At 36.0% G+C, this 72,089-nt stretch overlaps 1 protein-coding gene across 2 annotated transcripts; it reads right to left on the bottom strand.

The window, feature by feature from the left end:
- Window positions 1–32,283: 32,283 nt before the first annotated feature.
- Window positions 32,284–36,188, bottom strand: LOC139897742 (probable serine/threonine-protein kinase PBL16). 2 transcript variants are annotated; one of them, XM_071880436.1, is made up of 7 exons: window positions 36,025–36,188; window positions 35,773–35,853; window positions 34,896–35,209; window positions 34,674–34,809; window positions 33,711–33,847; window positions 32,870–32,993; window positions 32,284–32,788 (listed from the first exon to the last, which is right to left on the bottom strand). In XM_071880436.1, exons 2-7 carry the CDS (start codon window positions 35,837–35,839, stop codon window positions 32,433–32,435), a joined length of 1,134 nt encoding a protein of 377 aa, XP_071736537.1. In that variant the 5' UTR covers window positions 35,840–35,853; window positions 36,025–36,188; the 3' UTR covers window positions 32,284–32,432. The 2 variants fall into 2 exon arrangements, with proteins under 2 accessions (XP_071736537.1, XP_071736536.1); XM_071880435.1 differs by lacking the exon at window positions 36,025–36,188 and having other exon boundaries at window positions 35,773–35,973.
- Window positions 36,189–72,089: the final 35,901 nt, after the last annotated feature.

Consider the following 72,089-nt stretch of genomic DNA (forward strand, 5'->3'; position numbering starts at 1 on the left):
GTAGTGGATACCGATTCTTGATAGTTAACTTATTTAATTCACGATAGTCTATACACATCCTAAAAGATCCATCTTTCTTCTTAACAAACAAAATTGGAGCTCCCCACGGTGAAGTACTCGGTCGTATGAATCCACGGTCCAGTAATTCTTTTAACTGACTTTGAAGTTCTTTTAACTCGGACGGTGCAAGTCTATATGGAGCACGAGCCACTGGTGCAGCTCCTGGTACTAAATCTATTTGAAATTCTACCGATCTAAATGGAGGTAATCCCGGCAATTCTTCCGGAAAAACTTCAGGAAAATCTCTTGCCACAGGCACGTCGTTGATGCACTTTTCTTTCTTTTCGATTTTATTAACATGTGCTAAAATAGCGTAACATCCCTTTTCTAAACACTTCTTGGCTTTCAAACAGCTAATGAGTTTTAGCTTTGAATTACCCTTCTCTCCATAAATCATCACCGGTATTTTATCCTTACCAGGAATACGAATTGCCTTCTTGGCACAAACAACTTCCGCTCCTATTTTGGACATCCAGTCCATGCCGACTATTACATCAAAACCTCCTAATTCTACGGGTATTAAGTCGATTTTAAACGTTTCTCCGGCTAAATTTATCTTACAATCACGACAAATTTTATCGGCTTTAATTAGTTTACCATTAGCTAACTCAATCATGTACTTAGCATCTAGAGGTAATGATGAACAATTCAATTTAGTGTAAAAATTTCTACACACATAACTTCTATCGGCGCCAGTATCAAATAAAATAGATGCTGATAAGTTATTAATGGTAAACGTACCCGTAACAAGCTCCGGGTCTTCTCGTGCCTCTCTAGCATTAATAACAAACGCTCTTCCACGTGCAGGTCCGCCATTCTGATTCGGGCACTGGCTCTTATAATGACCTTGTTTTCCACACCCAAAACAAGTAATGTTAGCCAAAGCAGTTCTATTTGCGTTGGTGGCAGGAGTCTTGTTACCATTTGCATTTGTAACGAGAGCCTTACAATCTTCAGCAAGATGTCCCTGTCTATTGCATTTAGTGCACAACACACTACAGTAACCAAAATGATGTTTGTGACAACGGTTGCATAAAGGACTTTGTCCTTTGTAACCAAAGCCTGAACCGCTACCCGCACCTTTCGTGGTTTCTTGTTTCTTATAAGGTTGTTGTTGGTTACCTTGATCATAACCTCCATTCCACTTTTTCTTGTTCCCCAATACCTTCACCTCAGTATTGAATGCTTTCTTGTCCAAAATGACCTGATCCATTAGCTCGTTTGCCATGGTTATAGCTTCATGAATTGTCTTAGGTTTCGATGCTGTAACGTTTGCCTTGACCTTTTTGGGCAAACCACCTTTGTACATTTCAATCTTCCGTGCTTCGGTTGGAACCAATTCAGGACATAGCAAAACTAATTCCATGAATCGCTGGTTGTAGTTGGTGATTTCAGTACCAACCACCTTCAAACTTCGTAACTCATCTTCTAACTTAATAACCTCATTCCTTGGACAATACTCGGTGATTATCATTGCTTTGAATTCTTCCCATGGAGTATCATAAGCTACATCTCCTCCTACCGCCTTCACATAATTCTTCCACCATGTGAGTGCACTATCTTGTAAAGTGCACGATGCAAACTTGGTCATGTCTTTTTCATCACAACCGCTGATTTTGAACACCGTCTCCATCTTTTCTATCCATCGGGTTAAACCGATAGGTCCTTCCGTTCCACTGAATGATGATGGCTTGCAAGCTTGAAACGTCTTGTAGGAGCATCCTACACGAGGATTTGGATTAACTGCAGCAGCTCTTGCAGCCTCAACCCATAACATTCTGTCGTTCACTCGCTGGTTGATGAGTTCCTCGAGTTCTTGTTCCGTCATTCGATTCAATCGCGCCATTTCCTAATGAAAGAAAATAATTATTCACATGGATTATTATAGATGTAGTGTGTATTTATAGTACATTATAGCTTATTAATAATATGAACTAGGTATTATTATAAAAGCCTTTTCTTCTTATTAGCGTTTTATAATTATATCTTGGGTAGTACCTACCCGTTAATGTTCATACTTAATAGCTTAGTACAGAATCAATTACTACAATCTAAATAATACTTAACCATGGAAAATTATTGCATTTCATACTTCAATATTTTACATATGCTTATCTTACATCGAACATTAAGCAAACCACACTATTAATATTATACAAAACATTATTCGGTTCCATGGTTTGACACAGCAGCGCATCGTTTGATCTATTTTCTAGGACGTTTAGACACAAAGATTTGCTTAACGCTTATCCTAACTGTCTGCCTATATTTTGGCTGTGGGACTGAAGAACTGGATGCCGGGACAGAACGAATAGGAATAGCGGGGATAGGGGTGGTAGTGTTGAGTGGAATTGGTGCCACATCATTCTCATTAAACTCGGGATTTGGATTTTCTAATTCATTAGCCTTTCGTTTCTTTCCTAGTTCAAACTCGTCTTTTGTAATTTCCTGTATTTCTTCCTCGGGTTCACTTTCCTCCTCGGGTTCACTTTCCTCCTCGGGTTCACTTTCCTCCTCGGGTTCACTTTCCGATATTTCTATAGTTGGTTCATCCGGAAATTGTGAGTCTTCCCCAAGGATATCATTTTCGTCATCGGACAGGTTAATGACTGGAACGCCATCTGAAGATTCTGATTCGGAGTCGTTGATTGTGATAACAATTTTTGAGCTCGACATCTATCACACAACAACTAACCCATTAGTACTTATATAATATTTACATATAAATTTTAACCAACAGTGATAAGCAATGGTTTTTTTTTTTTTTAAATCAGACCCGGTCAAAGTCCAGACTTACTAATGTATCCTAACGGCTTCTCGGTTAGACACACTAATGCAGACCTGGTTCGCTAAGACCAACGCTCTGATACCACATGTCATAACCCGTCCTTAACCATAAGAACGTGTTAGATAACGTATGATTTCATTGCGAGGTATTGACCTCTATATGCGACATTTTTAAAAAGGAAAACTGCATATATTATACATTACAAACCAAACCATTATTTTTGTTACAAGCTTTAGACAATAAAAAGATGATTATCGTTTAGCGATAATCTTCGACTTACAAACTTTACAAATGATAATAACAACACGATTTCTAGCATATTTTACAACACACGTCCTCGGATATGCAGTTTTATTTTTGACACAAATATGAGTACGCATGATCCTGCTTAGATTCAACATAATGCAGCGGAAGCTTTAATTATCACCTGAGAATAAACATGTTTAAAAACGTCAACATAAAGTTGGTGAGATATAGGTTTAGTGCGCAGCAATATATATATATAGACCACAAGATTTCGTATATAAACATTTCAATAAAAATATTCTAAGTGGTTGAGCACTTGGTAACCATACTTAACATTTTCACGTCGCATATTCCCTTTAATATGAAATCTTACTACACCGTACCAAGTGTAGTCACAAAACGAAGTACTGTGCAACCGTTGAATACTGGTCGTCCAGTCCGATTGGGGTTGTCAGGCCCGATAGATCTATCAACAGGATTCGCGTTTACAATACCGCTGTAAATATTAGTTACCAAGCTACAGGGAAGTATGCCAGTGGTACAACTCAACGTAGAATATATTTTTCAGTTACTTGTGTCCATAACGTAAAACATAAAATACATGTATTCTCATCCCGAAATATTTAGAGTTTAAAAGTGGGACTATATACTCACTCTTGTCTTGATGATATATATATTTTGACTCGGTCTTCCGGTTGATATCACGAACCTATCCATATATAATATATCAATATGTTTTCATTTTTAAACAAACGTTATAAATATATACTTGTTATACTTTTAATACTTTGAATAATTCCTTAGTCCGTAGTTAGCAGTCCGATGTTAGTAATTCAATTTTAATGGTTCATTTTTAGATGTTTAATATACCCGCAATGAAATAAATAAAACCCCCAACGAAATCAATAAAACCCCATCGTATATGTGTTGGTCGAGATTAATCTTGACCCATGGTACCGGTGTTGTCAAATGACGTGTTGCGTACATAAAGTACCGGTGTTGTCAAATGACGTGTTGCGTACAATCATGGGATCTTATGATTAATCTTCTCGTGTTGTTTACGGGTGATCCTGAACCATATAAAATTGAATTATAAGTACATATATATAAAATATCATGTTATCTTAGAAATATGTGATTTATATCATTTTTTTCCAATTGATCCCGTAGTTGAAATGATCTAGGATAACCAATTTTGTTTCGGTCATAGTTTCTTCGTTACAAATCCGTTTTCGTTGATTCAAATTGCCATCTTCTTGGATCGAGTTCTTCTTTAAGACTATGAACTGTAAATACCTTGGTTTGTATTCAAAATCATACGGCATAAGTGAAACATTAGTGAAACATATGAAGTTAAACATTTTTGTTACAACAAAATCATTTAATGACCATTTTTCTAAAAATACTTATACTTTGAAAAACCAAGTTTTATCTTGTTAAATTAACATATAAATAAGTTATATTACATGTCTTGAAGTATTTTAAAAGTTAAGTTAGAAGGATCTATTTAGTTTGCAAACAAGTTTGAAAACATTCAAACTATGTTCTTGTTGTTAAACTTGTATACCACAAAATATGATAGCTATATATATATGAATCGAATAAGGTTATGAACATAGATTCTACCTCAAGTTCCTTGGATGAAGTTGCTGTAAAAGAGAAGTAAGAAGCTAGAATCAAAAGGGTGATAGAAGTGTATGAAAGATTGGAAGTAAGTTGGTGTTCTTGGAGGGTTTTCTTGAAGTGTTTTTGTATGGTTTTCTTATGGTGTTTTAGTATGGTTTTTGAAGCTAGATCTTTATGGAACTTTGCTGGATTGTTATGGAGTTTAGAGAGTAAGAAAGAGTGTGTGTTTTTAGTTAAGAGATTGAAGTAAAAATGAATCAAAAATGATGATACATATATACTCCTAAAAATGTGATCTTTAAGGATAACATGACAAAATTTTAGTTTGTATTTTTGTAATTAGTCTTGCAATGATTCAAAAGTAATTACCTTATACATAAGGCATGAATAAGGGCTGGTTAGGTGGTGATTTGATGTGTATATACCAATAGTAAATACGTATAGAAGCTTGGTATGATACGAGTACAAATACTCTAGGTATACGTATAGAAATTTTGTGAAAAATGGAATGAGGATTCAAATATAGTTATCTTTTGTGAATACACTTATATGATTTTATGTATTTAAGTTCTTAAAAGTGATTAAATACATTACTTATACAATATATGTATAAACATTATATGTCTTAAGTATTTATGTCAAATAACGTTACGTATAGTTATCGTTTTGAAAACTTAAGTTAGTAGTTTCAAAATACACATATAACTTGTTGTTATTAATACAAAATGAGATATTAAAACATTCTTTAATCATGTTAAATATGTATATATACATTTATATACACAAACGTATAATTATCATATATTTTATAGTTCGTGATATCATCGGTCAAACTAGACGGTCAAACGTTGTGTAAAACTCTTTTCGGAAATATAAGTCTCGACAATTTGGATTGCTTATCATGTTGGCAAGGTTTAATTTATGTAAATATTAATCTTATAAGTATAGTATGATCGAAAAAGTGCGGGTCGTTACAGTGGTCTGGTCAGGCCTGCCATGCGATCACATGGGTTCCTAGGCCTTTTCCCATGCGATCGCATTGGGTGTCTTTTACAGCTCACATATTTTTGTTTCTTTGTTTGTTAACATAATTTTATAATATATTTATAATATATATAATTTATATTAATTATATATATATATATTATATTATATTCTCGTGTATAGGTGACTTGTAATTTTAGTTCCGATTACTTGTATGTTGTCACTTGACTTACGTTCCGGTTCCGGATTTTCGAACGTTACTTCGTATGCTTTAATAACTTGTACTTTACGATTCGCGACGTGTACCTTTGTCAAAATATAGACTTACATTACCAATAACTATATTACCCGAAGTGTATCTTGTACGTTCGAGTGTTTTGGTCATTTGCGTCTATAAATCAACGTCTTAATATATAATAATATTATTTTAAATCAAAACATTTTATATCTAAGTTAATATTATATTTTATAACATTTGTAAAATATACATACATTTTCATTTTGAAATAGTATTTTACTGTAGCAAAATGATTTTTACTGTAGCAAATAGTGGTTTTCAAAAACACTGTAGCTTTTCGGGTACTGTAGCAATTCGAAAATACTGTAGCAATTTAGTGTTTTACTTGTTCATCTTAAACATTTTAGTTCACTTATCTAAATATCAATCGAATCAATAAATGAATGTTACTAACGTTTACTAAATAACTTGAAAATATATATATGTATATATCTTTATTTAATATACATAAATCAGTTTTTAAATACACATTGCAAGTTATTTATAATTAATTTTTCTAATTAATATTCCAACTTATTGTATATATATGTATATATATATATATATATATACATATATCTATTTAAAAATAGATGTTCGTGAATCGTCGGTCAGTAGTCAAAGGTTAACTGAATATATAACATTAGTTCAAAAATTTTGAGAATCAATATTACAGACTTTGCTTATCTTGTCGAAATCATATAAACATTAAGTTTAAATTTGGTCGGAAATTTTCGGGTTGTCACAGTACCTACCCATTAAAGAAATTTCGTCCTGAAATTTGATTGGGATGGTCATTGCTGACAATAAGTATGTTTTCATGACTCATATGAGTTGGAAATTTGAGTTTTATCATTAGTGGGTACTATGGATAAAACAATTTGATTTTTATGAAGAGTACGAGTGAAGTTATCACAAAAGAGTGAAATGAGTAAATGTAGGTTTGTCTTAATCGGTGTCATAGTCACAGTTGATTTTCGGAATTCAAGGGATTTAAAAGAAAATCTTCATAATAAGATTTGGTTCATCGGTAATTAAGGAAATTAAGATCTTCTTTGGTTAAATGCAATAATCTATTTCGATTGCTCTGTCGGATATCTCACTATAAATCTACTCCCTTCGTTTCCTTATTTCCATATCTCACATCTTCTATTCTTTCTCCTCAATTCATACTCTAAAGCATTCGTCAATATGCTCCATCCAGTTTTGATTCTTGATATACTCCTAACTTTCATATTTGTCATTCTTCTTTTTCATCTACCGCTGGAAGAATCTATTCACTTCTACTATACTCTTGGTTTTATAGTGTTTTTAGTTCTTCCATGTCTTTATATTGCTATACGCATCGATATATACGGTTTGTAATTTCTGGATTGTTATTGGGGTTTATATTTTCCCTTGTATTTCAGAGTCCCTGCTTCTGTCTTTCTATTATCATTGACATTCACAGTTAATGCTCTCTCCTATTTGCTGCGATTTATACTCTCATTCTACTTCGAAGCTTCATGCTTTGTTTTCTCTTCTTGCCATTAAGTACATCAAGTAATGGTCCAGAATTCGTAGGTATGGAGTTTCGAATGAACATGACTAATGTTTTAAGAGGAAAATTATAATAGCACGATCTTAATTGGTTAAATTACCAGAATTCAAGAGAAAAGATAGAACTATCAAGAAATTATGTTCTTGATATGTTTATATATTACATAGAATGTAAGAGTCGTGTAACATGGCACATGATGACATTATGGTCTGTGAATCATCACGTTCCATTAGAAACTCAGCATGACTTACTGTAATATAATCACGTTGATCAAGTGTCATTATATTATACTAACTCATGCTTCAGTTCCCAACACTTCTTCAAAACATTCATAATTTAAACTCGAAGGTTTACAGAATATAGAAACTAAATAGTTTTCTTTATGATGTAATACAGATAACGCGAAGAGATAAATGATTTCAGATAAGAATAGTTATGAAGATATCTCCAGAAATATCGAGGATATTTATAATGAAAGATACGATGATATCTTAGAATTTCTAATATCGAGAGATGATAAAGAAGATTTGTTCGTAAAGGTTTAGAGTCAGGAGCAAGGTATTCGTTAATGACTTCAGCAGATACTGAATCATTTGAATTCTTTGAAGGCAGGTTTAGTCTTTGTGATTTGTCCACAGCCTTCTTCATGGTTTGCTCAATCCGTTTTCCAGTTCCAACTTTTCCGAGCTTTGCCAACACACTATTCTTTATCATCAAACTTTCGACTGTTAAAGTCGTTTACAGTTTTTGCTGCTTCATCAGCTTTTTCAACATTCAGAGTATTGATTCGTAGACTGGTTGCTTTTTAGAATTTTAGAATGAAAGCTCATAATTCTAAGAGATGAATATTATATGTATACATATGATGTTCTAGTACAGTTTTGAATTCAAAGTATGGCATTTGAAAGATGTAAGTATCTAAGAGTGATGTTTTCTGTTAAATCTTGGCTTTGATTTTTCAAAATCAGAATATGTAATCAAATTTGGATGAGAATGGTTGTTTTGATTTTTATGAAAGAATGTATATCATTGTGAAAGTAGTGAGTATAGTTGATGATTGTTGAATCAGAATCGAAGAATGTAACATATTAATTGTGAATTTATATATCTCTCGGGTGTTACCTACCCCTTAAAAGTTTCACAAATAATATTTTGTACAAGATTATTTTATCACAGTCTTTATGAAAATATATGTATATTTTCTTCAGATGTAATACAGATTTAATGAGTTAATGTAATATTGACTCATTTGATTCTTGGCTGGATATAGAATTGAATAATCTCTAAAACTTTTAGAAATTACGTAATCTTCGCGGATTATCTCTTCAATGTAAATGAAATTATGAATCAATACTTCATTATTCATTTTTATTGATATTTCCTCGGTGAATGATATTGGTGCTCGTGAAATTCTTATGAACCTCGCAAGGCACGAATGATGATTTCTAGAAATTTTCGAGTATATCGAAAATGAAATTGTAATATCAAACATGTATTTGAACAATACACTTGGTTTATTATGAAATGGAATTCATTGTGTTGAAATTTGTAGTCAACGATGGTTAAGTCGTTAACGAAGGATGTACATCATAGCATATTAGTAATATGAATTAACTAATTAGTAATTACTAGTTAAAATCGATACGTAATAACTTAGTACGAAAAGATCTATTGTGGTTTCAAACAATTCTTCAGAGGAAATGAGTTAATACTTCATAACTCGTTGATACAATATACCCGTTGATGATTGTGGTGTTGATATTGTTGATAGCTATGTAGCTGGTGTAGCTTGTGGTGCTACAGGTGTTGCTGGTGTTGGTGATACTGATGGTGATGCTGGTGGTACTACCGGTGGCACTTGTATAACAAGTCTAGCTTGTAAATCACGCACCACTCTTGTCAAGGTTTCTACTCTTCCTTCTATCATTTCGGTCTACTCATCTGATTTATGGTTAAGGCTAGGATAGATAAACTCTAAGACTTTAGAGATTACATAATCGCCGCAGAATGTTTCTCCAATGAAGTTATGAATTAATACTTCATCGGTTATTTTGTTGGTACTCCTTGGTATCTATGGTGCGTATGACGTTGATGTTTGTGAGACAGTTTGTGATGTTGAAGCATGGGATGTGGATGTTGTTGGTGGTGGTAATGGAACTGTTAGTGTTGATGATGGTGGTACTGTTGATGCCGGTGATACTGCTGGTGCTTGAATGAAATGTCCCGTTCTTATTGATTAAAAACGTTCCATATTAATTGATTTCGTTGCGAGGTTTTGACCTCTATATGAGACGTTTTTCAAAGACTGCATTCATTTTAAAACAAACCATAACCTTTATTTCATCAATAAAGGTTTAAAAAGCTTTACGTAGATTATCAAATAATGATAATCTAAAATATCATGTTTACACGCGACCATTACATAATGGTTTACAATACAAATATGTTACAACGAAATAAGTTTCTTGAATGCAGTTTTTACACAATATCATACAAGCATGGACTCCAAATCTCGTCCTTATTTAAGTATGCGATAGCAGAAGCTCTTAATAATCACCTGAAAATAAACATGCTTAAAATGTCAACAAAAATGTTGGTGAGTTATAGGTTTAACCTATATATTATCAAATCATAATAATAGACCACAAGATTTCATATTTCAATACACATCCCATACATAGAGATAAAATTTATTCATATGGTGAACACCTGGTAACCGACATTAACAAGATGCATATTTAAGAATATCCCCATCATTCCGGGACACCCTTCGGATATGATATAAATTTCGAAGTACTAAAGCATCCGGTACTTTGGATGGGGTTTGTTAGGCCCAATAGATCTATCTTTAGGATTCGCGTCAATTAGGGTGTATGTTCCCTAATTCTTAGATTACCAGACTTAATAAAAAGGGGCATATTCGATTTCAATAATTCAACCATAGAATGTAGTTTCATGTACTTGTGTCTATTTTGTAAATCATTTATAAAACCTGCATGTATTCTCATCCCAAAAATATTAGATTTTAAAAGTGGGACTATAACTCACTTTCACAGATTTTTTACTTCGTCGGGAAGTAAGACTTGGTCACTGGTCGATTCACGAACCTATAACAAATATGTACATATATATCAAAGTATGTTCAAAATATATTTACAACACTTTTAATACATTTTGATGTTTTAAGTTTATTAAGTCAGCTGTCCTCGTTAGTAACCTACAACTAGTTGTCCACAGTTAGATGTACAGAAATAAATCGATATATATTATCTTGAATCAATCCACGACCCAGTGTATACATATCTCAGTATTGATCACAACTCAAACTATATATATTTTGGAATCAACCTCAACCCTGTATAGCTAACTCCAACATTCACATATAGAGTGTCTATGGTTGTTCCGAAATATATATAGATGTGTCAACATGATAGGTCGAAACATTGTATACGTGTCTATGGTATCTCAAGATTACATAATATACAATACAAGTTGATTAAGTTATGGTTGGAATAGATTTGTTACCAATTTTCACGTAGCTAAAATGAGTAGTTTTTACCAATTTTGTTTTGCTCGCCATTTCTTCGTTTCTAATCCGTTTTGAGTTATTTAAGCGGCCACGGTTTCGTATTGAACTTGAATTTATGAAACTAAACAGAAAAGGTATAGGTTTATAGTCGGGAATACAAGTTACAAGTCGTTTTTGAAAGAGGTAGTCATTTCTGTCGAAAGAACGACATCTTGATGACTGTTTTGAAAAACATACTTTCACTTTGAGTTTAACCATGATTTTTGGATATAGTTTCATGTTCATAAGAAAAATAATTTTCCCAGAAGTATAGCTTTTAAATCAAAGTTTTTCATAGTTTTTAATTATCCAAACCAAAACAGCCCCCGGTTGTAACTACGACGGCGTAAATCCGGTTTTATGGTGTTTATCATGTTTTTGGGTTTTAAATCATTAAGTTAGCATATCATATAGATATATATCATGTGTATAGTTGATTTTAAAAGTGTAGTTAGAAGGATTAACTTTATTTGCGAACAAGTTTAGAATTAACTAAACTATGTTCTAGTGATTACTAGTTTACCACTTCGAATATGATAGCTTTTTATGTATGAATCAAATGATGTTATGAACATCATTAATACCTTAAGTTCCTTGGACAAACCTACTAGAAAATAGAAAAATTGATCTAGCTTCAACGGATCCTTGGATGGCTCGAAGTTCTTGAAGCAGAATCATGACACGAAAACAAGTTCAAGTAAGATCCTCACTTGAAATAAGATTGTTATAGTTATAGAAATTGAACCAAAGTTTGAATATGATTATTACCTTGTATTAGAATGATAAACTACTGTAAGAAACAAAGATTTCTTGAGGTTGGATGATCACCTTACAAGATTGGAAGTGAGCTAGCAAACTTGAAAGTATTCTTGATTTTATGTAACTAGAACTTGTAGAATTTATGAAGAACACTTAGAACTTGAAGTTAGAACTTGAGAGAGATCAATTAGATGAAGAAAATTGAAGAATGAAAGTGTTTATAGGTGTTTTTGGTCGTTGGTGTATGGATTAGATATAAAAGATATGTAATTTTGTTTTCATGTAAATAAGTCATGAATGATTACTCATATTTTTGTAATTTTATGAGATATTTCATGCTAGTTACCAAATGATGGTTCCCACATGTGTTAGGTGACTCACATGGGCTGCTAAGAGCTGATCATTGGAGTGTATATACCAATAGTACATACATCTAAAAGCTGTGTATTGTACGAGTACGAATACGGGTGCATACGAGTAGAATTGTTGATGAAACTGAACGAGGATGTAAATGTAAGCATTTTTGTTAAGTAGAAGTATTTTGATAAGTGTCTTGAAGTCTTTAAAAAGTGTATGAATACATATTAAAACACTTTATGTATATACATTTTAACTGAGTCGTTAAGTCATCGTTAGTCGTTACATGTAAGTGTTGTTTTGAGACCTTTAGGTTAACGATCTTGTTAAATGTTGTTAACCCAAAGTTTATAATATCAAATGAGATTTTAAATTATTATATTATCATGGTATTATGATATATTAATATATCTTAATATGATATATACATTTAAATGTCGTTACAACGATAATCGTTACATATATGCCTCGTTTCGAAATCCTTAAGTTAGTAGTCTTGTTTTTACTTATGTAGTTCATTGTTAATACACTTAATGATATATTTAATTATCATATTATCATGTTATATATAATATAACAATGTATTAATATGCTTCATATATATTTAGTAAGACGTGGTTATAACGATAATCGTTATATGTATCGTTTCGAGTTTCATACGTCAATAGTCTCCTTTTTAAGTATATAACTTATTGTTACTATTTTTAATGAGATACTTGATGATAATTATATCATGTTAAACATATATATTTATTCATTTATGTATCATCATGTCATATACAACTTATAGCGTTCGTGAATCATTGGTCAAACTGGGTAATCAGACGTTTACAAAATTTCCGTTTCAATTAACCAAGTCTTAACAAGTTTGATTGCTTAACATGTTGGAAACATTTAATCATGTAAATATAGTTTTCATTAAACATATAATCATAGAAAGGTTCGAAAGAGTTCGGGTCACTACAGTACCTACCCGTTAAATAAATTTCGTCCCGAAATTTTAAGCGATTGGAGGTGTTGGCTCATCTTCTGGAAATAAGTGCGGGTACTTCTTCTTCATCTGATCTTCTCGTTCCCAGGTGAACTCGGATCCTCTACGAGCATTCCATCGAACCTTAACAATCGGTATCTTGTTTTGTTTAAGTCTCTTAACCTCACGATCCATTATTTCAACGGGTTCTTCAATGAATTGAAGTTTTTCATTGATTTGGATTTTGTCCAACAGAATAGTGAGATCTTCTTTAGCAAAACATTTCTTCAAATTCGAGACATGGAAAGTGTTATGTACAACCGCGAGTTGTTGAGGTAACTCAAGTCGGTAAGCTACTGGTCCGACACGATCAATAATCTTGAATGGTCCAATATACCTTGGATTTAATTTCCCTTGTTTACCAAATCGAACAACACCTTTCCAAGGTGCAACCTTAAGCATGACCATCTCTCCAATTTCAAATTCTATATCTTTTCTTTTAATGTCGGCGTAGCTCTTTTGTCGACTTTGGGCGGTTTTCAACCGTTGTTGAATTTGGATGATCTTCTCAGTAGTTTCTTGTATTATCTCCGGACCCGTAATCTGTCTATCCCCCACTTCACTCCAACAAATCGGAGACCTGCACTTTCTACCATAAAGTGCTTCAAACGGAGCCATATCAATGCTTGAATGGTAGCTATTATTGTAGGAAAATTCTGCTAACGGTAGATGTCGATCCAAACTATTTCCGAAATCAATAACACATGCTCGTAGCATGTCTTCAAGCGTTTGTATCATCCTTTCACTCTGCCCATCAGTTTGTGGATGATAGGCAGTACTCATATCTAGACGAGTTCCTAATGCTTGCTGTAATGTCTACCAGAATCTTGAAATAAATCTGCCATCCCTATCAGAGATAATAGAGATTGGTATTCCATGTCTGGAGACTACTTCCTTCAAATACAGTCGTGCTAACTTCTCCATCTTGTCATATTCTCTTATTGGTAGGAAGTGTGCTGATTTGGTGAGACGATCAACTATTACCTAAATAGTATCAAAACCACTTGCAGTCCTTGGCAATTTAGTGATGAAATCCATGGTAATGTTTTCCCATTTCCATTCCGGGATTTCGGGTTGTTGAAGTAGACCTGATGGTTTCTGATGCTCCGCTTTGACCTTAGAACACATCAAACATTCCCCTACGTATTTAGTAACATCGACTTTCATACCTGGCCACCAAAACTGTTTCTTGATATCCTTGTACATCTTCTCCGTTCCAGGATGTATTGAGTATCTGGTTTTATGAGCTTCTCTAAGTACCATTTCTCTCATATCTCCAAATTTTGGTACCCAAATCCTTTCAGCCCTATACCGGGTTCCATCTTCCCGAATATTAAGATGCTTCTCCGATCCTTTGGGTATTTCATTCTTTAAATTTCCCTCTTTTAAAACTCCTTGTTGCGCCTCCTTTATTTGAGTAGTAAGGTTATTGTGAATCATTATATTCATAGATTTTACTCGAATGGGTTCTCTGTCCTTTTTACTCAAGGCGTCGGCTACCACATTTGCCTTCCCCGGGTGGTAACGAATCTCAAAGTTGTAATCATTCAACAATTCAATCCACCTACGCTGCCTCATGTTCAGTTGTTTCTGATTAAATGTGTGTTGAAGACTTTTGTGGTCGGTATATATAATACTTTTGACCCCATATAAGTAGTGCCTCCAAGTCTTTAATGCAAAAACAACCGCGCCTAATTCCAAATCATGTGTCGTATAATTTTGCTCGTGAATCTTCAATTGTTTAGACCCATAAGCAATTACCTTCGTTCGTTGCATTAATACACAACCGAGACCTTGCTTTGAGGCGTTACAATATATCACAAAATCATCATTCCCTTCAGGCAATGACAATATAGGTGCCGTAGTTAGCTTTTTTTTCAATAACTGAAACGCCTTCTCCTGTTCATCCTTCCATTCAAATTTCTTCCCATTATACGTTAATGCAGTCAAGGGTTTTGCTATTTTGGAGAAATCTTGGATGAATCTTCTGTAGTAACCAGTCAATCCTAAAAATTGACGTATATGCTTCGGAGTTTTTGGGGTTTCCCACTTTTTAACGGTTTCGATCTTTGCCGGGTCCACCTGGATACCTTCTTTGTTCACTATGTGACCGAGGAATTGAACTTCTTCCAACCAAAATGCACACTTTGAAAACTTAGCGTACAGTTTTTCTTTCCTCAATACTTCTAGCACTTTTCTCAAATGTTCTTCGTGCTCTTGATCATTCTTTGAGTAAATAAGTATGTCATCGATGAAAACAATGACAAACTTGTCAAGATATGGCCCACACACTCGGTTTATAAGGTCCATGAACACAGCTGGTGCGTTAGTCAATCCAAACGGCATAACCATAAACTCGTAATGACCATAACGCGTCCTAAAAGCAGTTTTTGGAATATCATCCTCCTTTACTCGCATTTGATGATATCCAGAACGTAAATCGATCTTCGAATAAACCGACGAGCCTTGCAGTTGATCAAATAAGTCGTCAATTCTCGGCAGTGGATAACGGTTTTTGATGGTAAGTTTGTTCAACTCTCTGTAGTCAATACACAACCTAAATGTACCATCTTTCTTCTTGACAAACAAAACAGGAGCTCCCCATGGTGATGTGCTTGGTTAAATGAAACCATGTTCTAATAGTTCTTGCAGTTGGCTTTGCAGTTCTTTCATCTCGCTGGGTGCGAGTCTGTAAGGAGCACGAGCTATTGATACAGCTCCTGGTACAAGATCTATTTGAAATTCAACAGATCGATGTGGAGGTAGTCCCGGTAATTCTTTCGGAAATACATCGGGAAATTCTTTTGCGACAAAAACATCATTGATGCTCTTTTCTTCAGTTTGTACTTTCTCGACATGTGCTAGAATAGCATATCAACCTTTTCTTATTAGTTTTTGTGCCTTCAAATTACTAATAAGATGTAGCTTCGTGTTGCCCTTTTCTCCGTACACCATTAAGGGTTCTCCTTCTTCTCGTACAATGCGAATGGCATTTTTATAACATACGATCTCTGCTTTCACCTTCTTCAGCCAGTCCATGCCAACTATTACATCAAAACTCCCTAACTCTACTGGTATCAAATCAATCTTAAATATTTTGCTACCCAGTTTAATTTCTCGATTCCGGCATATATAATCTGCTGAAATTAATTTACCGTTTGCTAATTCGAGTAAAAATTTACTATCCAACGGCATCAATGGACAACTTAATTTAGAACAAAAATCTCTACTCATATAGCTTCTATCCGCACCTGAATCAAATAAAACGTAAGCAGATTTATTGTCAACAAGAAACGTACCCGTAACAAGCTCCGGGTCTTCCTGTGCCTCTGCCGCATTAATATTGAAAACTCTTCCCCGGCCTTGTCCATTCGTGTTCTCCTGGTTCGGGCAATTTCTAATAATGTGGCTCGGTTTTCCACATTTATAACAAACTACATTGGCATAACTTGCTCCGACACTACTTGCTCCACCATTACTCGTTCCAACACCATTTGTTCCTTTCGTTCTGTTAACCCCTGGTCCGTAGATCTCACACTTCACCGCGCTATGACCATTTCTTTTACACTTGTTGCAAAATTTGGTGCAGAACCCCGAGTGATACTTTTCACACCTTTGGCATAGCTGCTTCTGATTATTGTTGTTGTTGCGGTTGTTATTGTTGTTGGGATGATTGTTGTAGTAGTTGTTGTTGTTGTTGTTGTTGTTGGGCCGTTTGTTGTAGTTGCGATTGATGTTGCGATTGTTGGGATAGTTGTTGCGATTATTGTTGTAATTGCTGTTGTTGTTGTTGTTGTATTGGTGATTCTTATCATCGTTTTCCTCCCACTTTCTTTTGACTTGCTTCACATTAGCCTCTTCAGCAGCCTGTTCTTTAATTCTTTCCTCAATCTGGTTCACTAGTTTGTGAGCCATTCTACATGCCTGTTGTATGGAGGCGGGCTCGTGTGAACTTATATCTTCTTGGATTCTTTCCGGTAATGCTTTCACAAACGCGTCGATCTTCTCTTCCTCATCTTCGAACACTTCCGGATACAATAGGCACAATTCTGTGAATCGTCTTTCATACGTGGTAATATCAAATCCTTGGGTTCGTAACTCTCTAAGTTCTGTCTTGAGCTTATTGACCTCGGTTCTGGGACGGTACTTCTCGTTCATCAAGTGCTTGAATGCTGACCACGGTAGTGCGTAAGCATCATCTTGTCCCACTTGCTCTAGATAGGTATTCCACCATGTTAACGCAGTACCTGTGAAGGTATGCGTAGCGTACTTCACTTTGTCCTCTTCAGTACACTTACTTATGGCAAACACCGATTCGACCTTCTCGGTCCACCGTTTCAATCCAATCGGTCCTTCAGTTCCATCAAATTCCAAAGGTTTGCAGGCAGTAAATTCTTTGTAGGTGCATCCTACACGATTTCCTGTACTGCTAGATCCAAGGTTATTATTGGTATGTAGCGCAGCCTGTACTGCGGCTATGTTTGAAGCAAGAAAGGCACGAAATTCATCTTCGCTCATATTCAAGGTGTGTCTAGTAGTTGGTGCCATTTCCTTCAAAATAGTCAAATGAAACAAGTTAATCATACAGAATATTAAGAGTAGTCAATAGTATCTCGTAGCATAATATGAACTCATTTATAAAAGCTTTTTCTTCATATTAGCGTTTTATAATTTTAAATTCGGGTAGTACCTACCCGTTAAGTTCATACATAGTAGCTAATATATAATTCAACTACTACAATTCTATATGAAAAACTGATTATAATAATATTTCGCGTTCAAACTTTTACACAATATTTTACAAACTTACAATACCGCTTATTTTACATATAGCATGAAATATAGCACACAATAAATTTGATACAAGATGGTTGTGAAGATAATTCTAGCTAGTACACAAGTCGTTCAACAAAGGCAATAAAGACACGTAATTCATACGTCCAAAAACAAGTCATGCATTCTGGTTTTACTAGGACTACTTCCCATCCTTGGTCTTGTGGAACATAACCGTTATGGCCGTTGATAAGACAGCGTGTTTTAACGTCGTCAAAGGGACGAGGGTTACGTAATATCCAACAGTCCTGTAACAATCTAAAAACCTCATTTCTTAACCCAATTACCGACTCCGTCACTTGTGGGAACGTTTTGTTTAATAGTTGTAGCCCGATGTTCTTGTTCTCACTTTGGTGAGAAGCGAACATTACTAACCCGTAAGCATAACATGCTTCTTTATGTTGCATGTTAGCCGCTTTTTCTAAATCACGAAGTCCTATATTCGGATATATTGAGTCAAAATAATTTCTTAACCCGTTGCGTAAAATAGCATTTGGGTTCCCCGCAATATATGCGTCAAAGTAAACACATCGTAACTTATGGATTTCCCAATGTGATATCCCCCATCTTTCGAACGAAAGCCTTTTATAAACCAAGGCATTCTTGGAACGTTCTTCGAATGTCTTACAAACTGATCTCACCTTAAATAGTTGTGCCGAGGAATTCTGACCGACTCTAGACAAGATTTCATCAATCATGTCTCCGAGTAGGTCTCTTAAGATATTGGGTTGTCTATCCATTTTGTGTTTTTATACTGTAAAATAGACAAGAGTTAGATTCATAAAAAAAATACTTATTAATACAAGCAATTTTTACATATATCATAAAGCATAAGCACACTATATTACATATATTACACCACACGAATACAACTATCTTATTCCAACTCGCTCGTTTCTTCTTCTTCGGTTTTTGGTTCGTTTTGCCAAGTTTCTAGGGATATATGATGTTCCCCTAATACGAGCCGTCATTTTCTATATTGGTTTAGAAAAACCTAGTGGTTTAGAGGTTCCCGGGTTATTGTCACAACTTAAGAAATACGGGTGTTGAAGATACATATAAAGTTCATCGGGTTTGGAATAAAATTTCTCTATTTTTATGCCCTTTCTCTTATTGTTCTCTTTTGCCTTATTAAATTGTGTTGGGGTAATTTCTATAACATCATCGGAATCCTTGTCGGGATCCGATTCATCGGAGCATTGGTAATCTTCCCAATACTTTGCTTCCTTGGCGGAAACTCCATTGACCATAATTAACTTTGGTCGGTTGGTTGAGGATTTTCTTCTACTTAACCGTTTTATTATTTCCCCCACTGGTTCTATTTCTTCTTCCGGTTCCGATTCTTCTTCCGGTTCCGACTCTTCTTCCGGTTCCTCTTCGGGAACTTGTGAATCAGTCCACGAATCATTCCAATTTACATTTGACTCTTCATTATTATTAGATGAGTCAATGGGACTTGTTCTAGAGGTAGACATCTATCACATAATATCAAACACGTTAAGAGATTAATATATCACGTAATATTCACATGTTAAAAATATATAGTTTCCAACAAAATTTGTTAAGCAATCATTTTTCAAGTAAACACGGTCGAAGTCCAGACTCACTAATGCATCCTAACAAACTCGATAAGACACACTAATACAAAATTCTGGTTCTCTAAGACCAACGCTCTGATACCAACTGAAATGTCCCGTTTTTATTGATTAAAACGTTCCATATTAATTGATTTCGTTGCGAGGTTTTGGCCTCTATATGAGACGTTTTTCAAAGACTGCATTCATTTTAAAACAAACCATAACCTTTATTTCATCAATAAAGGTTTAAAAAGCTTTACGTAGATTATCAAATAATGATAATCTAAAATATCATGTTTACACGCGACCATTACATAATGGTTTACAATACAAATATGTTACAACGAAATAAGTTTCTTGAATGCAGTTTTTACATAATATCATACAAGCATGGACTCCAAATCTCGTCCTTATTTAAGTATGAGAAAGCGGAAGCTCTTAATAATCACCTGAGAATAAACATGCTTAAAACATCAACAAAAATGTTGGTGAGTTATAGGTTTAACCTATATATTATCAAATCATAATAGTAGACCACAAGATTTCATATTTCAATACACATCCCATACATAGAGATAAAAATCATTCATATGGTGAACACCTGGTAACCGACATTAACAAGATGCATATTCAAGAATATCCCCATCATTCTGGGACACCCTTCGGATATGATATAAATTTCGAAGTACTAAAACATCCGGTACTTTGGATGGGGTTTGTTAGGCCCAATAGATCTATCTTTAGGATTCGCGTCAATTAGGGTGTCTGTTCCCTAATTTTTAGATTACCAGACTTAATAAAAAGGGGCATATTCAATTTCAATAATTCAACCATAGAATGTAGTTTCACGTACTTGTGTCTATTTTGTAAATCATTTATAAAACCTGCATGTATTCTCATCCCAAAAATATTAGATTTTAAAAGTGGGACTATAACTCACTTTCACAGATTATTTACTTTGTCGGGAAGTAAGACTTGGCCACTGGTCGATTCACGAACCTATAACAAATATGTACATATATATTAAAGATGTACATATATATCAAAGTATGTTCAAAATATATTTACAACACTTTTAATACATTTTGATGTTTTAAGTTTATTAAGTCAGCTGTCTTCGTTAGTAACCTACAACTAGTTGTCCACAGTTAGATGTACAGAAATAAATCGATATATATTATCTTGAATCAATCCACGACCCAGTCTATACATATCTCAGTATTGATCACAACTCAAACTATATATATTTTGGAATCAACCTCAACCATATATAGCTAACTCCAACATTCACATATAGAGTGTCTAGGGTTGTTCCGAAACATTTATAGATGTGTCGACATGATAGGTCGAAACACTGTATACGTGTCTATGGTATCTCAAGATTACATAATATACAATACAAGTTGATTAAGTTATGGTTGGAATAGATTTGTTACCAATTTTCACGTAGCTAAAATGAGTAGTTTTTTCCAATTTTGTTTTGCTCGCCATTTCTTCGTTTCTAATCCGTTTTGAGTTATTTAAGCGGCCACGGTTTCGTATTGAACTTGAATTTATGAAACTAAACAGAAAAGGTATAGGTTTATAGTCGGGAATACAAGTTACAAGTCGTTTTTGAAAGAGGTAGTCATTTCCGTCGAAAGAACGACATCTTGATGACTGTTTTGAAAAACATACTTTCACTTTGAGTTTAACCATGATTTTTGGATATAGTTTCATGTTCATAAGAAAAATAATTTTCCCAGAAGTATAGCTTTTAAATCAAAGTTTTTCATAGTTTTTAATTATCCAAACCAAAACAGCCCCCGGTTGTAACTACGACGGCGTAAATCCAGTTTTATGGTGTTTATCGTGTTTCCGGGTTTTAAATCATTAAGTTAGCATATAATATAGATATATATCATGTGTATAGTTGATTTTAAAAGTGTAGTTAGAAGGATTAACTTTATTTGCGAACAAGTTTAGAATTAACTAAACTATGTTCTAGCGATTACTAGTTTACCACTTCGAATATGATAGCTTTTTGTGTATGAATCGAATGATGTTATGAATATCATTACTACCTTAAGTTCCTTGGACAAACCTACTAGAAAAGAGAAAAATGGATCTAGCTTCAACGGATCCTTGGATGGCTCGAAGTTCTTGAAGCAGAATCATGACACGAAAACAAGTTCAAGTAAGATCCTCACTTGAAATAAGATTGTTATAGTTATAGAAATTGAACCAAAGTTTGAATATGATTATTACCTTGTATTAGAATGATAAACTACTGTAAGAAACAAAGATTTCTTGAGGTTGGATGATCACCTTACAAGATTGGAAGTGAGCTAGCAAACTTGAAAGTATTCTTGATTTTATGTAACTAGAACTTGTAGAATTTATGAAGAACACTTAGAACTTGAAGTTAGAACTTGAGAGAGATCAATTAGATGAAGAAAATTGAAGAATGAAAGTGTTTGTAGGTGTTTTTGGTCGTTGGTGTATGGATTAGATATAAAGGATATGTAATTTTATTTTCATGTAAATAAGTCATGAATGATTACTCATATTTTTGTAATTTTATGAGATATTTCATGCTAGTTGCCAAATGATGGTTCCCACATGTGTTAGGTGACTCACATGGGCTGCTAAGAGCTAATCATTGGAGTGTATATACCAATAGTACATACATCTAAAAGCTGTGTATTGTACGAGTACGAATACGGGTGCATGCGAGTAGAATTGTTGATGAAACTGAACGAGGATGTAATTGTAAGCATTTTTGTTAAGTAGAAGTATTTTGATAAGTGTATTGAAGTCTTTCAAAAGTGTATGAATACATATTAAAACACTATATGTATATACATTTTAACTGAGTCGTTAAGTCATCGTTAGTCGTTACATGTAAGTGTTGTTTTGAGACCTTTAGGTTAACGATCTTGTTAAATGTTGTTAACCCAAAGTTTATAATATCAAATGAGATTTTAAATTATTATATTATCATGGTATTATGATATATTAATATATCTTAATATGATATATACATTTAAATGTCGTTACAACGATAATCGTTACATATATGTCTCGTTTCGAAATCCTTAAGTTAGTAGTCTTGTTTTTACTTATGTAGTTCATTGTTAATACACTTAATGATATATTTAATTATCATATTATCATGTTATATATAATATAACAATGTATTAATATGCTTCATATATATTTAGTAAGACGTGGTTATAACGATAATCGTTATATGTATCGTTTCGAGTTTCATACGTCAATAGTCTCCTTTTTAAGTATATAACTTATTGTTACTATTTTTAATGAGATACTTGATGATCATTATATCATGTTAAACATATATATTTATTCATTTATGTATCATCATGTCATATACAACTTATATCGTTCGTGAATCATTGGTCAAACTGGGTAATCAAACGTTTACAAAATTTCCGTTTCAATTAACCAAGTCTTAACAAGTTTGATTGCTTAACATGTTGGAAACATTTAATCATGTATATATAGTTTTCATTAAACATATAATCATAGAAATGTTCGGAAAAGTTCAGGTCACTACATTGTAACCTTTGCACCATATTCTCCAAAGCCAATACTCGAGCGCGAAGCTCGTTGACTTCTTCTATTACACCGGGATGATTGTCGGTTCGGAAGAGCGGATGAATAAGATTCAGAATTTGAGATAGTATATAATCGTGACGATATACTCTATAAATGAGAGAGAAAATGGTGTTTCGGACAGGTTCGCTAGTAAGTGCTTCAGGTTCTTCGCCAAGAGGGAAATTTGGTGGATAGGGATCACGTTCTTCTTGTCTCCAATGATTAAGTAGACTACGAACCCATCCCCAATTCATACAGAATAGGTGATGGCTGATTGGTTGATCCATTCCTATCACACTGCTTTCGGAGCTCAGGTAGAATTCCATATCGGAAGAGCTATCGGAATCTAGGGAATTTGAACTAGATACGGGATCCATCTTGTATAATCAGGGAAATGATTTTCGATATGAAATAGATTATAGGATTTAGATTGGTATTCTTCAATACATAATTTACATATGTATATATAATACCAAAATTCCATAAATCACGGAGGAATCTTCAAAAGATGTCAGGCAAAGTTTACAGTAACAGATATGCTAAGATATGAATTCATCTGTACACTATCTATGCAATAAATGCAGGAAAATGTGTCTAGACTTAAGAATGATAAACAAGTAATTTCTGACAAGAAATGATAAGCAAGACTCGGTAAAAACAGATACGGTCATTGTCCAGACTCACTAATGCATCCTAACAATTACCAGTTAAACACACTAATGCAAATTTTAGCGACCCGACAAAATCGTCATTGACGGCGCCGCCTACTTAGGTCCCGTTACGTGGTCATAAGTCTTTAAAACAACGTTTGACCAAAAATATGTCGCATTCATTTCAATTATAAAGATGTTTTAAGGTTTACAAAGTAGGTTCGACGACCAAACATGTTACAACATTTTAAGTACAATTGAAACCTATGCGACACAAATTAAGTTAAGACAAAAGACGCTCCACGTATGCATGTATACTCGACATCCAAGCAAGTATCAAAAGTAATGAGCGGAAGTATGTATCACAAAACGTTCAAGGACCCGAGAAAAACATAGAAATCTGTCAACGAAAACGTTGGTGAAATCATAGGTTTAAGCAAGTAAGTACAAATGAACCACAAGATTTATATCATTGAAATAATAGTAAACTATTCTAAAATTTGTTATCACGAGCACCCAATTATCAATGCTTAACTTTCCATCCATAGAACCCCATCACAATAGTGTTAGAACATACACTGTTTCTCGAAAATATATTTCATCCGAATAACGGTAGCAAACCGTCCGAATGAGGGTTTGTTAAACCCATATGGTCATACAACATAAGTTCTCGCTTACACCCGGCAAGTGTAACTAATGATAATCGAATTGAGGATTTTTGTTCTAACTCGTATGTAGAATATTTGTTTTCGTACTTGTGTTCACTTTGTAAAATGAAACGTTTCTGTTTTCTCATCCCAAATATAAGTTTAAAAGAGTAAAAGCGGGACTATGATCTCACCTTGAGTGCACGAGTAATAAAGTACTTCACAAGTAACGTGCACAAGGACAATTGCTAGTCTTGACCTAAACAAATAGGTTGTGTCAATATCGGTAAACACAGTCGGTCAAAGTGTTCAATTAGTCCTATGGCTCGATACGACTCGATTAATTAGTATGCGAATCAAATTTGTCAAGTTTCATGCAAGATACAAGTATAAGAGCAAGTTAGAATGATTGCATAAGTAATTGGTTAAGTTTGATCAAAAGTCAACTTTGGTCGGGTCAAAGTCAACGAAATAGTCAACACGTTCGGGTCGGGTCCCGAACTATTTTTCTGAGGTTTTTAATCATATATAAGCATGTTAGAACAAGTTACATGTGAATCGGAGGTGCGTAGCATAGTTAGAATTAAATGGTAAACGACCAACGAAATCAGAACCTGACAGTTCATCTGGACGGCGTCCAGATTGGCTGGACGGCGTCCAGATCAGTGCACAGGCCTGATTGCTGATTTTGCACAAGTGCACGAACCAAAACCTAAACAACCACAATTTATGATCCGCAAACAATCAAAACATGTATGTTATACCATTGGGAAGGTAATTTGACGAGGAAAACAACTAAACACATTTCATCAATCAATCTACCACTTTCAACAACCAAAACCGCATTTAATGCTCATCATTAATTGCATCCAAGTTCATAACTCTCATTTCATGATTCGGTGATCCATTTTACATAAATGATATGCCGTTTCGAAGATAATTAAACATACATTGCAACTAAACACTTACAAGCAACATTGTCAAGCATTTAAGGCATCAAAATTCACATTGAAGACCACCAAACCCTAACCAAAAATCATAAACTCATAAATCATGTTATTGAAGTTTTCTTAATCAACCTACACATCAAAATGAAGCTAGTGATGCTAGTAACACAATTAATATTTGCACTTTAGCACATCAACAACATTTAATCATCCAAAACTCAAGATCAAACACACACTTTTCAAGTTCATGCTAGTTACACTAAAATAACGAGATCGAGCATATAAATCACATAATCATGTTAGACTTGAGCCATAGACACTAATTAACACTTCTATAAGTTAAAATTATCAAGAACACAAAATTTAGTATTTTAGAAAGTTACCCAAATGAGATGTAATCGGTATGAATTCGAAGAGGAAGATGCGAGGATTCCAAATATGTAATTTGTTTGGATTGATGCTTGCTCGATTTGAAATAGATGATGATTCTTTGTTTGAAGGTTGAGAGAAAAGTTGAAGTAGTAAAAGAGAGAAAAGAGGAGAGTGAATGGAGGAGAAGACTTGTTGACTAGTTGACCTAGTCAAGTCTTTTGCCTCTTGGCAAGTTTAGTCCCTCAAGTTCAAAAGCGGGTGCGTGAATTACCTAAACGAGATATTTTTAAAACGCGTATTAATGGAAGATGTTATAATTCTATAACGGACTTTAAATAACCTAACGGAAGGTAAACGGAAAAAGGCAGGATGTTACACAAATTCTGGCTCCCTATGACCTCAAGCTCTGATACCAACTGTGATGACCCGTCCAAATTTATTTGGACGAATACATCATTCATTGATTTCATAGTGAGGTTTTGACCTCTATATGGTAAGTTTTGTAAACATTGCATTCTTTTGAAAATGCACACCATAAATGAATATATAAATCCAAGGTTTTTTGAAATCTGATGATTTCTACATATAGACAATCACCGTAAATATTAGTTTACAATACTACGTCCGTTGACAATGCAGTCAAATAAGGTACATGGTGATGATTTTGTGAATGCAAAGTTTTCTTGAATAAAGCATGTATGACTCCATGCACATAGCTTGTATAACGTATAAGCAAACAGCGGAAGACTTCTAGGAACCTGAGAATAAACATGCTTAAAAGTGTCAACACAAAGGTTGGTGAGTTCATAATTTTAATGTTGCGCATAATCTGTATATAAAGGTGGATCACAAGATTTCAGTTGTTTCATCCAGAAACGTTTATTAAAATATTCTACGAAGTTGAGCACCCTGGTAACTAAACTTTAACGTCTATATAATAAGTACCCCTGTTTTAACATACATGCAACCAACATGTACAATACACGTAAACCAACGTGTACTAGCCTCAAATAGCATACGTCTGTTTTATAGTTCAGGCTAGGGTTTATATACCTGGAACAGACGGGGATACCAAGCCCTATGGATCCATATATAACTATTCGCGCCCACCAGTTCTTATAACCGGCAGTTACTAGTTACCAAAGCTAAGAGATTTTCAGTTCAAACTCGGTGTAGAATTTAGTATGTACTTGTATCCATTGCGTTTAAAATAAAGTGCATGTATTCTCAGCCCCAAAAATATACATTGCAAAAGCATTTAAAAAGGGAGAAAATGAAACTCACCTTAGCAGCACATAAGGTCATTCACCGTAGATCTCAACCTAGAGAACATATGTTGGTCAATACATGTCTAACAAGCTAGGTCAGGTCATAGTGTATCACAATCCTAATGCTCGAGACCGACATACAAAAGTTAACAAAAGTCATCTCAAAAGTCAACCTGACCAAATATGATCTTTAAATCTATACATGTTTATTATATTAACATAGTATAAGTCTTGATAATTGAACGAATTTATAGTTAATCAAACTCAACATTTTATTTATTTCATGAGCTATATTATATTTGAATTATCATGGCAATCGAACATGTTTTATTATTTCACATAGTTTTCCAATACTTGTAAAATCAGATTTATAAAGCTTTAAAATATGATAAGACAGTCAACTTTGACAACTGATCAACAAAACAAAACGTGCCTTATATAGAAATTCATTTACTCGATTAGTAATATCTAAAAATCCAATTTATCAATCTCATAGACAAGTTGTTTAAATATTAATTTATAGTTTCAAACACAATTTCAATTAACGTTAACCATAATTCAGTTAACCATATCTTGTAATCCGTTCATCGAAATCACGCGATTTCTAAATGAAAAGTTAATAATTTTTCGCCAGCTTTCCAAAAACATGCATATCATATACTTTATATCAGTAGCATATGTATCAAATTCGTGATTCGTCATAAACTATCTAATGAAAAATTAAAGCATACAAGTATGCATAAACATATATACTCTAGCACTAGACATGGATACACTATTAATATATAAAAGGTAAGATATGAATGCTCACGTATCAATATTGTGATTCAATATTGCAGGAAAGTACGTAGACGCAACGGAAATGATAAACGCTAGGTTCACCTTTGACTCATGATCATAACCCCCAAGTAATACCCATAACCTCCATAGCTATAACCCATAATTTCCTTAGCTTAAACCCGTTTGAAAACTCGTTTTGAAATCGTTCGAGCATACTCCCATCGTAATATTTTATGTATAATACTACTAATAATAATACTCCTAACTATAAGATTAATAATAATAATAACAATAATAATAATAATAACAATAATAATAATAATAAAAATAATAATAATAAAATTTTTAATATAATACAGAGGGGTAAGAGAGATATGTGAATTATAAAACAGAAGAATTCGATCAAATTTATAGAGGTGGTCTGGTCAGGCCTGCCATGCGATTGTATGGCTTCCTAGGCCTTTTCCCATGCGATCGCATGGGGTGTCTTTTACAGCTCACATATTTTTGTTTCTTTGTTTGTCGACATAATTTTATAATATATTTATAATATATATATATATATTATATTAAATATATATATATATATATTATATTATATTCTCGTGTATATGTAACTTGTAATTTTAGTTCCGATTACTTGTATGTTGTCACTTGACTTACGTCCCGGTTCCGGATTTTCGAACGTTACTTCGTATGCTTTAATAACTTGTACTTTACGTTTCGCGACGTGTACCTTTGTCAAAATATAGACTTACATTACCAATAACTATATTACCCGAAGTATATCTTGTACGTTCGAGGGTTTTGGTCATTTGCGTCTATAAATTAACGTCTTAATATATAATAATATTATTTTAAATCAAAACGTTTTATATCTAAGTTAATATTATATTTTATAACATTTGTAAAATATACATACATTTTCATTTTGAAATAGTGTTTTACTGTAGCAAAATGATTTTTAATGTAGCAAATAGTGGTTTTCGAAAACACTGTAGCTTTTCGGGTACTGTAGCAATTCGAAAATACTGTAGTAATTTAGTGTTTTACTTGTTCATCTTAAACGTTTTAGTTAATTTATCTAAATATCAATCGAATCAATAAACGAATGTTACTATCGTTTACTAAATAACTTGAAAATATATATGTGTATATATCTTTATTTAATATACATAAATCAGTTTTTAAATACACATTGCAAGTTATTTATAATTAATTTTAATAATTAATATTCCAACTTATTGTGTGTATATATATATATATATATATATATATATATATATATATATATATATATATATATATATATATATATATATATATATATATATATATATATATATATATATATATATATATATATATATATATATATATATTTATACATATATCTATTTAAAAATAGATGTTCGTGAATCGTCGGTCAATAGTCAAAGGTTAACTGAATATATAACATTAGTTCAAAAATTTTGAGAATCAATATTACAGACTTTGCTTATATTGTCAAAATCATATAAAGATTAAGTTTAAATTTGGTCGGAAATTTCTGGGTCGTCACAGTTGACATTGTAACAGACCTCCGGAGTTTGACCATCCAATAAATCTTCGAATAAATCTGATTCATTAAGCACATTAATATCATTGTTCGAACCCGCTGGACCAAATAAAGCGTGTCAAATCCATATATCGTAGGACGCAACCGCCTCGAGCATTACTGTTGGTCCTTCGTGATCCCCCTGTGGTAATGCCCTTGCCACGCAACTGGACAATTTTTCCAAGCCCAGTGCATGCAATCGAGACTACCTAACATCCTTGGAAAACCGTACATCTCCAAATGTTTGGCATGCAGTCGACGGACATCTTCTTCATTTGGTTTTCTTAAATATTCTTGCGCAAACATATGAATGATACATTTACAATAATTGTCCAAACAATCACGAGACGTTGATGAGCCCATATGTAAATATTCATCAAATGCATCAGTTGCAATGTCATACGCCAATTGACGTATGGCCGGTGTACACTTTTGAAAAATATTGAAACCGAGTTGACCGATAGCATCGTAACGTTGTTCAAAAAAATGAAAATAATCATGTCTCAGTTGAGAATCGTATGATAGAATAGCATGACAAATACGAATAAAAAATGACTTAATCATTCGGTATCGTTTTCGAAAATAATCCCCTGAAAATTTGGATTATCCGAGAAATAGTCGTTGTGCAAACGATTACCGGTATCAATCCGATCTCTTTGTAACCGACATCTTCTAATAATTGTACGAGAATTTTGAGCTTCATCTTCTTCGTCCATTGCATCAAACGAATCGAGTAAGTTAAGCGCGTTGTAAGCGTCTTCAATTAAATCTTCATCGGAATCGGACTGTGCGTTATCACTATCCGTCACGCTCTCGCTTTCGCTTTTAGAATTCAATAAATCATCCATTTCCATTTGATTTTTTTTTATTTTTTTTGTATTTGTTTGTGAAATATGAATGAAAGGTTGAAAGGATATTGTTTGAGTGTATGTTTTTATTGTGTAAATGTGTTATATGTATATAATATGTATATTTATTATTGATTTAAAATAAAAAATAAAATAAAAACTAGCCGTTGCAAAAAAAAAAAAAAAAAAACAGAAATTCAGTGTGGGCCCCACCAATCGACCCGTTACCACAGTTGCAGGCCCGACTGGCGGACCCACTCACGGTTTGCTGTCGATGGATGTTCAGCGACGGAGCTTGAACACTAATAATGAGGGGGTAAAATAACTCATTCAAAAAATATAGTCACTGTGGATGTTATTGGGTGGCGGGCGATGGCGATGCTGGTAACATTACCATAGCAAGTGGCCTAAGTATATTTCTAATGAATCATCGACACGATTGGTGTAAACCAATTGAACAAACCAAATGCGTGAATACCCCAGCTGAACCCCCAATTACAATCGCCACCACAATCGACATCCAAACATCTTCGAAAACCCTAAATCAACCGAAAAACGGGTGAAACCCAAAACTAGACTACCACAAACTACAACCAAATTCGGAAACGGAGTGATTGAAGCTACACTAAAAAACACGAGATCACCACTAAGGTCCTCTAACAACTAGTAAGAGGAAAAATCAATGGGAATCGTCGAATCAAACAATTTGATGAGGAACATTGCCTGAAAAAAAAGACCCTTGACGCTCTCGATCCAAACCGCCAACAGATATAAACGTTAAACCATGAATAGAGGTCAAGGTTGGGGTAGCGTTGGCGGAAGAGCAGCGACACAAGGTAAAGCTCGTCGGAGGTGGAGCAACGACTAGGAAGAAGCAACGAGAGGTAACGAGGGATAGTAGGAGCGCAACATGCATGAAGGGTCTAGAAAAATGTATGCAAAAACATGCTTCGAGAATCAGATGAAGTGAGATGGGCGGGAACAAGGTTTTAAAAAAATGTGAAATGTGACAGGCTTCGAGAGAGAAGGGTTTGAGAGAGAAGGGGTATTTATTTATAGTTTAGATAAAGGGATGAACCGTTTGTTAAAACCATATGAAACGAACAATGTAGTGACTAATGATCTAGTTACAATAAAACATAAAGTTGAAAATAGCAAGGCAATGACAGCAATAATTAAGATTGACTAGAGCTTGTGTTTAACTTAATATATGAGCTTATTCTCAGGATACGACAAATTATTATCAGGATACTACAGCCAATTGCTTGATACGAGAGTTAATACTTGCCTGAAAGTGAAGGAGAGAGAGATTTGTGTAAGTTTTTTGTAGTATTCATAGGGTGAAATTGATGCTGTATATGTACAGCAAAAACCTGAACATGCATTAATATGATGTATTTATCATAATGATTAACAGATTAAAGTTCCTTAAAGAAGTGATCAACAATGTATCAATTTCAAGCCTTTTGTTCACCCTGGTGTAACTGAGTTGTAGGTAGGTGGTCACAAGTTATGGTTCAGCATGGATCTTGTCATAACAGCCATATTTCCTAATGGGCCATGAGTCAAAACAGACCCAATTCACCTGTCAAAGCAGACCCAACACAGCCCATAACTATTAACGGGTCATGGGTTAAAACATACCAAAAACAGCCCACTACTACTTGAGTTATTTCTTACAAAAGACGTGTACCTAAATACATGTTTTGTGATAAAATCTTTTCATGCAACTCAAGATTGCAACCACAAGACTAGCTAATCATATCCATCAGATCGCGTTCAAGCCTCGTGTAACACAGTTGTTTTAAACTCAAACTATCCAACTCGGCTCACCTATTAATCACTACTACACAACAAGCATTATATTGGTAAACTCCGTTTCAGAAATCAGGAATAGCTACGATGCACAAAAAACATACAAATGTCGCCCATCTTCATTTTTCATATAAGGTGACTGAGTACATATGGTTCGTAAAAAAACTGTCCATAAAGGTTAAAGAGTGATTAAAATCGAAAATGATACTGAACAAGGAAAAAGTTGTGTTGTTCGAAAAGTAGTATGTAATGTACGCAACTGTTCATTTATCAGAAATCAAGGTCAAAGTAGTTGTTTGTGACAAAACCAGGTCTGGTGCAACTTGCAACGGCTCCAAAGTATCTACTATATCTCGCATCAATGGTCTAGCTTTAGGATTACGGTTCAAGCAATGGTAAGCTAACATAGCCGCCTTATGGAACCCTTTAACCGGATAATCACCTAACCTAGGATCTGCAATGTCTAGCAATTTCTTTTTTTCTTTTAGCAACGGTAGAGCCCAATCTGCAAGGTTCTGTTCTCGGGCTGGTCTTGATTTGTCCAATGATTTTCTTCCCGTTAAAAGTTCTAGAAGAACGATACCGTAGCTATACACATCACTTCTTGGAGTCAAATGACCTATAATTAATACATATATTTAATTTAATATTGTTTACATTAAATTAAATTAGACTCAATGGTTTAGTTTTGTTTATGAACCTGTCATAATATACTCGGGTGCTGCATATCCATATGTTCCCATTATGCGAGTAGAAACATGAGATTTATCGCCAACGGGACCATCTTTAGCTAAGCCAAAGTCGGAAAGTTTTGCATTATAGTCCTGTCAATAATATAGCAACACATTAGTTGTATATAGAATATGTAAAAAAAACTTTTTATTTTATATCAAACGGGTCAAAACAATAAGTTTATTTAAAAAGGAGAATGGGTTGGAAGCTGACATAAGTCTATTTAATTGCATACAACCGCTTAAATATTTCTGTTCAAATATTCGAGTTATAGTTGCAGGAATGTTGTTTTCTAAACATAGTAACACATTAGTTGTATATAGAATATGTAAAATACAAACCCAGCCCATTTTGAGCTGTATTAAAAGGGAAGATATGTCAAACTGAACTCGATTTGACCCATTACATCACCCGCCCATCCTGCCACCTCTATCATTTTTCTTCATTCTACATCTTGTCAAAAATAAGTAGACTACACACACATTTTCATCTTCTCAAAAACTAATATTTTATAACATATAGGAAGATGACCCACAAATTTTTTTTAAAGGCAAACTCACGCACCCTATATAATTGTACACAAATAATGTCCTAGAAAGGATTTGAACCCATGACCTCAAAAGGTCAGAGGGGCTCCTCGATACCGCTAGGCCAAAAACTCTTTGGTAAGATGACCCACAAAATGAACTTGTGCAACGGTAAATTAACAAAGGAGTAGACTTTAGAAAACTATTATATATTGTTTATTCATCAACAGAACGTAGTAAAACGATGATGTAACATGTGTTAACTAAAGTTTGAAAACTAACCGGATCTAATAAAATATTTGAAGTTTTGAAGTCGCGATATATGACAGGTTTTTCTGCATCATGAAGGAAAGCAAGTCCTTTTGCAGCACCCAAAGCAATCTTCATTCTAGTTGACCAAGGAAGTGGAAGTAACACCCCTGAAACGTACAAATTAATTAACATTATTTAAAATTTCCACATCATCTGTAATTGCAAAATACAACCAGTTAAATACAACCAGGAAAGCAATCCTCTTCTGTTTCTGATCGATGATCCTTTCTTACGAGTCATTAAGGAAGCAAGGCTTTGTTTTCTGCTATGCTAAATTTGGTAGCTCAAAAGTATTCCAGTTGACATAAAAAGTCAAAGATAGACTTGTTTTATATATGAAAAATATAAAAATGTGCTTGGGACATATATGAAAAATATAAAAATGTGCTTGGGACCATAACTAGGTCAAAAATAGCTATCTACTCCTAAGCATGCCCAAACAGAAAATATAATTAGCAAGTTTAGGAATACACTTAATATTGCATTAGAAACTAAAGGTGGCCGAAGAATCAATTGGAGTAACCTCATGCAGTTAGATTTTTACTTACCTATTTTTTAATAGTATTATGTATGTATTATGGAGTTGAATTAGTCAAAGTATTTCTTAGAAGAATTCATATTTTGATTTATCATCTATAACTTGTTAAAAAAAGGATACACATAGCGGCTAATCTCAGATCAGAACTCAGAGGGGTCCCAAATTTTGTTTCAATACTAATCACATACATATGGAATAGTACTTTAGTGGCTGTTTAACAAAACATCCTATATTACAAAAAGTAAATGGGGTCATGTAGTATAATTTAGTTTTGTCTCTATAAAGAAAAATTCTAAACTCGTGGAGTCACGGGGCAACCCAAAGATGTATGTATGATCACCACTGGATACACATAATAACTAGATTTTTGCAAGCAAGATCTCGAAATGACTTACTCGAAAATAAATTATTCTCTACACTTCCACGTGCCATATACTCGTATATCAGAACTCTGTGCTCGTCTTCACAACAGTATCCGATCAATTTGACTAAATTGGGATGAGAAAGCTGCCCTAAAAATATGACCTCCGCCTACGAAAACCACATTAATAATTGAAAACCAACGGTAGAATGATATAAAATACATTTATGATTACAGAGTAATACATTATACTTACCAGCCATTCTCTATGGCCTTGATAACTATTATCCCCATCGTGAACTTTAACCGCAACCGGAACAGGCGGGATCCGCTCTTTCATATCATCATCATAAAGGAAACCTTTGTAAACACTACCAAATCCACCCCCACCTAACATATGATCTTGTCTAAAGTTACCAGTTATTTTTCTTAGTTCATCAAATGAGAATACGATTAACGGATTAGTAGCCATTGAACCACGACGAAAATCTTCTACTTCTTCAGGATTTGATGGTAGCTTATTTTCTTCCTCCTTTTTTCTAGCCATTGAACTTTCATCCTTGGTCAATTCTAATAACAAAGTCAATTAACTTTTGTTAATTATATATCAAATAGTAATATACACCAACAGTTTAATTAAAAATTTAAAACCCTGTTATGGTTACCAAATAGCAAAGTTAAAGCAATATATAATATGCTTGGTAAATTCTGATAACAAAGTCAACTGATTTTTTGTAACTAAATATCAAATAATATACAACAACAACAGTTTTATTAAAACTCTGTTACACTTACCAACTAACAAAATTAAAGCAACATATAATAGTACAGTAATATTTTTGGACTAAAGGCATATTCAGAAACACCACCTTTTCTCTTTCTTATTTTATCAGAAGCAAATTTAGGAACATACCTAAAAAGATTCATCTCAAAGAGACAAAACAAAAGCAGGGCAGTGTAGAATGATTCATATTTTTTTATGTCAACAAGTCTAAATGATTCTAATTATTGAAAAAAAAAGGACCTGATTTTTGTGTCAAAGTGCATGTTATATATAGAAAACCCAATTGTAACAAGAATTGAATTTACAAAATAAACAAATTAAAGGCAAGAATTATATGAGAAAACATTACCTAATTTCGTGTTGGACGAGACTTTGTATATGGAGGAGGGTTTCCACTTACACCAGCAGCTACCCATAACTCTTTTACAAACTAAACAAAAACAAGATTTTATTTATGCCATAAAAAAAGAAAAACAACCCATTAAAAGAAAAGAAAGAAAAGATACTGGCGTTCCTTAAAGGTTGAATCTTTTTTTAAAAATACAAAAATACCAAAAAGAAGAAAAAATATTGTTGATCAAAAGTGTTTGTGGGAACCAACCAAGTTTGTTGATTGTAATGATGAAGTGGAGTTTGAAAGTGGTGGGGACTGAATTCCATAGGCATGTATTTTTATGTTGTTGCTTTCTTTTGATTTGGTTCTTGAAATCTTAAAAAATAAATTGCGCTGTGGTGTGTGTGCTGTTGCTTTTTAGTTATTGTTTGGAATTGTGGGTGTTAGTGTTAGTGCGCCCCTGGTGCATTTTAGTAGCTATCAACTCCTTGTGGTCTATAACCTCCATTCTGTTCACATTCAAATATTCACAAATAGATAGATGACCTTGATTAACAGTAGTGGATATATGGTCCTTATTCTGTTCCTCTGGTACCACCTTTTTATTTCTCAGCAGTAAACTTATTATACTTGTTTTAATATTGTACGGTGCAATTTAATTTGAAGTCACCATAAAGCAGACTTGAGGTGGAAATAAAGAAAATTGAGACTTGGCATCTTTCATAGTGTTTTTCCAATCAACTTCTACTATGTCCATATTGCTTAAAAATGGGAAATTGGTCAAAAAGCCCCGATTTTTTTAGTGTTTTAACAATATGACATCTAAAATTTGAAATTGTAAAAAATGGTCTCTGTTCACGCATCACGCACCACGCATGATGCGTGCAAGCCCGTACGTGATGCGTGCAAGCCCGTACGTGATGCGTCTGTACGAGATATTCAGCGAGACAACAATTTTTATTCGTAAACTCGCACCACGCACCAAACACCACCGACGGTGCGTGGTACTTGGTGCCAAAATGTAACAACTTTGAATGGACACATCTTTTGACTCGTAGCTCCGAATTAGTCACCATTTTTTAAATCATGTATTTTTTTATATCTATCCGTTGGCAACAAATTTTTCCGAAATGAGGCCTCGAAGACCTTCAATTTTTCCGTTTTTATAATTTTGAATTTTAAACGCACTTTTGATCGTTGATAACAAGCCGATTTCGTGTACTTTTAGTGTATATTGGTGATAAATCTAAAGAATCACGTATTAGAATGTTTTAATAGCAACTTTTCAATGGTCAAAAGTGAATTTAAAATTAAAAAAAAAAAAGCAAAATTGAAGCTCTTCGGGGCCTCGTTTCGAAAATTTTTTGGGACAAACCGCCGGGATAGATCTCGAAAAGATACATGATTTCAAATAAAACAGTAACGAAATTGGAGCTACGAGTCAAAAGATACGTCCATTCAAAGTTCTTGCCAACAAGCACCAAACACCATGCACCAAACACCTGTTGGATGTGTGAAAGATATCAAAACAACAGGAAAAAGTGCATTTTAGTGTTAAGACGCGTCGTGGCTCAACACATGGATGAGGTTCGAAAGTTGTAAAAAAACTGTTCTGAAATCATGCCTTAAGCCACGACGCAGCTTAAGCCTATCCGGGAGCCTGACGAGGAAAAACGCATTTTCTTGCTCTTTAAGTCGTTTCCTTGTTATTTTATGCCTATTTAAGGACCCTTATGTAACCTTAAACTGTACCTACAAAAATTATAATAAAATCTTCTCTGTTTGGCCGTGGAGTAAACCAGTTCGTTTGATTTAAACGATTGGACATAACCACTTCAATTCCTTGTTCTTTACGTTTCTTGTTCTTATCTTTATGTGTGTTGGTGATTATTTGTTTGTTGCACGGTGGGTTGATAACTATGGTTATCAAGTTCTTGTTAGGGATCACCTAGAATTCCTAACAAGTGGTATCTAGAGCTCAAGGTTCACGAGTATTACCTGGAGCAATGGTAGATAAAGATACAGTAAAGATAGAAAAGTTTGATGGGTCAGATTTTAGCTTTTGGAGGATGCAGATCGATGACGTGTTATATCAGAAGGGTTTGTATCATCCGATCACTGGTGATAAACCTGAACAGATGAAGCAAGAGGAGTGTGATCTCCTGGATAGAAAAGCACTCGGAGTAGTTCGAATTTCTCTGGCCAAGAATGTCGCCTACAACATCGTGGCTGAAACCACGACTAAAGGAGTGTTTACTTCTTTGTCCAATATGTACGAGAAACCATCGGCTTTAAATAAAGTCTTCTTGATCAGGCAGCTTGTTAATGCAAAGATGAGAGAAGGATCTTCTGCAGCAGATCATGTTAATGAATTCAATCTGATTTTGACTCATCTTAAATCAGTTGATGTTAAATTTGAAGATGAGCTGGAAGCCTTGTTTCTTTTGTCATCCTTACCCGAGAGTTGGTCTGGCACGGTTACAGCAGTTAGTGGTTCATCTGGAACTACTAAGTTGACGTTTGAAAGGATCCGTGATTTAATTCTCAGTGAGGGAATTAGAAGAAAAGATTATGAAAATTCGGGTTCTCTTTTGAATGCATCTGGCAGATCTAGGGGTAGAAGTAGAAGCAGGACAAGATCTAAGAGAGATCCATCTCAGGGAAGAAACGTTGTTTGTTGGAATTGTCAGCAAGTCGGTCACTTTAGATTACAATGCCCGGGTGTGAAAGCGGGTGAGAACACAGCGTCGGTGATCAAGCATAAAATGGTCCAAGGGGTTTGGTTCATGCAAGATCAACAAATAAGGGGGATTTAAGGGTTTCTTGGTTTAACTCTCCGATCCGGAGTACCGTGAATAACTCTCATACGAGATGATGATCTTAGAAAGGGTGGTTAAACGTGACCCACCATCATTGGGGTTAGCCGAAATTTATGGCTCAAGGGGCGATGTTAGGATTTATGTTATATATCTGAAATCGCAAGGTATATATAAAAGCTATTCTGGTTGCGCAGGTTAGCTATAATGTTGAATGTGATTGAGAGTAGTTTTTTGGTGAAATGGAATATAATTCCCAAGTGATGCCTTCGATAGCTCATGCTGCATCTATTTATATGTGTGAGCTTTTGTCCCTTAGTGCCATGTAAGGAGACAAAAAGACATGTTTAGTACCACATCGTTTTGTCCTTGTCCTTTTATTCTAAAAGGCTGTAAAAGTGCTGTCATTATTTTAGTGTTATTCCCTTTATACCCTACTGTCCTTTTTAGGCCGTTATGCCACGTCAGGATCGTACCGTCCAGCCACAGGGTATCCTTTCTGCTTTAGTGTCGCTACAGTACATCTTTAGCCTAGTTCATGTTACTTAGTTGGTGCGTCGTTTAAACTGCGCGATCAATGTTGCGGGTATGCTATTAAGGCATAATTAGATGGTGCGTGAGCAAGCGTATGGGCATGGTCGTGCGCGATAATATAAGGCGATGCGTGCGATTCTGATATTGCGCAATGGATGTGCAACTATGCGCATCATTAAGTCCCCCCTAGTTCTATATTGCGCGAAATTTATTGAGCGGGATGTAGAACTCTAATTATGACATAAAGTGCACTAAAGACAAGCATTTAATGCTAGGGTGATTTTTACAGCTTGTCAGTTTGTCACGCATGGGAGACTGTCAAATCAACCGTCACTCTTACACGATTACTGTTGCCTGTCAGTTTTTCCTCCGTTGGATTTGAGACACGTGTACGGCTGTGACGCGTTTTCCTTCCCTTCACGTTTCCCATTCAAATTTTTTCCTATAAATACCCCATTAACTTCTTCATAAAAATTTTTGCCGCCTATTCACCTCTTCTTATTCTTTCCCTTGTGCAATCAATCCGACGTTTTTATCAATTTCTTCACTTGCTTCTTTTACGATTATCAGGTTAGAGCTTCCTTTCCTATCTTTCTTTTTATAAAAACATGTCTTCTTCTAAATCTGTAATCGAAAGCAAAAATGTCGATGAGATCTCTTTTGTGATCACTCGCGAGGATCTGGAGGATATCATGGAGGATTATCCTCCTCTTCGTGCTTTAAACCTCATTCCCCCTAGTCATAGGCAGCATGCCAATGATTCTCCTGCTAATAAAATCGCCATATACTTGAAGGTGATGCAATATGGCAACCTTCGCTACCCACCCACCCAATTCTTCTTATATGTTCTTCACCACTTTTGTATTGAAGCTGGGCAACTCCACCCATATAGCGCGTGCCGCATTTCTTTCTTCGAGATATGTTGTAGGGCACGAGACTTTGCCACTACCATCAATTTACTTAGGAATGTCTATTCTTACCAGCCACATGAGAATGGCTGGTTCACATTTAGGGAGCGCGTGAAGTTTTTCCAGCGCACAAAAGCTGGTATGCGTGAGAAGTGAAAGAATTCTTTCTTCTACGTCGACAACACTTTTACCCCCAATTCTTGCGCAAATGCGTGGCGTGTCACTCTAGTATCAACAAGAACTTAAACGAGAAGCCCACCATGACACCTGATGAGGAGCGCATATTCAATATGTGCAAGGGCAAGCAACTCCCGGTGCGCATATATGCGACTGAATTTCTGCATGTCGGCCAAGTATGCACTCATCCTGCCGTCGTGCTAGTGCTGATATACTGCGGGCAGGGTACGCCAGATAGTGCACATTATTCTTGTAACTTGTAATTTATCTTTTTATTTATTGCACGTACTAACTTTATCTTGTGTTTGCTTTGCAGTCATGCCGATTCTCACTGTTCTCAGTGACGAGGATCTCTAAGAGATTACTGCCGCCCATGGTGGCGGGGAGATGGAGGGGTCCCAGACTGAGGCAGATGTGCCCGAGCCACGTTCCTCTTACTGGGGCCGAGCCACATGTGCCCGAGGGTGGCTCTCATTCTGAGGAGGAGGGGGTTCCACACACAGATGTGGAGTCCAGTGATCACGATACTAGGGTTCCCACTCCTCTTTTTGTAAGCTAGGGGAACCCAGATGATCATGGCGCTTCTTCCCACAAGAAAAAGAAGCGCAAGCATGCATATTAGGGTGGGGAGAAGTCCCACAAGAAGAAAAAGAAGACTGATAAGCGCACTTCTCTTCATGACCTTCAATTATTATTTTAGTTATATGTATTATCTTTTCTAACACGTAGTCCTTTATCTTTTGTTGCGCAGATGGCGGCGAGGGCCCTCCTCCAGACGTGCTTCTAGAATTCAGCAAATTGATTGAGTTTCTGGAGGTGCCATCTGGGCCTGCCATTTCACAACTGAGATTTTTTATGGACTATACCCCGGCGAGCGCGCTGAGGTTCTTTAAGAAAGAAGATCTGGAGGTGGATCTATATATGGATGTATAGACGTCGCTTACCAGCTTTTTGTGCAACGTTTGTAGGATCAAGGACAAATACGCACTGCTAAAGGGAGAGTCCAGCTCAGGGCAGGAGGCCTTGAGCATGCACGAGGCGCGTAATCGCCTCAACATGCTTCACGACGAGGTGAAGGAGGCGCAGGATGTGCGAGCTAGCGCTGAGGTGATAGTGCTCCAAATGAATATATATTTAGTAGCAATATCCTCCCAAAATGTAAATTATTTAGTTATAATTGTCCTATTTTAAGTTGTAATCATTTATATTAAATAAGTGCGAAGACAAAAGGGCGAAAACGACGATTTGAAGACGCAAATGACCAAAAAGCTCAAATGTACAAGATACAATCCAAGTGGTTCAATTTATTGATGAGAAACGTCTAAAAATGACAAAAGTACAAGTTGCGGAACGCAAAGTACAAGATATTAAATTATACGAAAAGACGTTCGAAAATCCGGAACCGGGACCTGAGCCAACTATCAACGCCCGACGCAACGGACCAAAAATTACAAGTCTACTATGCACAAGAATATAATATAATATTTAAATAATTATATAAATTATTTATATATTTTATATTATATTAAATAGTATCGGCAGACTAAAAAACAAATGAATGTGAGCTGGTGCCAGACACCATGCGATCGCATGGCCAGAAGGCACATATCCCATGCGATCGCATGGCCCGAAAAAGTTGGTCAGGTCCTATAAATATCCAGCTTATTCGACGAGTTTTATAGTATAGGGTAGTTTTATATTAGATTTAGTTTTGGGTTATGCAAAGGTTATTTTACGGGTTTTAAAGTCGGAGCTCTGTCCTTGTAACACTACGCGATAAATAATCAATGTAAGCTATGTTCTCCTTTTTAAATGAATGTCTCATACTTAAGTTATTATTATGCATATTTAAGACGAAGTAATCATGATGTTGGGCTAAAAATATTAAAATTGGGTAATTGGGCTTTGTACCATAATTGGGGTTTGGACAAAAGAACGACACTTGTGGAAATTAGACTATGGGCTATTAATGGGCTTTATATTTGTTTAACTAAATGATAGTTTGTTAATTTTAATATAAAGATTTACAATTGGACGTACCTATAAATAACCATATACACTCGATCGGACACGATGGGCGGGGTATTTATATGTACGAATAATCGTTCATTTAACCGGATACGGGAATGGATTAATAGTCGCTAGAATTATTAAAACAGGGGTGGAATTGTGTACAAGGACACTTGGCGTAATTGTTAACAAAGTATTAAAACCTTGGGTTACACGCAGTCTGTGATGCCCCGTACAAAACCATCGTGTACGAATCATCAACAACAGGATCATTACAAGGTTAAGTACTATATGCGTTTTCAAAAGAGTTTGCATTCAATAATAAAGTGACGTCATAACCGACATCAAATGTTTTACAATCCAAAAGCATGCTTCACTAAGTAGAAGCAAATAATAAGTGTATGTGACCACAATGGTCGTTACAAGTCATAGTTCAAAAGTACGAATGTTTGAATGCAAAATAAAGTAGTTCATGCGATAGCAACTCTAAGCAGCGGGTGTCTACAGCACGACTAGTACACAGCAGAAGCTAACCTCAAGCACCTGAGAAAAACATGCTTAAAAACGTCAACACAAAGGTTGGTGAGCTATAGTTTAAGTATAACAGTATGTATGGTAGGCCACGAGATATCAGTGCTACAAAGAGCGTTTCAAAACAGTATGATAAAGTATATGTTAACCGTAGGCACTTGGTAACTAACTTAACGTTTATACCTGTAGTGACCCGACAAAATCTTCATTGACGGCGCCGTCTACTTAGGTCCCGTTACGTGGTCATAAGTCTTTAAAACAACGTTTGACCAAAAGATATGTCGCATTCATTTCAAATGTAAAGATTGTTCAAAGTTTACAAGAATAGTTCCACCACAAGTTACGTTACAAAGTTATAAGTACAAATGAAACTTATGCGACACAATTTAAAAGTAGCCAAAAGACGCTCCATGTATGCATATATACTCGACATCCAATGCAAGTATCAAAATAATGAGCGGAAGTATGTATCATGTATCGTTCAAGGACCTGAGAAAAACATAGAAATCTGTCAACGAAAACGTTGGTGAAATCATAGGTTTGAGTAAGTAAGTACAAGTGAACCACAAGATTTGCAACAATGAGATAATAGTAATACATTCCAAAAGTTTGTTTCACGAGCACCCAATTATCAATGCTTAACATTCCTTCCATAGAACCCCATCACAATAGTGTTAGAACATACACTGTTTCTCGAAAATACATTTCATTCGTAAACGGTAGCGAACCGTTTGAATGAGGGTTTGTTAAACCCATATGGCCATATAACATAAGTTCTCGCTTACACCCGGCAAGTGTAACTAATGATAATCGAATTGAGGATTTTTGTTCAAACTCGTATGTAGAATGTTTGTTTTCCTGTACTTGTGTTCACTTAGTTAAAAAGGAACGTTTATGTTTTCTCATCCCAAATGTAAGTTTCAAAAGAGTAAAAGTGGGACTATGATCTCACCTTGAGCGGAAGAGTAAATAAGTACTTCGACAAGTAACGTATGCAAAGAACAATGCTAGTCTTGACCTAAACAAATAGGTCATATCAATAACGGTAAACACGATAGGTCAAAGATGTTCAATTAGTCCTACGGCTCGTTACGACTCGATTATGTAGCATGTGAAATCAAATTGTCAAGTTTCATGCAAGATACAAGTATAGAAACAAGTTAGGAAGGTTGCATAATCATTTGGTTAAGTTTGACAAAAAGTCAAGCTTTGGTCGGTCAAAGTCAACGAAAAAGTCAACACATTCGGGTCGGGTCCCGAACTATTTTTCTGAGGTTTTTAATCATGTATGAGCATGTTAGAACAAGTTACATGTGAATCAGAGGTCCATAGCATAGCAAACATTTTCCGTAAAATGACCAGCGAAGACAGAGCCTGCCAGTGTATCTGGACGGCGTCCAGATTTTCTGGATGGCGTCCAGCTTTGAAGACTGGGACGGCGTCCAAGTATCTGGACGGCGTCCAGCCTTGAAGACTGGGACGGCGTCCAAGGGTCTGGAGGGCGTCCAGATTGGTATTCAAGTCTGATGCAGAAACCTTCTAAGTGCACGAACCAAAAACCAAATAAACACAATTTATGATCCGCAAACAATCAAGTCAAGTATTTTATACCGTTGGGAAGGTAATTTGACGAGGAAGACAACTAAACACATTTCGTCTATCAATTCAACACTTACAACAACCAAAACCGCATTTAATGCTCATCATTAACCGCATCCAAGTTCATAAATACATATCAATGATTCGGAAACTTACTACCTACATACAATACGCCATTTCGTAGGTAATCAAACATACAATACAACCTAACACTTACTAACAACATTAACAAGCATTCAATGCATCAAAAGTTCATTTTAAGGTTCATCAAACCCTAATTAAGAATCACAAAATCAATAATCATGTTAACGCAAGGTTTTCATATCATCCAACATACCAAAATGAAACTAACGATGCTAGTAACACTTTTAACACAATGGGTTTAACATCTAACAACATTTAATCAATCAAAATCAAAGATTAAACTAACCCATTTCAAGTGTTCATGCTAGTTACACCGAATAACAAGATCGAGCATACAATTTACATACACGACATCACAATGAGCCATAGACACTAACTAACACCATTTCAAGTCAAAAACACGAATTTAGAGAAATCTAGAGTTTTAGAAATGTTACCCAAACGAGATGAAGTTGGTACCAAAATGAAGAGGATGAAGAGAGGATCACGAATATGTAATTTATTTTGTTGTAAGCCTCCTAGATCGAATTTAGATGATGATTGAATGAATTTGGTAAATGTGTGTGTGTTCTTGCTAGAGAGAAAGAGAGAGATATGGAGATGATTGAATGGTGGTGATTGGGGTGGACTAGTTGACCTAGTCAACTAGTTTACCCCGTGTCAATTTTAGTCCCTCAAGTTTGAATCGGGTGTGTGAATTACCTAATCGAGATAATTTAAAACGCGTATTAACGAAAGATGTTATAAATATATAACGGACTTTAAAATGAATAAACGGAAAGTAAACGGAAAAAGGCGGGATGTTACATTACCTACTCCTTAAAAGAAATTTCGTCCCGAAATTTAAGTAGGCGTAGTAGTCGTTGTTTCTTCCTCGAAATCTTGCGTTTCCGGAATCGGGAATAAGTGAGGGTATTTCTTTTGCATTTGATCTTGCCTTTCCCAAGTAAACTCGGGTCCCCTTTTGGCATTCCAACGGACTTTAACAATCGGAATTCGGCTTTGTTTCAATGTCTTGACGGAGGTGTCCACAATTTCAACCGGTTCCTCCACAAAATGAAGTTTGTCATCAATAGTGAGTTCCTCGAGAGGAATGACGATATCGGGTTCGGCAAGGCACTTTTTCAAGTTAGATACATGGAAAGTAGAATGAACGGAGTTCAATTGAGGCAGAAGATCTAAACGATAAGCAACGGTTCCAATACGCTCCAAGATTTCGAAAGGACCAATATACCTTGGATTCAGCTTCCCGCGTTTCCCAAAATGGATTACACCTTTCCAAGGCGCAACTTTTAACATTACTCGGTCACCGACTTGAAATTCAAGATCGTTGCGTCGTTTGTCGGTATAGCTCTTTTGACGACTTCGGGCCGTCCTAAGCCTATCTCGGATTTGAACAATTTTCTCGGTGGTTTCGTGAATGAGTTCGGGTCCGGTGATTTGTACGTCGCCTACTTAGGCCCAACAAAGAGGTGAACGACATTTGCGGCCATATAATGCTTCGAATGGTGTGGCGTTAATACTCGCGTGATAACTATTATTGTAGGAGAATTCGGCGAGAGGCAAGTGCTTATCCCAAGCTTTTCCGAAATCAACCACGCAAGCTCGTAACATGTCCTCTAAGGTTTGAATTGTACGTTCGCTTTGTCCATCGGTTTGAGGATGATATGCGGTGCTCATGTCTAAACGCGTTCCAAACGCTTCTTGCAATGTACGCCAAAATCTAGAAACGAAACGGCCATCTCGGTCGGAGATAATCGATAAAGGTACACCGTGTCGGGCTACGATCTCCTTAGTGTAAAGTTGTGCAAGTTTCTCCATTTTGTCCGTTTCTTTCATGGCAAGGAAGTGTGCGGATTTTGTGAGACGGTCAACAATAACCCAAATGGTATCATAACCGCCCGTCGTTTTTGGTAGCTTGGTGATAAAATCCATCGTTATCCTTTCCCACTTCCATTGCGGGATCTCGGGTTGTTGAAGTAGTCCAGACGGTCTTTGGTGTTTGGCTTTGACTTTGGAACATGTCAAACACTTGGAAACATAAGTAGCTACGTCCCTTTTGATGTTCGGCCACCAATATAGTTGTTTAAGGTCGTGGTACATCTTATTGGCACCGGGGTGAATCGAGTATCGTGACTTATGGGCTTCATCTAAAATAAGGCTTCGTAGGTCCCCATAACTAGGCACCCAAATCCTTCCGGCGTAATATCGGAGTCCGGTCTCCCTAATTTCGAATCGAGAGACGAGAATGTTCAAGAGCTCGTGTGAAAGGTTTTCATCCTTGAGAGCCTCATCTTGGGCTACTCGAATTTGGCTATTAAGGTTTGTGTGGATGGTGATGTTTAAGGCTCGGACACGAAGAGGCACCGCTCTTTCTTTTCGACTTAAGGCATCGGCTACTATATTTGTCTTCCCGGGATGGTAACGAAGCTCACAATCGTAATCGTTTAAGGTTTCAATCCACCTTCGTTGTCTCATGTTTAGTTGCTTTTGATCGAAAATGTGTTGGAGACTTTTGTGGTCGGTAAAGATAGTACTCTTGGTTCCATAAAGATAGTGTCTCCACATTTTAAGTGCAAAGACAACGGCTCCGAGTTCGAGATCATGCGTCGTGTAGTTTCGTTCATGAATTTTGAGTTGTCGAGAAGCATAAGCAATGACTTTCGTTCGTTGCATCAATACACACCCAAAACCATGTTTCGAGGCATCGCAATATACAACAAAGTCATCATTGCCTTCGGGAAGTGACAAGATAGGAGCGGTGGTTAGCTTCGTTTTCAAGATTTGGAACGCGGATTCTTGCTCGGTCGCCCAAATGAATTTCTTTCCCTTGTGAGTTAATGCGGTTAGAGGACGTGCAACCAAAGAGAAGTTTTCGATGAATCTACGATAGTACCCAGCGAGACCCAAGAATTAACGAATGTGAGTAGGAGTAGTAGGAGTCTCCCATTTACTAATGGCTTCGATTTTCATGGGATCGACTTTAATACCTTGATCACTTACAACATGACCAAGAAATTGAACTTCCTTCAACCAAAATTCACACTTGGAGAATTTGGCATAGAGTTGTTCTTGTCTTAAAAGTTCAAGCACCAGTCGGAGATGTTGTTCGTGCTCTTCTTCATTTTTAGAATAGATCAATATGTCATCGATGAACACAATAACGAATTTATCGAGATACGGTTTGCACACGCGGTTCATAAGATCCATAAACACCGCCGGTGCGTTAGTGAGACCAAATGGCATTACAAGAAATTCATAACTACCATAACGAGTTCGGAAGGCGGTTTTAGAGACATCTTCCCCCTTAACCCTCATTTGATGATAACCCGAGCGGAGATCGATTTTTGAATATACACAAGACCCTTGTAATTGATCAAAGAGGTCATCGATGCGAGGAAGAGGATATCAGTTCTTAACCGTAAATTTGTTTAGTTCACGATAGTCAATGCACATTCGTAGGGATCCGTCTTTCTTTTTAACAAACAAAATCGGAGCGCCCCATGGTGAATGGCTAGGTTGGATAAAACCACGGTTAAGTAGTTCTTGGATTTGACTTTGCAATTCTTGCATTTCGGATGGAGCAAGTCTATACGGTGCACGTGCTACGGGTGCGGCTCCCGGAATTAGATCGATTTGGAATTCTACCGGTCGATGAGGTGGAAGACCCGGCAATTCGTCGGGAAATACATCGGAAAAGTCACTAACAATTTGCACATCATCGATATGCTTCTCATCGGACTCGACTTTCTTAACGTGGGCAAGGATCGCAAAACAACCCTTACGGAGTAGTTTTCTAACTTTAAGGCACGAAACGAGGTTGAGTCTGGTGCAACTCTTATCGCCATAAACAATCAAAGGTTCACCATTCTCGATAGGAATTCGGATTGCGTTAAGATCACAAAGGATGTGAGATTTCGTTTTGACTAACCAATTCATACCGATTATTACATCAAAGCTTCCTAGTTCCATGGGTATCAAGTCAATTTCAAATTCCTTACCCAAAATGTTTAACGTACACCCCCGGTAATATGTGCCGGCACTTAATAGTTTCCCGTTAGCCACTTCAATGGTATAAGTGGTATCTAATGGAAGAGGTGGAGTGCTAAAAGAATGAGTCAAAGTCTTGGATACAAAGCATTTATCGGCACCCGAATCGAATAAGCAAGAGACATAAGAATTGTTGAGAAGGAACGTACCCGTGACTAGTTCAGTGTCATCCCGGGCTTCCTCGGTGTTGATGTTGAAAGCTCGGCCGCGCGTGTTGGGGTTATCTTTCTTATTTGGGCATGCATTTCTATAATGACCCGTTTGGCCACATTCGTAACAAGTGCCCGTCTTTGGTGAATTGGGCCACTTTCGAGCGACGGGAGTGGCACTTTTACAATCGTTGGCCTTATGACCAATTCCTTGGCACCGATGGCAAATTAGCTTACTACATTCGCCAAAGTGATGTTTGTTGCATTTGTTGCAAAGAGGTAGATTTCCGGCATAACCCTTCTTGCTGTCGGAGGTGAAAGATTTCTTGGCAAAGTTGTTGTTGCTTGATTGGGGAGCTTCCCATTTTCTTTTGTTGTTACCCGACTTGTCCTCGGCTTTAGGTGCCGGAACTACGATTTCGTCAACTGTTTCTATCAATTTGCGGGCCATGTTCAAAGCTTCTTGATGATTAGTGGGTTTGGATGACATTACTCCGTTTTTGATACTATTTGAAAGACCATCCATGTAAAGCTCAACCCTTAAAGCTTCGGGGTTCACAAGATTTGGGCACATCAAGGCTAGTTCGGAAAATCGTTGATTATAAGCCTTGAGATCATTTCCGATCGCCTTTAAAGTTCTTAGCTCTTGTTCGAGCCTTCGGGTTTCTTCATGAGGGAAATATTCGACAATCATCTTTTCCCTCAAGTCGGCCCAAGAGAGGGCGTGAGCTTCATCGGTACCCACCGATTGTACATAAGTATTCCACCATGTAAGAGCGACACCGGCGAAGGTGTGAGTGGAGTATTTGACCTTGTCTTGGTCCCGACAACCGCTTATGCTAAAGACGGCTTCCGTTTGCTCAAACCATCGGGTGAGCACGACCGGTCCCCCGGTTCCATCGAAAGTGTGAGGTTTGCACCCCATGAAGGATTTGTAGGATCACCCTTCGTTTGAGTTACCGGATCCATTGTTGTTGTTGTTGTGGTTGTTGTTATTATTGTTGTTGTTGTTGGATGAGTGACCGGCCATGGCCGCATCCACGGCGGTGGCTATCATTCGTTGTAGAGCTTGTTCGGGAGTTTCGGGAGGAGCGCGTCGACGAGCCATTGTTCCTTCAAGACACAAGAATACCGTTGGTTAGTATTCTAAATAACACTAACCGTGATATGGAATAAAGATAGAGAGAAAATTTTCCTTGACTCGCCTTAAATTCTTTATGCCACAATGTCGGAACGTTCATATGAGTCACCGTAATATAATCCCGGAAATTATATTACCCTGATTCATATGTGCATTCGACATCATTTCATATAGTCAAGGTGGCGTGTCAATCAAATTAAACAACGTGAGATTAAGATGAACTAAGAGTAGATATGAGTAGAAGCGTTCGAGTATAAATGCACAAGTAGTCAAGTAATTCCTACTTCAAGTCTATATGCCGGTTGTAGTCTAGACTCACCAATGTACCCTATGACTCGAGGTTGACACCAATGAACTCTAAATCCCTACAACCAACGCTCTGATACCATCTGTAGCGACCCGACAAAATCGTCATTGACGGCGCCGTCTACTTAGGTCCCGTTACGTGGTCATAAGTCTTTAAAACAACGTTTGACCAAAAGATATGTCGCATTCATTTCAAATGTAAAGATTGTTCAAAGTTTACAAGAATAGTTCCACCACAAGTTACGTTACAAAGTTATAAGTACAAATGAAACTTATGCGACACAATTTAAAAGTAGCCAAAAGACGCTCCATGTATGCATATATACTCGACATCCAATGCAAGTATCAAAATAATGAGCGGAAGTATGTATCATGTATCGTTCAAGGACCTGAGAAAAACATAGAAATCTGTCAACGAAAACGTTGGTGAAATCATAGGTTTGAGTAAGTAAGTACAAGTGAACCACAAGATTTGCAACAATGAGATAATAGTAATACATTCCAAAAGTTTGTTTCACGAGCACCCAATTATCAATGCTTAACATTCCTTCCATAGAACCCCATCACAATAGTGTTAGAACATACACTGTTTCTCGAAAATACATTTCATTCGTAAACGGTAGCGAACTGTTTGAATGAGGGTTTGTCAAACCCATATGGCCATATAACATAAGTTCTCGCTTACACCCGGCAAGTGTAACTAATGATAATCGAATTGAGGATTTTTGTTCAAACTCGTATGTAGAATGTTTGTTTTCCTGTACTTGTGTTTACTTAGTTAAAAAGGAACGTTTATGTTTTCTCATCCCAAATGTAAGTTTCAAAAGAGTAAAAGTGGGACTATGATCTCACCTTGAGCGGAAGAGTAAATAAGTACTTCGACAAGTAACGTGTGCAAAGAACAATGCTAGTCTTGACCTAAACAAATAGGTCGTATCAATAACGGTAAACACGATAGGTCAAAGATGTTCAATTAGTCCTACGGCTCGTTACGACTCGATTATGTAGCATGTGAAATCAAATTGTCAAGTTTCATGCAAGATACAAGCATAGAAACAAGTTAGGAAGGTTGCATAATCATTTGGTTAAGTTTGACAAAAAGTCAAGCTTTGGTCGGTCAAAGTCAACGAAAAAGTCAACACGTTCGGGTCGGGTCCCGAACTATTTTTCTGAGGTTTTTAATCATGTATGAGCATGTTAGAACAAGTTACATGTGAATCGGAGGTCCATAGCATAGCAAACATTTTCCGTAAAATGACCAGCGAAGACAGAGTCTGCCAGTGTATCTGGACGGCGTCCAGATTTTCTGGACAGCGTCCAGCTTTGAAGACTGGGATGGCGTCCAAGTATCTGGACGGCGTCCAGCCTTGAAGACTGGGACGACGTCCAAGGGTCTGGACGGCGTCCAGATTGGTATTCAAGTCTGATGCAGAAACCTTCTAAGTGCACGAACCAAAAACCAAATAAACACAATTTATGATCCGCAAACAATCAAGTCAAGTATTTTATACCGTTGGGAAGGTAATTTGACGAGGAAGACAACTAAACACATTTCGTCTATCAATTCAACACTTACAACAACCAAAACCGCATTTAATGCTCATCATTAACCGCATCCAAGTTCATAAATACATATCAATGATTCGGAAACTTACTACCTACATACAATACGCCATTTCGTAGGTAATCAAACATACAATACAACCTAACACTTACTAACAAAATTAACAAGCATTCAATGTATCAAAAGTTCATTTTAAGGTTCATCAAACCCTAATTAAGAATCACAAAATCAATAATCATGTTAACGCAAGGTTTTCATATCATCCAACATACCAAAACGAAACTAACGATGCTAGTAACACTTTTAACACAATGGGTTTAACATCTAACAACATTTAATCAATCAAAATCAAAGATTAAACTAACCCATTTCAAGTGTTCATGCTAGTTACACCGAATAATAAGATCGAGCATACAATTTACATACATGACATCACAATGAGCCATAGACACTAACTAACACCATTTCAAGTCAAAAACACGAATTTAGAGAAATCTAGAGTTTTAGAAATGTTACCCAAACGAGATGAAGTTGGTACCAAAATGAAGAGGATGAAGAGAGGATCACGAATATGTAATTTATTTTGTTGTAAGCCTCCTAGATCGAATTTAGATGATGATTGAATGAATTTGGTAAATGTGTGTGTGTTCTTGCTAGAGAGAAAGAGAGAGAGATGGAGATGATTGAATGGTGGTGATTGGGGTGGACTAGTTGACCTAGTCAACTAGTTTCCCCCATGTCAATTTTAGTCCCTCAAGTTTGAATCGGGTGCGTGAATTACCTAATCGAGATAATTTAAAACGCGTATTAACGAAAGATGTTATAAATATATAACGAACTTTAAAATGAATAAACGGAAAAAGGCGGGATGTTACAATACCCCCTGAAAGTACACTTGGAAAGTGCGTATGTCTACGAAGTATTAAACACTCGTTAAATGCTAGCGCTACTAGCCCGAGTGGGGATGTCAAACCCTATGGATCCATATCTAAGATTCGCGTTCACCGGTTCAAAAACCAATGACTAAACGTTACCGAGCTAAAGGGAATGTTTCTGCCATTATATAACCCACACATATATAAGTTTAAGTACTCATGCCTAGTATGTAAATCATAAAATCCGCATGTATTCTCAGTTCCCAAAATAAGTTAAAGTAAAAAGGGAACGCTATAACTCACAATGATAATGTAGTCGTAAAGTCGGTTCGGAAAAGGTGTGCAAGTAATCGGTCCGAAGGTCCTCAACCTAAGGCAAATAGTACTAAGTCAGTAAATCATCTTAATAGATTTAAAAGTATGTAAATAAGGTCTTAAAGGTCATCATCATTCATCATCAAACAAAAGGCGTAAAGTAGGTTTCGTTTATGAAAGTAGTTTGAAACAAAGTCTGAATTCAGTCAGTCACCACGGCCTCTACCCTTACTGAATTAAGGTGAGACCAGTGGCCATGGCTCCGTATATGAGTCCTTTAAGTGTGGTAAAATTTACAGAAGCAAACTCGTCTTGGTTTGACCGTGGCGACGGTCTGAGTGCGAGTAGGTCAGAAATTTCTGCACAACGTTAAAGGACATAGTGACGATCGGAGGGCCATAAATCCTAAACCGTAACTCGGATTAAGACGAGTCCTATATGAAAAGTTATCTACTCGAAAATTTCTATCTAAAAATCATGTTCTCAGTAGCCCAGGTCAACTGGACTGTTACAGAAACAGCAGGTCAGTAGGGTTTGGACAGAAACAGTAAGTTTAAGTGAGTTCCGGTGGTCTTGGTGCTTGATGTTCATCATGGTTCTCATCCTTGATGCATATAGCTTCAAGTGTACAACTCATTGATGTATCTACATCATCTTAACTAAGTCTTTACCATCATAACCCTAGTGCAAGTCTAAGACATGAAGCACAACTCACTTAAGAGTTGCATGTAGTTTGATGAACCAAAGTTGCATCAAAGTCTTAGGTTTGACACTTACATGAACTATAAGACTAATAATAAGTTACAAACTTGAAAATGAACTTATGAAATCAAGATCTTAAAATGTAGAACATAGTTCTTAGTTAGATCTTGAAGATCCAAGACTCAAAAGTCTAGATCAAGCATAAGTATACAAAGTTATAATTAAAAAGTTTCATTTATATGTTCTTGAACTTTAAAGTTAACTTTAAGTTCAAGATTAATGAGATCAAAGTTAACTTATAACATTTGACCAACAAGAACATAAATCATGAAATTAAAGTGCAAGAATGAAGTAGTAAACTAAGTAAACAAGTAGCTAGTTCATTGTTGTTCATACTTTAAAGATTCAAACCAAAGTTTGATCTTTAAGAAAGTAAACTTTAAAGTTTACTAACATGACTTACAAGCATGAGTTTATCAACACATGAACATTAATCTTTTAAAAATAACAAATGTAGAACATAACTAGAAAGTATATGTTCTTGTTGTTCTTGTTTTAACAAGATAAAATGAAGAATCTAACTAGAAAGTTTATTCTTGTAACATGTAAGTAAACAACTAATCAACTACAAGTAAGTAAGCTACAACAAGATCAAGTAACAATTTAACAACAAAGAATGATGATGAAGATGATTGGGATTCGGTTTTAGCAAAGAAAAAGAGAAAGGAAAAACTCAAGTTACTTACAAGAACTAGAGAGAAAAAGAGAGGAAAGTTGAAAGGATTTTTGCAAGTAAGTGTGTGTGTGTTTGAATGAGGTTTACTAGTGAACAAGTAATGTAAAAAAAAAAAGCTTTAAATCCCTTTGTGCACAAGAAAGGCCACGGCCTGCAGAGAAAAAGAGAGGGAAGGAAAGGTTCCAAGGTTATTAGCATGTAAAGCTTATGAAAGTTGGATAAAAGATGGCCATGCATGGGGATAACAAGTTAACTAGATTCCTTCATGTATTAACTAACTAGTTACACTCCTAAGTGATACTTACACATGAAATATTCGGCTAACTAAGTCCACTTAAAAGGTAGGGTGGGCTTGGAAGCCCAATAACATGAGTCCATTTACTTTGAACAAGCCCAAGTTCAATAATTCACAAGTTAAACCAATTAAAGCCCAAGTAACTAACTAATCACCATAGTTAATTAAAATGATTAATAAAACTAATCATGAATGTAAATAATATCTAAAAATATTATTCGTGTAAGTCTCGGGTGTCACAAAGACGTTTCGGGCAATTAAAGTCAAGTACGTTTAGTCATGGCAACATGTAAATGTAATAACATACATTCGTTTAATCACACGTATTAATAATAATAATTATTAATAAATAAACATTGGAAAATCCAGGGTCGTTACATTACCCACCTGTTAAAGAAAATTTCGTCCCGAAATTTAAGCTGAGGTAGATGGAGGAGTCGGGAAAAGGTGAGGATACTTCCGCATCATTTGATCCTCTCGCTCCCAAGTAAATTCAGGTCCTCGTTTGGCATTCCATCGCACTCGGACGATCGGAATCTTGTTGTGTTTCAAAGTTTTGATCTCACGATCCATAATTTCAACAGCTTCCTCCACAAAGTGGAGCTTGTCATCAATTGTAAGTTCTTCCAGTGGTATGATAAGTTCAGATGCAGCAAGACACTTCTTCAAGTTTGACACGTGGAAGGTAGGATGAACTAAGCTCAATTGTGCTGGTAGATCCAAACGATATGCAACGAGTCCAACACGTTCCAAGATTTCAAATGGACCAATGTATCATGGGTTCAACTTTCCACATTTTCCAAAACAGATCACACCTTTCCAAGGTGCAACCTTCAACATAACACGATCACCAACGTTGAATTCAAAGTCTTTACGTTTAAGATCGGCATAACTCTTTTGGCGATCACGGGCAGTCTTAAGTCTAGCTTGGATCTGAGCAATCTTCTCCGTGGTTTCGTGGACTACCTCGGGTCCGGTGATTTGCTTTTCGCCTACTTTGGCCCAACAAATAGGAGATCGGCACTTACGGCCATACAATGCTTCAAAAGGTGCAGCATTAATGCTTGAGTGATAACTGTTGTTGTAAGAAAATTTGGCGAGTGGCAAATGCCTTTCCCAGGCCTTTCCGAAATTGATAACACATGCACGCAACATGTCCTCCAACGTCTGAATCGTTCGTTCACTTTGCCCGTCAGTCTGTGGATGATACGCCGTACTCATGTCAAGACGAGTTCCCATGGCTTCTTGCAAAGAACGCCAAAATCTAGAAGCAAAACGGGGATCGCGATCGGAGATGATCGATAAAGGTACACCATGACGAGATACAACCTCCTTGATGTAAATTTGAGCAAGTCTCTCCAATGTATCAGTTTCCTTCATCGCTAGGAAGTGTGCAGATTTGGTAAGGCGGTCAACAATAACCCAAATAGTATCGTATCCGCCCACCGTCCTTGGTAGCTTGGTGATGAAATCCATCGTTATCCTTTCCCACTTCCATTATGGGATTTCCGATTGTTGAAGCAACCCAGAAGGTCTCTGATGCTCGGCTTTAACCTTCGAGTAAGTCAAACACTTACCAACATAAGTAGCAACGTCCTTCTTAAGATTCGGCCACCAATACTGTTCTTTAAGGTCGTGGTACATCTTGCCTGCTCCAGGATGAATCGAATATCTCAATTTGTGTGCTTCATCAAGAATAAGGTTCCGTAGATCTCCATAAAGAGGTACCCAAATTCTTTCGGCATAACATCGGAGTCCAGACTCCCTAACCTCGAATCGAGAGACAAGTATGTTCAAATGTTCATGAGATATATTCTCCTCTTTGAGAGCCTCATCTTGGGCTACTCTGATCTGGCTGTTGAGGTTCGAATGGATGGTGATGTTCAGAGCCCTAACACGAAGAGGTGCCGTCCTCTCCTTTTAGCTTAAAGCGTCAGCTACAATATTAGCCTTGTCAGGGTGATAACGGAGTTCACAATCGTAGTCGTTGAGCATCTCGATCCAATGACGCTGTCTCATATTTAGTTGCTTCTGATCGAAGATATGCTGGAGACTCTTGTGATCGGTGAAGATAGTGCTCTTAGTTCCATACAAATAATGTCTCCATAATTTGAGCGCAAAGACAACGGCTCCAAGTTCAAGATCGTGAGTAGTGTAGTTCCGCTCGTGAATCTTCAGTTGGTGGGAGGCATAGGCAATAACCTTTGATCGTTGCATCAGTACACAACCAAAACCACTCTTTGATGCATCACAATAAACAACGAAATCATCACTACCTTCGGGAAGTGATAGGATAGGTGCGGTGGTTAACTTATTCTTCAAAGTTTGAAATGCTGATTCGTGTGCGGGTTCCCAAATGAACTTCTTGCCCTTGTGAGTCAGCGCGGTCAAAGGACGCGCAATCAGAGAAAATCCTTCGATGAATCTTCGATAGTAACCGGCGAGACCAAGGAATTGGCGAATATGAGTCGGAGTAGTAGGGGTCTCCCACTTGCTGATGGCTTTAATCTTGGCGGGATCAACTTTGATACCCTGGTCGCTTACAACATGACCCAGAAACTGTACTTCCTTCAACCAAAATTCGCACTTGGAGAATTTGGCATAAAGTTGCTCTTGTCTCAAGAGTTCAAGTACTAGCCGAAGGTGTTGCTCATGTTATTCTTCGCTCTTAGAGTAGATGAGGATATCATCTATGAAGACGATAACAAACTTATCCAAGTACGGCTTGCAGACACGATTCATGAGATCCATGAACACGGTAGGTGCATTTGTCAAACCGAATGGCATCACGAGAAATTCATAATGACCATAACGAGTCCTGAATGTAGGTTTTATCACGTCACTTTCCTTCACCCTCAGCTGGTGATATCCGGATCGCAAATCGATCTTTGAGTAGACACTCGATCCTTGTAGTTGATCAAAAAGATCGTCAATTCTAGGAAGAGGATACCGATTCTTGATTGTCAATTTGTTGAGTTCACGGTAGTCGATACACATACGGAAGGATCCATCCTTCTTCTTCACAAACAACATAGGTGCACCCCAAGGCGAGAAACTTGGTTGGATAAATCCACGATCTAACAGCTCTTGTAGTTGACTTTGTAATTCTTGCATCTCAGAAGGTGCGAGTCTATAAGGTGCGTGAGCTACAGGTGCAGCTCCTGGCACTAAATCGATCTGAAACTCTACTGCTCTCTGCGGCGGCAATCCAGGAAATTCTTCCGGGAAGACATCGGAAAATTCGTTCACAATTTGAACGTCGTTCACGCTCTTCACCTCAGTTTCCACTGCTTTCACATGTGCTAGGACAGCAAAACGTCCCTTCTTCATGATCTTTTGCGCTTTCACGCAACTAATGAGGTTCAACTTCGAGGTACATCTCTCTCCATAGATAACTAGTGGTTCGCCATCTTCTTGTGGTATGCGAAGTGCTTTATCTCCACAGATAATATCGGCCTTTATCTTGCTCAACCAATCCATACCGACGATCACTTCAAAACTTCCCAGCTTGATAGGTATCAAGTCAATTTCGAAATCTGCTCCAGCTATGTTGATAATAGTTCCACGACTAATATGGTCAACCTTTTCAAGTTTTCCATTGGTGACCTCGACAAGCATACTCTCTTTTAACGGGACTAATGACCAATTAATCTTATCGCAAAAATGTCTACATACATAACTCCTATCCGCACCAGTATCAAACAAGACAGAAGCTAAAAGATTGTTGATTTTGAATATACCTGTCACCAAGTCGGGGTTATCGCGTGCATCCCTTGCATTAACATTAAAAGCTCTACCACGGGGTGGTCCGCCATCTTTTCGCTTGTTTGGGCACGCATTTATGAAATGGCCCATCTGTCCACATACGTAGCACTTCTTAGGTCCATTGGTGTTTGGCTTCCCATTCAAAGTGGTGACCTTGCAGTCTTTCCCGATATGCCCAGCCCGTTGACACTTCTCACAGACAACATTGCAATACCCAGTGTGGTGTTTGTAACACCTCTTGCATTGTGGTAAGGTTCCTTTGTAGTTCGGGTTGGAGTTGGTGTTGTTGTTGGGGTTAGGGTTTCCACCGTTGTTGTGCCTCTTGGCGGGGGTTTGATCGTAGTTTCTCCCCCTGTTGTTGTTGTTGTTGTTGTTGTTGTGGTTGTTGTGGTTATTGTGGTTGTTGTCCCATTTCCTCTTTTCGCTACTACCAGCCTCAAACTTAGCCTTCTCCGGCTCATCAATAAGAATCTGATTCATGAGTGTATGCGCCATGCGCATTGCTTCGGGAACATTCGGTGGTTTGGATGAGGTAACGTTTCCTTTGATGGACTTAGGGAGTCCCCAGAAGTATCTCTCCATTCGCTTGAATTTCGGGGTGACCATTGTCGGACACATAAGAGCTAGTTCCAAAAATCTCCTGTTATAGCCATCAAGGTCGTTCCCAACTGCCTTTAACTGCATAAATTCGATTTTCATCTTCTGGATTTCGGTTCTCGGACAATACTCATCAATCATTGCCGCTTTGAATTCCTCCCATGGCGTAGCATACGCCTCATCGATACCTTTCGCTTGAGCTAACGTGTTCCACCACGTTAGTGCGCCGTCAGATAGTGTGCAAGATGCAAACTTGGTCTTGTTTTCCTCCGAACAGTTGCTAACTCGGAATACTGATTCAAGTTTCTCGAACCATCTGGTGAGACCAACCGATCCCTCGGTTCCACTGAAGTTATGCAGTTTGCAGCTCTGGAATTCCTTGTAAGTACACCCATTCCGAACGGGTGGGATAACCGGCGGTGGTGGCGGTGGAGCTTGGAGATTTCTTTCTGCTAGGGCTGCAGCTACACGTTCTTGGATCATCTCTTCAATTTGAGCAGCAGTAGGTGTGGATCGACCGTTAGCCATGATGTTCTAAACAAAAATTTTGACTCAAGTCAAAATCCAGTATGCAAGTAGTAATAATACAGTATATAGTAACCAACATGGAAGCAAAACATCACATGTTATTAAATAACGCATCTAGGTACGAATACCACAGAATCATCGTACAGTAATGTAAATAGAACATCGTGCAAGAATTAAATAACGCAAAGTTCCATTAATAATAATAAGTTTCATACATCTGAATAAGTCCGTACAATAGATGAGTAATACAATAAAGTATAACTAGATTACATAACGAAATCTAAATACAAAAGTCCTACGATGATGGTGGGTGTAGGATGTCTAAAACCTGAGCCAACTGTTCCTCGAGCTCAGTAACCCGAGCTCAGAGGATTCCCACCTCCCTTGTCAATTCCTCGACTGTGGGAGATGGTGGGGCAGGCGGTGCTGGCGGTGCAGGTGGTGCTGGTGGTGCGGGTGGTGCTGAAGTAGATGGTCCAGCTCCAGATGTAGACGGTATGTCCCTAGATGGGAATGGTCCGTATCTAAATCTAGGCGGTACGGTTCCAGGAATAGTCAATACGTAACGGGGAACCTTACGTATCTGTGGGTCGGCAGGGGACGGCACAAGTCGTTTACGGGCAGTAACCCTCCGACGCCGACCAAAAGCGTCAGTGAAAGCACGACCTCCATTCACCCCTGGAATGACGGTGCCGTCAGGACGGTACCGCTTCTTCGGTGAGGTGGAGGGTGCCTGAATAGGTATATCAGCAGGGTCCTCGTCATCACTGGAGTCTGATGAAGAATCATCTGATGAAGAATCGGCAGATGATGAGTCATCCGAATCATGTGGTGGTGGCACGGGCGGCTGAGCTGGTAGTCCAAAGGCGGCCAACATCTGTCCGTGTCTGCCTGGCGGAATCGGCACTAAACGTCCGTCGGGAGTGCGTCGGCAAGGCGTGCGCATATGGTTACGAATTGGCCCTTCCCCGAACTCCGCGGGAATCTCAATCCCACCGATGCGGGGCTGTGACCCCGAGGGTCCGGGAGCAGACAGAGCTGGAATCTCCGTAGGGCCTACGTGTCCATCGGAAGCAGCCACTGGGGCAGGTGTGCTACTACTGGCTCCGGAAGTAGAAGCGCCGGGATCACTAATGGGTAGCGGGACCGGTGTATCGGCAGCAGCAGCAGGTGGGGCGACGGGGTCTGAGTCTGAACTGCCCAAAACGCTAGCAGATGGTACATCTGACATCTGAACAAGGAAAATAAATTTTCCATGTCAGTAAGTCGTAAAGCAAGCACATATTAGGCCAACAGTTTAAATCTTGTATAACAATAAGTAGCATGGCAATAATAACGAATCGTTCAGAAGTAGCATGCAATCGAAAGCAAGTAATATCATGCAGTAGTGAAATCATGTAATAGCATACAGCATATAGCAGTAACAGTAAGCAGCAGCATGCGGTAAGTTCAGCGGAAACAAGTAAACTAGCAAGTTGTAGATTAGTCCTATTAGTGAATCCTACTCGGGTCGGTCTTAGACTCACTAATGCAACCTAATTCCCTACAACTAATGCTCTGATACCAAATGTGATGCCCCGTACAAAACCATCGTGTACGAATAATCAACAACAGGATCATTACAAGGTTAAGTACTATATGCGTTTTCAAAAGAGTTTGCATTCAATAATAAAGTGACGTCATAACCGACATCAAATGTTTTACAATCCAAAAGCATGCTTCACTAAGTAGAAGCAAATAATAAGTGTATGTGACCACAATGGTCGTTACAAGTCATAGTTCAAAAGTACGAATGTTTGAATGCAAAATAAAGTAGTTCATGCGATAGCAACTCTCCTACAGCAGGACTAGTACACAGCGGAAGCTAACCTCAAGCACCTGAGAAAAACATGCTTAAAAATGTCAACACAAAGGTTGGTGAGTTATAGTTTAAGTATAACAGTATGTATGGTAGGCCACGAGATTTCAGTGCTACAAAGAGCGTTTCAAAACAGTATGATAAAGTATATGTTAACCGTGGGCACTTGGTAACTAACTTAACGTTTATACCCCCTGAAAGTACACTTGGCAAGTGCGTATGTCTATGAAGTATTAAACACTCGTTAAATGCTAGTGCTACTAGCCCGAGTGGGGATGTCAAACCCTATGGATCCATATCTAAGATTCGCGTTCACCGGTTCAAAAACCAATGACTAAACGTTACCGAGCTAAAGGGAATGTTTCTGCCATTATATAACCCACAAATATATAAGTTTAAGTACTCATGCCTTGTATGTAAAACATAAAATCCGCATGTATTCTCAGTTCCCAAAATAAGTTAAAGTAAAAAGGGAATGCTGTAACTCACAATGATAATGTAGTCGTAAAGTCGGTTTGAAAAAGGTGTGCAAGTTATCGGTCCGAAGGTCCTCAACCTAAGGCAAATAGTACTAAGTCAGTAAATCATCTTAATAGGTTTAAAAGTATGTAAATAAGGTCTTAAAGGTCATCATCGTTCATCATCAAACAAAAGGCGTAAAGTAGGTTTCGTTTATGAAAGTAGTTTAAAACAAAGTCTGAATTCAGTCAGTCACCACAGCCTCTACCCTTACTGAATTAAGGTGAGACCAGTGGCCATGGCTCCGTATATGAGTCCTTTAAGTGTGATAAAATTTACAGAAGCAAACTCATCTTGGTTTGACCATGGTGACGGTCTGAGTGCGAGTAGGTCAGAAATTTCTGCACAACGTTAAAGGACATAGTGACGATCGGAGGGCCATAAATCCTAAACCGTAACTCGGATTAAGACGAGTCCTATATAAAAAGTTATCTACTCGAAAAGTTCTATCTAAAAATAGTGGTCTCAGTAGCCCAGGTCTATTGACCTGTTACAGAAACAGCAGGTCAGTAGGGTTTGGACAGAAACAGTAAGTTTAAGTGAGTTCCGGTGGTCTTGGTGCTTGATGTTCATCATGGTTCTCATCCTTGATGCATATAGCTTCAAGTGTACAACTAATTGATGTATCTACATCATCTTAACCAAGTCTTGACCATCATAACCCTAGTGCAAGTCTAAGACATGAAGCACAACTCACTTAAGAGTTGCATGTAGTTTGATGAACCAAAGTTGCATCAAAGTCTTAGGTTTGACACTTACATGAACTATAAGACTAATAATAAGTTACAAACTTGAAAATGAACTTATGAAATCAAGATCTTAAAATGTAGAACATAGTTCTTAGTTAGATCTTGAAGATCCAAGACTCAAAAGTCTAGATCAAGCATAAGTATACAAAGTTATAATTAAAAAGTTTCATTTATATGTTCTTGAACTTTAAAGTTAACTTAAGTTCAAGATTAATGAGATCAAAGTTAACTTGTAACATTTGACCAACAAGAACATAAATCATGAAATTAAAGTGCAAGAATGAAGTAGTAAACTAAGTAAACAAGTAGCTAGTTCATTGTTGTTCATACTTTAAAGATTCAAATCAAAGTTTGATCTTTAAGAAAGTAAACTGTAAAGTTTACTAACATGACTTACAAGCATGAGTTATCAACACATGAACATTAATCTTTTAAAAATAACAAATGTAGAACATAACTAAAAAGTATATATTCTTATTGTTCTTGTTTTAACAAGATAAAATGAAGAATCAAACTAGAAAGTTTATTCTTGTAACATGTAAGTAAACAACTAATCAACTACAAGTAAGTAAGCTACAACAAGATCAAGTAACAATTTAACAACAAAGAATGATGATGAAGATGATTGGGATTCGGTTTTAGCAAAGAAAAAGAGAAAGGAAAAACTCAAGTTACTTACAAGAACTAGAGAGAAAAAGAGAGGAAAGTTGAAAGGATTTTTGCAAGTAAGTGTGTGTGTTTGAATGAGGTTTACTAGTGAACAAGTAATGTAAAAAAAAAAGTTTTGAATCCCTTTGTGTACAAGAAAGGCCACGGCCTGCAGAGAAAAAGAGAGGGAAGGAAAGGTTCCAAGGTTATTAGCATGTAAAGCTTATGAAAGTTGGATAAAAGATGGCCATGCATGGGGATAACAAGTTAATAGATTCCTTCATGTATTAACTAACTAGTTACACTCCTAAGTGATACTTACACATGAAAGAGTGGGCTAACTAAGTCCACTAAAAAGGTAGGGTGGGCTTGGAAGCCCAATAACATGAGTCCATTTACTTTAAACAAGCCCAAGTTTAATAATTCACAAGTTAAACCAATTAAAGCCTAAGTAACTAACTAATCACCATAGTTAATTAAAATGACTGTAAACCACAACGTTACTACCATTGTTCATACCGCTGTATAGAAATCACTGATGTATAAAGTGTGAAGAATAAAGAAGTGATTCGTGTGATTTAATTTCAAGTTCTGTATTGCTTGAGGACAAGCAACGTTCAAGTGTGGGGATATTTGATAGTGCTCCAAATGAACATATATTTAGTAGCAATATCCTCCCAAAATGTAAATTATTTAGTTAAAATTATCCTATTTAAAGTTGTAATCATTTATATTAAATATGTGCGAAGACAAAAGGGCGAAAACGACGATTTGAAGATGCAAATGACCAAAAAGCTCAAACGTACAAGATACAATCCAAGTTGTTCAATTTATTGATGAGAAACGTCTAAAAATGACAAAAGTACAAGTTGCGGAACGCAAAGTACAAGATATTAAATTATACGAAAAGACGTAAAAAAATCCGGAACCGGGACGTGAGCCAACTATCAACGCCCGACGCAACGGACCAAAAATTACAAGTCTACTATGCACAAGAATATAATATAATATTTAAATAATTATATAAATTATTTATATATTTTATATTATATTAAATAGTGTCGGCAGACTAAAAAACAAATGAATGTGAGCTGGTGCCAGACACCATGCGATCGCATGGCCAGAAGGCACATATCCCATGCGATCGCATGGCCCGAAAAAGTTGGTCAGGTCCTATAAATAGCCAGCTTATTCGACGAGTTTTAAAACATAATAATAATAATACTCCTCTAATAATATATATATATATATATATATATATATATATATATATATATATATATATATATATATATATATATATATATATATATATATTTTATAGTATAGGGTAGTTTTATATTAGATTTAGTTTTGGGTTATGCAAAGGTTATTTTACGGGTTTTAAAGTCAGAGCTCTGTCCGTGTAACACTACGCGATAAATAATCAATGTAAGCTATGTTCTCCTTTTTAAATTAATGTCTCGTACTTAAGTTATTATTATGCTTATTTAAGACGAAGTAATCATGATGTTGGGCTAAAAATATTAAAATTGGGTAATTGAGCTTTGTACCATAATTGGGGTTTGGACAAAAGAACGACACTTGTGGAAATTAGACTATGGGCTATTAATGGGCTTTATATTTGTTTAACTAAATGATAGTTTGTTAATTTTAATATAAAGATTTACAATTGGACGTACCTATAAATAACCATATACACTCGATCGGACACGATGGGCGGGGTATTTATATGTACGAATAATCGTTCATTTAACCGCACACGAGAATGGATTAATAGTTGCTAGAATTATTAAAACAGGGGTGAAATTATGTACAAGGACACTTGGCGTAATTGTTAACAAAGTATTAAAACCTTGGGTTACACGCAGTCGATATCCTGGTGTAATTATTAAACAAAGTATTAAGACCTTGTTACAGTTTAAGTCCCCAATTAGTTGGAATATTTGACTTCGAGTATAAGGATAATTTGACGAGGACACTCGCACTTTATATTTATGACTGATGGACTGTTATGGACAAAAACCAGACGGACATATTGAATAATCCAGGACAAAGGACAATTAACCCATGGTAATAAACTAAAATCATCACGTCAAACATCATGATTACGGAAGTTTAAATAAGCATAATTATTTTATTGTATTTTTCATCGTACTTTTATTTACTCGCTATTTTATTTAACGTCATTTATTTATTGTCATTTATTTTTCGCTACTTTAATTATTGTCATTTATATTTTGCATTAGGTTTTAATTGTAACTTAAAATATAAAATCGACAAACCAGTCATTAAACGGTAAACCCCCTTTTATATATTATTAATATAATATATTTTGTACAAATATAATTGTTTAAAAATATAGTGTAAAATAAGCCAGCTCCCTGTGGAACGAACCGGACTTACTAAAAACTATACTACTCTACGATTAGGTACACTGCGTATAGTGTTGTAGCAAGGTTTAGGTATATCCCCTCTGTAAATAAATAATTAAAACTTGTGTAGTTTGTATCGCTTTTCGTACTAAAAATATATAGTATTTTCGTACCCCCACGCTGCACACATCAAGTTTTTGGCGCCGCTGCCGGGGATTCTGCTAAACACTATATTTTATAAATATATTTGTATATCATTTTTAGAAAAACAATATTAAAAAAAAACCAAAAATATAAAAAGAAAAACAAAAATTTATATATTTTTAAGAGTTTGTTAAAAGTTTTATAAAGTTTCTTTATTTTTATTTTAGTTTATAAAAATATAAGTTTTATTTAAATATTTTGTATTTATATAAAAACATAAAATTAGAAAACAGAAAAAGAAAAAAAAAATTAAATAAAAACTCTCGGGCCCGAACACTGTAGCAGCCCAGTTCCTGGCCCGAAACCCTACCTCATGCGATCGCATGAGATTTTAACTTCCAAACCATGCGATCTCATGGCTTGAGTTAACAGGCCTGGTAACCTCAGCCGACAGTTTAGGGTTTTAATTAATTTATAATTATTATTATTATAACCCTAATTAGGTTAGTTTATTTAATTATTAGTTTTAGTTTTATTTAATTAATTTGTATTTTTAGTTTAATTAGTTTTAATAAATTATAAAACTAATACTTTTATAAAATAAATAATATAAAAATAATATTTTTATAAAAATTGTACTTTTTACAACTTTAAGTTTATTTTTATATTTTGCATCTTTTTATTTGTTTTAGTGTAATATTTGTATTTTTTTTTGCTCGTATTTAGTTTTAATATAGTTTTTACCATAGTTATTTTTATTTCTAGATTTTTAGGTTTTGCCGTAAAATCCCTGAAGTGCTTTTTCTTTAGACTAAGACTTAGGTGCTTTAGAATTTTGCGACGCTGTTTATAAATTTTAGTACCTTTTTAAATTATTGCCATTTTGGGATATAGTATTCCTTTTAAGCTTTAATATTTTTAGACGCAACTTTTAATTCTTAGTTTTTAGTTCCTTTTTAAGTTTCGACGCGCTACTTTCTTATTTTTATTTTTCGACGCCTATTATTTTTTGACATTTTTATTTTTCGACGTTTTTCGACGCGCTCTTTTTCTTTCTTATTTCTCACCGATCTAGTTTTTAGGACATAGAATTTTCTATTTCTTCTCTAAAATTTCAAAAACTAAAAATTATTTTAAGCGGTTAAATTGATAGACATCCAAATTTTCTGCTTCGTAGTAATAGTTGGATTTGTTAGTGGCTGAGTTGTGAGCTTCCGATTTAAAGGGTTCTGGCTCCCTGCTGCATCTATTGGCTATTCGAAACGTGGGCAAAAGCAGAAAAGTCTATTAATTTGATAACTTATATAATTTTTATTTTTATAACTAATAGGATAATTAAGTAAATGCAGACATTGTAGCTAAAATTTGGTAATAAGCGCATTATGGAAAATCTCGAGAATATTTTGGAAACTCTTTATGACATCCGAAATCAATTTAATCAATACTCTCAAACGGGTGTTGATGACAATTCGTTCGGTCAATCTTGGATCACGAATGACGAAACAATAACTGGTTGTGAAATCTGTGGAGCTTATCACTCAACATGGGAATGTTATTATTACGTTTCTATGGAAAATTATGAACCCATGGAACCTGAAGGGAACGATTATGAAGAATACAATTCAAATTGGGATTATTCCCAAGAATATTTCCAAACTCCGCAACCAGAAGATGAGGAAAATTATGTGTCCGAAAATTCTTTAGATTATATGAAAATCAAACTCGAAGAACTTGATGCTCAAAATGAACAAATGAGAGAGTTTGTAAATAGGCAAGCTGAAACTCTATCAGATTACATACCTGTTGATCTGAGGAGTATTGTGCAAGAAAATCTCATATCATTGAATTTTGATGAATTCGAGAGCTCCGAAATCACCTATTATCCCGATAATACTTTTTATTCAGCTTTACCAATTTCACAACATATCGACACATTAGCCTCTACCGACGAAATCAACGATCCATCAATGGATGAAGAAGAAGTGAGGGTGACAAATTGGTACTCTTGGGAAAATGATAACGTTGAAAATTTTACCCCCGAGACCAAAATGGTGGGACCGAAAAGTACCATTAATGAAGAAGAATTTGCTTCGATCCCGAAATTCACCATTCCACAATCTTCCAACCCAATATTCTCAATAGACGAGTCATCTATCAAAGATGAACTACAAGCTGTAATAGATATTGACACCTCGAATTTCAACCAATTGGGTAATAGAGGTGAAAACTTTGATCCCGAGAATAAACGGAAGGAAATGTTAGGAATTATCCACCCTATAGAAATATGTATGTCGGTGTATATCGATCCATTTGACCAAGAACCAGAAAAGAGATATATCAATTTACTAAAAGCTACACTTAAAAAAGAATTAAGTAGTGACGATCGGGTGGGTCTAAACTTTAAACCCATTGATATATTTTATACCACCCGAGATGTAAATAACTGGCTCACTATTTTAATTCGTGGAACTTATTCTACCGACTTCACATGTCGTCAGCTAAGTATGGGGAAGTCTAACCCCACTTAACGTTAAATTCGGGGTTCGGGTTAGTGCATAACTCGTTAATAAACATGCATAATAAGTTAGGGTAAAAGACGCATTTTCAAAAATTAGCAAACAGTTCAGAAAAGCAACCGTTTTTGAAGAAAAACATGTGTGATAAAACAAGAAGGAATGAACGATGAGGCGCGCCATCTATCATTCGACGAGCTTTGTAATTACAAACTGGGTATTTTCAATCACTTTTCTACACTAATCACCCTCATGAATTTATAATTATAGCCTGATTTCATGCAAATGAGGGCATTGCATGATCTCAAGTGTGGGGAAGGGTTATAAATTCTCTCGAGTTTAAACTTGGTTTATTTGCCAAATTTTGTGAAAATTTGAAAATTTTTCAAATAAATGAATTCAAAATCATATTTATACATATTTATGAACGATAAAACTAGGTGTTAATGCCGAAATTATTGTTACCTCGGAAAGGACATAAATTGAGAAACAACTAAAACGCTTGAATTTATTTATTAAGATAAAAAAAAGACGCATGAAAAAAGCCAAGTGTGGGGAGAATGTACCAAGTTATTCAATTAAAAACTATCTATCACATGTTTTTGTAAAGTTATTGCAGGTGCTTTTATTTTGGACTAAATTAACTGGTTTACCCGATTTTCTGTAAGAAAGATGGATCTACACGATGAATCAATTCCATCATTAAAAGGAAGTAAAGTCTTCCGAAAAAGAAACGCGCTTCTTGATTTAGGTCATGAAGTTGTCGTCCAGACCAGCTGTAGGTTGACGAAAAATCTAGAAAAGTCATCACTAAAATCAGCAGGAAATCCACGGACCTTAGCATCAAACAGGGTCGCCAAGTGGTCAGACTTATCCTAGCCATGAGAGGATCTGTCTCGTAAAATGGGAAGGGCGCCGTGCAAATTAGCTTGATAAGACTAATGAATCAGACCCCCAGAAAGGATAATCTCCTTTAAAGATTAAAAATCAGCATTTAAGCATGATATTACTCAATCCTTGAGATTGACTTTAAAGATTGAGAATTACAAACTCATGAAATTCAATGATATCTAAACTCGAGCTTGAACGAGAAAATATTTTGATCAAAATTAAAACCGATTTGTTTTCTGAAAACCCATTTTCAATGCGTTCATTACCATTGAACGTAAAATCCTGAGAATTCACCTGGAATTCATTAGGTCACCTGAACCAAATTGGGTGTCAACTGTAAGAACGGTGGTTGCATATCATGGTCAAAGACAGGACCTTGTGCCAGACCGAAAAACTATAGGGTGAACTTTACTATTGCTCCTACAAAGGATAGTAATTGCATCCGACACGTTTTAGACCATGAACAAATGCATGTCATTAGACATTGCCTTAACAGTTTCTTGTTCATCGCTTTCCTTTACAACCGGACGGTAGTTTGCCGAAAGGTAATATACGGGACAAGTATACTGGACATGTTGCTTTCCCAATACAAGGTTAGCAAGTGGGTGACACAAAACCATAAGTTTTGAGCTAAAATTTTCAAATCTGAAACCCACAAAACCCACAAAAACATTTTGCAAACACCGGTGAAGAAAAACTTATCTAGGGTAAAAGCTAGAATGAACTATCAAAAGATCAAATGTTTTCATAAAGATCCAATTTCCTTAAAGGATCTAAATTTTTATAGTCATGTGGGACTGTAAACCACAACGTTACTACCATTGTTCATACCGCTGTATAGAAATCACTGATGTACAAAGTGTGAAGAATAAAGAAGTGATTCGTGTGATTTAATTTCAAGTTCTGTATTGCTTGAGGACAAGCAACGTTCAATTGTGGGGATATTTGATAGTACTCCAAATGAACATATATTTAGTAGCAATATCCTCCCAAAATGTAAATTATTTAGTTATAATTGTCCTATTTTAAGTTGTAATCATTTATATTAAATAAGTGCGAAGACAAAAGGGCGAAAACGACGATTTGAAGACGCAAATGACCAAAAAGCTCAAATGTACAAGATACAATCCAAGTTGTTCAATTTATTGAAGAGAAACGTCTAAAAATGACAAAAGTACAAGTTGCAGAACGCAAAGTACAAGATATTAAATTATACGAAAAGACGTTCGAAAATCCGGAACCGGGACCTGAGCCAACTATCAACGCCCGACGCAACGGACCAAAAATTACAAGTCTACTATGCACAAGAATATAATATAATATTTAAATAATTATATAAATTATTTATATATTTTATATTATATTAAATAGTGTCGACAGACTAAAAAAACAAATGAATGTGAGCTGGTGCCAGACACCATGCGATCGCATGGCCAGAAGGCACATATCCCATGCGATCGCATGGCCCGAAAAAGTTGGTCAGGTCCTATTGAAACATCCGCGACTAATCCTCCCGGATGAAGTCTTCAACAGTTGGTCCCATTGCGATGATCGACTCCAAGTAATATCCTTATCATGAGTAAATGCACAGCGGAAGACTTAATTCGTACCTGAGAATAACATGCTTTAAAATGTCAACATAAAGTTGGTGAGATATATAGGTTTGATGCTAGCAGCGTAATAACTATGGACCACAAGATTTCATATGTAAACATTTTAATAAAAATATTCTAAGTGGTTGAGCACTTGGTAACCATACTTAACATTTAATCACGTCGCATATTCCCTTTATTATGAAATCTTACTACACCGTACCAAGTGTAGTCACGAAACGAAGTACTGTGCAACCGTTGAATACTGGTCGTCCAGTCCGGTTGGGGTTGTCAGGCCCGCTAGATCTATCAACAGGATTCGCGTTTACAATACCGCTGTAAATATTAGTTACCAAGCTACAGGGAAGTATGCCAGTGGTACAACTCAACGTAGAATATATTTTCAGTTACTTGTGTCCATAACGTAAAACATAAAATACATGTATTCTCATCCCGAAATATTTAGAGTTTAAAAGTGGGACTATATACTCACCATATTGTATTTTGTAGTAAAAATACATATAACACCATTGATCAAGTATAAAGTTGGCCTCGGATTCACGAACCTAAATTAATTACATATCTATTAAAACATATAATAGAAACCACATAATATCATTTATTAATATATATATATATTATTTATATATTTTTAGTTATATAGAATTAAATTTTATTTAAAAGCATATACATAAAGTATATGTTATATATATATATATATATATATATATATATATATATATATATATATATATATATATATATATACTTATTTATTTTTTTGTATATATATTTAAAATGATACTTATGATAAAAAGATACTAATTCTAATATTAATGAAACAAAATAATAATTTATATTGTTTTCAAAATAATAATAATAATAAATGTTATTACTTTGTAATGATGATAATAATTAATAATCATAATATTAATAATAATTTACTTTCCTTAATCATAATAATAATAATAGGTGTTAATTTATAATATTAGTAATTATAATATTAATACTAATAATAATCAATATAATGTTAACGATAATTGGAAATTAAAATAGAATTATATACCCCTTGAAATCTTTGAGTAAAAAGAATTGTTGATATGGGACTCGAACCCCCGACCCCTCGCTTATAACCATACGCCTTTACCATTGGACTGTTGGCCATCTTTCTGTTTTATGTGGCCATTGAGTTTAATTTAAACCGTATCTATTAATCTGTTATCCCTTTCCTTCTCTAATCCAACTCGATAGTAAACAAATAAACACCTAAACCGTATCTATTAATCTGTTTTTAAAAAAAA

The sequence above is a fragment of the Rutidosis leptorrhynchoides genome, chromosome 3 (assembly GCF_046630445.1).
Source record: "Rutidosis leptorrhynchoides isolate AG116_Rl617_1_P2 chromosome 3, CSIRO_AGI_Rlap_v1, whole genome shotgun sequence".
In the NCBI taxonomy this organism is placed as follows: domain Eukaryota; kingdom Viridiplantae; phylum Streptophyta; class Magnoliopsida; order Asterales; family Asteraceae; genus Rutidosis; species Rutidosis leptorrhynchoides.

Bases quoted from the DNA above. Each gene is read 5' to 3' on its own strand.
- LOC139897742 (XM_071880436.1), bottom strand. From the start codon at position 35,839: ATGGGTAGCTGCTGGTGTAAGTGGAAACCCTCCTCCATATACAAAGTC. The intron at 34,810-34,895 runs GTAAGTATAATG...TGGTTTTCGTAG, and splicing joins AAGGCCATAGAGAATGGCTG to GCGGAGGTCATATTTTTAGG. The intron at 32,994-33,710 runs GTTAGTTTTCAA...TATTATTGACAG, and splicing joins CAAATATTTTATTAGATCCG to GACTATAATGCAAAACTTTC.